The following is a 72089-nucleotide window of genomic DNA, read 5'->3' on the forward strand; positions in this document are numbered from 1 at the left end:
GACAGTGGAGCTTGTTGCGTGGTGGCGATGTCTCGCAGATAATACAAGTACAAGTCTAATTATATAATATATATATTTTATTAAAAAAAAAAAAATTATATAAAATAAAAAAAAAATTTTAATCAAAAACGATGATACCGTGATATATACCGTTACCGTCTATGCTTCAGATTATACCGTGATATAAATTTTAGACCATACCGTCCACCCCTAGGTGGTGGGGTAGTTATGTATGTTAAATCTTGTTTTTCGGCGTCTGTTGTTTATGCTGTCACTATCCCAATGTGTTTTGAAGTACTTGTTTTAAAGGTCGAGTTGGGGATCAACAATTTTATATATGTAATTAGTGTCTACAGACCCCCTTCTGCTGATGCTAGCTCTTTAGATAAATTAGCTGAGCTCCTTTCACAATATATTGACTCTGAGGTGATTGTCATGGGTGATTTTAATATTGACTGGTTGAGTGGTGCTGCAAAGCACCTTAAAGAAGTCAGTGGTAACCTCAGTCTTTCCCAGTTAATTACTGAGCCCACCAGACCAAACCTTAAAAATGACTCTAGGTCTACCCTTATTGATTTGATTTTTGTGAATAAATATGACAGGATCTCAGCTTGTGGGGTTTTTGACTTAGGCATAAGTGACCATTGCCCCACAGTCTGTGTAAGAAGCACGAGACTGCCAAAAACAAGATCTCACACAGTTTTAAGGAGGAATTTTAAATCTTTTAATAACGAATCATTTTTAGATGATCTTGTTCTTTCTGATACTTATTGTAACACTGAAATTGATGTTCAGTTAGCCCTGGACTCCTTTGTAAATACATTTAATTTATTAGTTGACAAACATGCTCCTTTTAAAAAAGTCTGCATTAAAGATAGAGTAATACCCTGGTTTTCTCAGGAATTGTCAACCCTAATTAAAGACAGAAATGCTGCATGGTCTCGGGCAAGGCGTTCTGGAGACCCTCAACATTGGCTTTCTTTTAGGCAAATTAGGAACAAATGTACTGCAGTAGTAAGAAAATCTAAAACTGAACTATCTGGAGTTGGTTACAAACTCATACTCTAATCCGGCAAAATTTTGGAGTGCGGTGAAGGTGAACAAAATAAAATCATCTAATTCTTTACCCTCTCATATTAAAGTTGAAAACTGTGTGATCTCTGAGCAGAGTGAAATTTGTGTTGCCTTCAATAGGCATTTTGCGGAGGCTGGTAATTTATTTAATAGGAACTATAATGGACCTTGTCCTGTTGATTCTGATTGTTTGTACCCTGTGGGCGTGACTTCCCATTTCTCCTTTCAAGCTTTTACACAGTCAGCTGTATTTGATGCTTTGCAATCAATTGATGCAAAGTGTTCTACAGGTGAGGATAACTTAGTCTTTTTTTATTAAGTTGGCTGCACCAGTTATCGCTGAACAGATTACTTATATTTTGAATCTCTATCTCATCAGGTAGATTTCCTCTAGTTTGGAAATCTGCACGGGTGATTCCTTTACATAAGGGAGGTGATAGGGATAACTTAGATAATTATCGTCCTATCTCCAGGCTACCTTGCTTAGCTAAAGTCCTGGAAACACTAGTAAGTAAACAACTCAAATATTACCTTTCAACTAACTCCATACTTAGCTCTCAACAATCTGGTTTTAGAGCCAAACATAGTACAACATCAGCCATCACTTTGGTTACAAATGACATTATTTCAGCATTAGATAAGAAGAAACATTGTGCTGCCCTCTTTGTTGACTTATCAAAAGCATTTGACACAGTTGATCACTACTTACTTCTAAAGAAACTATCTAACATTGGGTTGGATGATAATGCCTGTGTCTGGTTTCAGGATTATCTATCTTCTAGGCGGCAGTGTGTGAAGTTAGGTCAAGCACAATCTGAATTCTTGGCCATGACTAAAGGTGTGCCACAAGGTTCAGTTTTGGGTCCTGTCCTTTTTACAATTTATATTAATGATATTGTTTCTTCTTTGTATGGATGTCATGCCCATCTGTATGCTGATGACACAATTGTGTACTGTATTGCAGACTCTGTACAGCTGGCCTTTGAGAAATTGCAACTTTCCTTTTATGCTCTACAGGATGCCCTTACTAGTCTTAAATTGGTTCTTAATGCTAGTAAGACAAAGTTTATGTTATTTTCAAGAGCAAGGAATATTAACCTTGATGATGTGAGGATATCTACTGTCAGTGGCTCTTGTATAGAGAGAGTCACTGAGTATAAATATCTTGGCCTGTGGCTCGACGAGAAATTAACATTTAAGTTCCATGTGGAAAATCTTGCCACTAAACTGCGACATGAAATTGGTTTCCTGTACAGAAACAGAACCAATTTTCCTCTATTTAGTAGAAAAAGAATTGTGGAATCAGTCTTCTTATCAGTTTTGGACTATGGTGATGTAATTTATAGGCATGCTGCGGCATCAACTCTTAAACCTCTGGATTCTGCATATCACTCAGCTCTCAGATTTATAACTGGTGACAGATATGATACTCACCATTGTGTCCTGTATGATAGGGTGGGTTGGCCTTCTCTTGCAGAAAGGCGCAACAAACACTGGTATTTATTTATTTTTAAAGCCCTTATTGGTAAACAACCTGTTTATATCTCCTCACTGTTAAATTGGAATATTGGAACCTATTCAACTCGATCGAATGACTGGATGGTTCTTAGGGTTCCTCAGATTTGTTCTGAGCTAGGGAAGTCAGCCTTTTCCTTTGATGCCTCTAAATCATGGAATGTCCTTCAACTCACGCTAAAATTGGAGGTTCTCCCTTCCCTTGGAATGTTTAAATGTATGATTTCAGACCATTGTGTGACTACCTGTAACTGTTTTAGTTGATATTTTAAAATGATTTTTAAACGTTTTTAATTTGTTTTACTCTGGTTTAAATTTCTGTGAATATTGTTTTTATTATGTACTGTACAATCGTCGTTTCTGTAAATGAGGGAAACCTCAGATGCTTACGATTTTAAATAAAGGTTGATTAGCAGGACTCCATCTTGACACAGTGAACACCGATCGGTGCAAATAACTCGACAAACAACATGATTTGGACGTATATACTATTATACAACCTGGAAATGGATCGGGTATTTATACATCCCATAATAGGAATATCTCTGCTCCACGCTCATCGCCCAACGGCGCGAGGAAGATACGGTAAGATCCAGCGTTATTTTCCAACGTGTTCTTTACTAACTGCTCTGATGATCATATCACCCACACTAGATGCATGATATAACGTTGCCCACAGAATTATAAACGACCCCCCGCCCATCCGGTCAACATCAGATCATACGTAGTAACTCCTAGAACCACGTCCAGTTGAAATTTTTTTTTTTATCTCGCACAGATTCCTACCAAACTGTATTTGATCATCAATATAATGCATTTGGGGCTATAAATCAAGTTCTGGAGAAAGCTGCAGAAAACGATAAAAACACTTATACTTTAGACCGTATTTTAGTATGAATATGTGAATGAAAAAGTATAACGTTGATACACCCTGAACAATAGATATAGGACTTTGAATGGGCCATGGTAATGTCAATTGAGCAATACAATTTAAAAAGTTATAGCCCTGCAAAGAAGGGGAACTTCTACATAGACAAATAGAGATGGCGAGGGATGGTAAATTATGAATTTACAGAAAAAATAAATAACGCACATCCTCCGTTTGTTGGTGCTGAGCCAAACTGTAAAAACAGTAATATATAAGATAAAGCAGGGCTCGCAACTCATTCGTAGTTCCAAGGTGTTTATTTGACAAAAAAAGGCAGATGCGACGTTTCGACCCTTCTGGTCTTCTTCAAGCATGAAGACAACACAACACTGACATCTTTTTATACAGGAAGTGAACTAAATTGAATATCAGCCCCACCTGGTGATCAGGGGCGGTCCCAATATTTGCATGATACATTCTATACATAATTAAGTAACAATTTCTTTTCATTTGACATTTTTTAGAAGATTTGAGAAATATCTATGTTAAACACAACATTAACGTTTTCGGCCATCCGGCCTTCATCAGTGTTTCGGATGGCCGAAAACGTTTTGTGTCCTTTGAAAATAAAAACCAACGATATTCAGAGTGCGGTCCCTACCTCCCTTTTTTGCATAATTAATATTGGACTACGCACCTGTCTGAGCGCAGTGGTTACCCTTTTCTACCACAAACACAACATTAAGACATCATTTACAGATAGGCAGCAGTGTTAGTCACTGAAAACAAAAAAGAAAAAAACACAAACAAAAAACAAAAACAAAGTCCATTGACTGTCTCCCTCTATAAGTTAAATTTACAAATAAGGTCTAATGTCAAAGTCCTCATTGAGTCCTGTTGGTGCCATCGTTTTAAGATAATGGATCCACCATACTTCTCTCCTCAGTAGGAGATTATCTATATCTCCCCCTCGTCTTGGAAGATGCACTCTCTCTATTCCAAGGTATCTTAATGATGAGACATTGTGGTGTGCCTTTTTAAAATGTAAAGCTACTGGGCTTTTTTCATCCCCATTCCGTATCGTACTCCTGTGTTCAGCAATGCGTGTTTTTAAAGCACGTGTTGCCTTACCGACATATGCCTTACCACATGGGCACTTAAGCATATAGATTACATTGGTAGTTGTACATGTTATTTTGCCTCTTATTTTTATCTCTTTCCCAGTTGTTGGGTGATAGAAAACAGTGCATTTTTCTGTGAAGTGACATTGAGCACACGAACCACAACGTCGGTTTCCATCTGGTAAGTCATCTAAAAAATTGTGTGTTTTCTTAGGAGGCAGGTCTGATTTAACCACAATGTCTCTGATGTTATGTGCTCTCCTGTAGACTAGTCTAGGGGGGATCTGAAAAGATTTATCCAATGTTGGATCAGAACTGAGAAGATGCCAATGTTTTTTAATAGTATGTTTAAAAAGGTTGCCTAGAGGCGAGTATTGTGTAATACACTGTATAGGTTGTCCAGAGGTCGTTTTGTTTCTTGTAGATTGTAAGCAATCTTCTTGGGTTTTATGACCCACTTTCAAAGCTGCTTTTTCTACAATGTCTTGTGTGTACCCTCTGGTTTTAAACATCGTTTTTAAAGTATCTGTCTGTTCCTGAAAACATTCATCTGTACTACAGATTCTACGGATCCTGTAGAACTGGCTGATAGGTAAACTGTTTTTTAGCGGAGTAGGATGAAATGAATCACTTCTCAACAGAGAATTTCTGTAACAAGGTTTTCTGTATACATCCGTTTGGAATGTACCATTGTCTTTTTTGATTATAATATCTAAGAAATTCACTTGGTGTTGGTCATACTCCATAGTAAACTTTAGATGTTCATTTTTGGCATTGAGGAAATTAAAGAATTGTATCAGTGTCATTTCATCCCCTGTCCACAGTATGCAAATATCATCTATATATCTTTTCCACATCTTAATGTATGGTAAAAACACATTTTCTGAGGAATTGAATACATAATTCTGCTCAAAAAGACCCATATAAATATTGGCTATGGATGGGCTGGCTTTGCTTCCCATACTCACGCCCTTGATTTGTAGATAGTTCTCATCTTGGAACATGAAGTAGTTATGCGTGAGTAGAGTCTCTGTCAGTTCTATAAGAACGTGTGTTTCTGGTGTTGAATCCGGTGGACGTTGATTCAGGAACAGTGTCAGAGCTTCTAGAGCCCCTGTATGGGGTACTGAAGTGTACAAGGATTCGATGTCCAAACAGGCCATGTAGGTCACAGTGGTCAGATCCTGGACGGACTTCAAAGTCTTCAGTAGGTCTGTTGAATCCTGTGTGAAGGATGGGAGAGATTTCACAATTGGTTGTAGGAAGAAGTCCACATAGGAAGAGATGTTTTCAGTGAGAGATCCAATTGCTGCCACTATTGGTCTACCTTTAGGTTGAACAGGATCTTTATGCACTTTTGGCAGGCAATAGAACACTGGAGTCATTGGATGATCTATCTTCAGAAAGGCATATTCTTTTTTGGTCAAGAGGTCATTGTCCAACCAATTCTTTAATTGATGATGAATCTCATTTTTGAAAATAGCTGTTGGATTTCCAGAAAGTTTTCTGTAATTCTTAGCATCTCCTAACTGACGGTGCACTTCCTTCTCATAATCACTCCTATTTTGAACAACAATAGCCCCTCCTTTGTCTGCATTTTTCACAATCAAAGTAGTATCTTTAGAAAGTTTGTTTAATGCTTCCCTTTCTTCCTTTGGTAGATTGTTGTACACCTTATATTCTTTTCTGTGTTTTCTGAGTATTTCTGACGTCTTGTTCTACCAATCTGCAATAGGTGTCAACGGATGCATTTCTATGTTTCGGTGGAATAAAAGTGGATTTTCCCCGAAATTTACTAGAGTTCTCTGGTGTTTTAATTTCACTAATTGTTGAATCCATTGCAGTTGGTACAGGTTTGTCACTCAGGTTCATGATGTTGATTATCTCGTGGAGCTCCGGGTGTTGTAGTACGTCCTCTGGCCTCCGGCTCTTCCTCTGCCCCCTGCGGCATTTCTTCCTCGTCCTCGTCGTGTCTGGCCTCCTCGGTTCTGACCGGCGCCTCGTTCTAAAAAAGCGGCCCTGTTTGATGTGGGTCCGCTGGTCTCTGAAGTTGTGTCAAGATCTGTAGTGGAGGAGTGAATCACGTCATTGGCAGTGCGAATATATTCTTCTTTCTTGTCCTTTGGGATTCTCCACATATAAACTTCATTCTTTTCATAATCTTTTGCATCTCTTTGGAATTTCCACACTTTCCTTGCTTTTATTTCTTTCTCCACTTTATTCTTGTATTCCTCCAATTCGTTTTTTATATCCGTGATAGCCTGGATATCCATGTTCTCAATGATTTTCATGTTCTCTTGTATTGAGGCACGTACAGATGTTAACTGAGTTGTTAGCTCTTCAATCGTTAATGCCATTAAATCAAAGGAACATTTATTGGTGATTTCGCACCATTTTTGGCAGAAAGTTTCGTTTTCCTTACCGATCATAGGGCTCTTCTCCAATCTCAGTCCTTTTGGGATACGTTTGTGTCGGAGATAGTCACTGAGCGTCACGGCATGTAGGAACAGTCTCACTTCTTTATTGTAGAGTTTTCTTAATGTCTTTCGTGCCATCGTTGTGGTGTTGGTTTCTGTCGCCTGAGCCAAGTGGCCATCAAACAACGTCTCTTTTAGAAGGATTCTTTCAATATCTTCCGTGGAGTATTCTCGTGTGTTGTGGAGATAACTTGTACCTTCCATGCTGTAGTACAGATGAATGTTTTCAGGAACAGACAGATACTTTAAAAACTATGTTTAAAACCAGAGGGTACACACAAGACATTGTAGAAAAAGCAGCTTTGAAAGTGGGTCATAAAACCCAAGAAGATTGCTTACAATCTACAAGAAACAAAACGACCTCTGGACAACCTATACAGTGTATTACACAATACTCGCCTCTAGGCAACCTTTTTAAACATACTATTAAAAAACATTGGCATCTTCTCAGTTCTGATCCAACATTGGATAAATCTTTTCAGATCCCCCCTAGACTAGTCTACAGGAGAGCACATAACATCAGAGACATTGTGGTTAAATCAGACCTGCCTCCTAAGAAAACACAATTTTTTAGATGACTTACCAGATGGAAACCGACGTTGTGGTTCGTGTGCTCAATGTCACTTCACAGAAAAATGCACTGTTTTCTATCACCCAACAACTGGGAAAGAGATAAAAATAAGAGGCAAAATAACATGTACAACTACCAATGTAATCTATATGCTTAAGTGCCCATGTGGTAAGGCATATGTCGGTAAGACAACACGTGCTTTAAAAACACGCATTGCTGAACACAGGAGTACGATACGGAATGGGGATGAAAAAAGCCCAGTAGCTTTACATTTTAAAAAGGCACACCACAATGTCTCATCATTAAGATACCTTGGAATAGAGAGAGTGCATCTTCCAAGACGAGGGGGAGATATAGATAATCTCCTACTGAGGAGAGAAGTATGGTGGATCCATTATCTTAAAACGATGGCACCAACAGGACTCAATGAGGACTTTGACATTAGACCTTATTTGTAAATTTAACTTATAGAGGGAGACAGTCAATGGACTTTGTTTTTGTTTTTTGTTTGTGTGTTTTTTTCTTTTTTCTTTTTTGTTTTCAGTGACTAACACTGCTGCCTATCTGTAAATGATGTCTTAGGGCGCGTTCACACCTACCCTGTTTGGTCCACTTTAAGTGGACCATGGTCCCTTTAAGTGGACCATGGTCCCTTTAGATCGATAGTCCGTTTGGTTTGTACAGGTATGAACGCAAACCGAACTATAATGAGGACCAAACAACCGAACCATGGTCCTCTTGAAAAGTTGGGACTCGGTTCGTTTCAAAGTGGACCATGGTTCGTTTGCTGTTGGTGTGAACGCAAAACGAACTTTATATAGTATCTAATCTAGAGCAAATGACTGAAATGAGGTGCCTAGTGGCGGCGGTCGCGCGACCCAACTTGACAGCGCCAAGTGACAGCTTGCGCGCAACCCAACTCAAATGAATGACAGGCGCGCGGACAGTCTCTCTCGTCCTCTCTCTCTCTCTGCCTCTCTCTCTCTTCCTCTCTCTGTCTCTCTAGACTGGCGCCGCACGCGGACAGTCTCTCTCGTCCTCTCTCTCTCTCTGCCTCTCTCTCTCTCTTCCTCTCTCTGTCTCTCTAGACTGGCGCCGCACGCGGACAGTCTCTCTCGTCCTCTCTCTCTCTCTCTCTCTCTGCCTCTCTCTCGCTCTTCCTCTCTCTGTCTCTCTAGACTGGCGCCGCGCGCGGACAGTCTCTCTCGTCCTCTCTCTCTCTCTCTCTCTCTCTCTCTCTCTCTCTCTCTCTCTCGCTCTCTCTCTCTATATCTCTACTCTCTAGTCGACTTGCGCCACGCTCGTAATGACAGTATCTCTCTGCTTTATCACAAGAGACGCTGTCGGCAACTGTTATGTTTGTGAGTGCTAGTCCAATAGATGAACGACTTGGCGACAGCATGTCCTTTGTTTACAAATTAGATCCGCACCAAACAGGGTAGTGTGAACGCAGACCAAATCAAACAATGTATCATTTTCACATTTGGTCCACCAGAAAGTCCGGACTATCCACGGAAAGTCCGGACTATCCCTGGACTTTCAGATGTGAACACACCCTTAATGTTGTGTTTAACATAGATATTTCTCAAATCTTCTAAAAAATGTCAAATGAAAAGAAATTGTTACTTAATTATGTATAGAATGTATCATGCAAATATTGGGACCGCCCCTGATCACCAGGTGGGGCTGATATTCAATTTAGTTCACTTCCTGTATAAAAAGATGTCAGTGTTGTGTTGTCTTCATGCTTGAAGACCAGAAGGGTCGAAACGTCGCATCTGCCTTTTTTTGTCAAATAAACACCTTGGAACTACGAATGAGTTGCGAGCCCTGCTTTATCTTATAAATTATGAATTTAACCATGGCGATCAAAGTGTTAACTTAATTCATATTTAATTAGATCTTACTCCACCTTTATTTAATTAGATCTTACTCCACCTTTATTGTATTATTTATCTGTCTGTTAAAGGCCAACTTGCAGGTTAAACCCTATTCTGCATTTATGGGTAGTTTACATCATTGGTATCTAATTTAATTATAATTTTTTTTCCCCCTCTTCATGAAAGTCACTGTTGGCCTAGTCACATTGTTTATTGAACAAAAATACAACCTGCAAGTTGGCCTTTAATGTCTGTCCGCTAATGTTGCACCGAAAACGACCAAAGGTCATTCCTTGTTGTATGTGAAAACTACTTGGCAATAATATTTCAACCTTCTCTCCCGCCGTCCTCCCGTTAAAATATTTTCCCGTATTTTTTTATATATACAAAATGGCTGCAATTCTGATTGTAGTTATTTATTTATAGTATTTTGTCTTGCATAATTCTATTTAGGGAGATGACAAGGACCCTGAACCCAAAATACTCCCCCCCCCTTCGAGAGACCTTCTCTCCAACACTTTGATACCAGCCTGGTATACTGTTGAGAAGGAGAATGTGAAGGAGGAACTGAGGGCAGTTGACCATGTTGCCATGACAGCTGATGGTTGGAGCAGTGTGGCACAAGACCACTACCTCACTGCCACTGTGCATTATATCGTGGAGGCAGAGCTAAGGGAGAAAGTCCTGCACACCCGTGCAGTGTATGTGTCCCAGACGGGGCCTGCTGTAGCGGAGGAGATTGACACAATTCTCCATGATTTTGGGGTCAAATCTAAAGTGGTTGCGATCACAGTTGACAAAGCTGCCAACATGGATGTAGCTGTGAAGAGGCTGAACGTGTTGAAGATGGGCTGTTTTGCCCACACTCTAAATGTAGCAGCACAGAAGCTCTACACTGTGAAGACAGTTGCCGCATGGTCTGCCAGGATACGGGCCGTTGTGGTGTGGCTTAGGAAAGCCAGCCTCGCCAAGCCTGTCTTAAAGGAAAAGCAGAGACTCCTTGGTAAGTTAAAGGTCAATCTAAGAAAAAATAATTGGATATTTACTTATCCAATTTCTTTTGTTTTTTGTATAATTATTTGTATTGTTTTTAAATTCCAACACAATTCCTCCATATATTCATACTATTTTCTACTGGAGTCAAACCAAATAATATCTTTAGTTTGCTAATTGCAATGTATTGTTTTTGTCTGTTTTCCTAAAGGCCTTCCAGAACATGCCCTCGTGTTAGATGTGCGGACAAGATGGAACAGCCTCTTCCTAATGATAGAGCGCTTCATTGAGCAATACCCTGCCATCCAGGCAGCTTCCATGGACACACGGCTGAAGAGGGCAATGGACAGAGACAGGTATAGATGATTGACCAAACCGTTCGCTGTGTGTCAGTGTTCCAATGATACGATGCAGGCAGCTCTTCTTGCAAAAATTATATTTATTTTGCTTCACCGTGCAAACTGAATATCTTGGGTTGGGCTCCATAAACAGATCAAGCATACCTCCTACAGTGTACCTGGCGCTTATATAAACAGCGCCACCCCATGGTCACATAAATCCATTACATATTTAATCTGAGACCAATGGACCATATGCATGCATGTTGTACTTGTGCTTTTCTTCTCAGACTGGAGAGAGTGTCAGATGATGACATCAGGAGGTGTGAGGACTTCATGGACACAATGAGGGTCCTTTACAAATGTACACTCTGTGTGTCGTCTGACAAGAGTGCCACTGCCGGGCATATCCTTCCCATCCTGGACAAACTTAAGGATAAGTTTAAGGTGGAGGAAGACGATTCTGCCTTCAAGAGAGCCATTAAAGAGAAGGTCTGGGCAGACCTCTCCCCACGCTACACAGTATGTAGTTCATTTATAATCATTTAGTAGTTATATCACTTGTGTTTGTACTGCCAGCTAACTATTCAAATTTAAAATTAATTACCAAACTTTTAAAAACGTTAGGAAGAAAGAAATTATGACCTTCAACGGTTCCTTGAGGAGGCTACTGCCCTGGATCCTCGATTCAAAGCCAAAGTTCATGATGAGGCTGTTTGGACCCGCTTGGAGAAGGAAGCTGTCATGCTGGCAACCAGAAACAAGGTTTGTCCATGATCATTAAAGTAGACTTACTTATGTGTTCTATGCTATACTTAGTACATATTGTTTTAATTTGCTATTGTGTATGCTTTATTTAAAGGGTGGGGATGTGATGCAGGAGGAGCAAGAAGAAGAGCTGCTGCAGGAGGAAGAGGAGGAGGAGGATGGGTCTACAGAAGACAGGGCAGCAGCAGCACCAGATGTAATATATGGAGAGTGTACTACTTGTTCTGATAATAACATAATGCTTGATGAAATGATGAATCATGAAGCCTTTTTCTATTTTCAGCCTGCAGTCCCTGCACTGGGAAAAAAGATAAAGCGTTCAGCTCTGTGTGACATCTTTGAAGAGGAAGACCAGGCCCTGGCCCTGCTGGAGACCGTGATGGTGGACACCAGTGGCCCCTCAGCCGCTGGAAAGGCCAAGAAAGAGATGCAGGTGTATCAGAGCTTCTCTACTGTCCTGAGCTCAGTAGACCCTATCCTGTGGTGGTGGCAGAAGAGGGACCAGATGCCAATGCTGGCCAACTTGGCAAAAAAATATCTGTGTGTGCAGGCCTCCTCTACACCCTCAGAAAGGGTCTTCTCCACAGCCGGGGACACAGTGAGTGTGGAGCGCGCTCGGCTCTTACCAGAGAGAGTGGACATGTTGATATTTTTGAAAAAGAACTGCTAGAATACAGCAGCAGACACTTTCATTTGTTATTTAAATATATAGATGTGTATTTTTTGATCAGCAGAAGAGTTCATTGCTGCTAGAGTGGTTTGTTTACCCTTGTTTTATACTTTGTTTGTAAAATACAATACCTTTATTTCTTTTTTAAGTTAAATATATAGATGTGTATTTGTTTATCAGCAGAAGAGTTCATTGCTGCTAGAGTGGTTTGTTTACCCTTGTTTTATACTTTGTTTGTAAAATACAATACCTTTATTTCTTTTTTAAGTTAAATATATAGATGTGTATTTTTTTATCAGCAGAAGAGTTCATTGCTGCTAGAGTGGTTTGTTTACCCTTGTTTTATACTGTGTTTGTAAAATACAATACCTTGTATGTAGGATGATCACTGTACAGTCTGTATCAGTTATTGTCTTGTCATGTGGTGTTAAGTTATTGTCTTGGGAAGTCTTTTTATGTATTATTATTGTATTGTTTGTGATATATGTTTTGTTTCATGTTGAAAAAAAATACAAATTAAATATTTGATACAAAAAAAAATATGCATATATAAGCAGACATAGATTTTATAACTGATATTTGCCCTCTTTATGAACAACAGGGCCCCATTCCCCGTACCTGGTTCAACTAAGTCGATCAAGATGTCATTATCCAGATTCAGTTAACGAGATGATTGAAGCCAGGCTATTCATGTTCCCCGAAGGCCGATTGACTCTCGTTAACTCAAGCCGGACTTGACGACTCTAGATAATTGCGCGCGGCCGCGTCACCTCAAAAGGCATCAGAGGTCGAGTGCAGAAATGCAGATGTCAGAGCGAAAATGGCGAAAGCGGCAAGAGCAAACTTCTTCCACCCCGCTGAGCAGGAATTGCTCATGCGAACATACGAAGACCACAAGAGCACCATCATGATCAAGTCCAACACTGCCACCGCTGCGAGGGCAAGGCAGAGTGCGTGGCAACACATCGCTGATAAGTTAAATGCGTAAGTGTTGGGCAAATGTATATTATTCATTATCACAACCTTCAGAATAAGTAGATACAAAAGCCCAAAGCGTATTCATATAATTGATATGGATTAATAGATACGTATATGAGGATATGTATTAGGTCAGACATTCAATACATTGAAGCAGTGAAATGAAATTGCGTGTGATCCTCTCTATTCTTACATTATTCATGAGTCCACCTTAATCATTTCCTACAATAATGATATGCTATGGTGTACTACCAACACTGTCATATAATTATGAGTGCTTTCAACCCCCATGTATAGAAACAACCCAGAGTCCAAAAGGACATGGGAGCAGGTGAAAACCAAGCATAAGAATATCATTCAGAATGGTGAGTGAGTGAATTAATACAATCTGTGCCATGGTATTGCATTGAACAGCTTGTCAATGTCGTATGATCCTTCATATTCCAGCAAACAAAAAGAGGTCCGACATGGCCAAGACGGGGGGAGGACCCAAGACCCCTGACTTCACTCCTGCGGAGGAGCTGGCCCTCCAGCACAACAGGGGAAGACCCATCATGGAGGGTGTAGCTGGGGGCAGCTCCTCCGCCTCCGGGAGTAATCCTAGGAGCCCTCATCCCAGAGGTATAGGTGCACTTCATTCTATGAGTCTCTTTCATGATTATTCATTTAGTTAACCATCGTCACATTTTGCAGTGTTTGGACCTGCTGATGCAGAGGACACCACTGATGTAAGTTGATATTGCTGCATCATTGTGTAATGGTCCTATTTTAGCAATAAAGAAATCAATAATCAGAAGATCATTGAAAAATATCCCAAACCATTGCAATATCATCCACTGAATTATGTCTGTGTTTTTGGTAAATAATGTAATGTAAAAAGGGTATATAGCAATTATAAGCCTCTGCTTCAGCCTACACGTTGTCGGTCATTTTCTCTCTTTCATAAAAGGTTCTACTACTTTGCTTTGTAGAATACCGAAATAAAACCATCAATACATGTTCATTGTCCTTTAAAGAACCAAAGACAATTCTCCAAAGTTCCTAATTCCTAATTCACTAACAGACGGACAGTCCAGCAGACGATGGCGAGGACACCCCAACTGCCTGTTCCGGCGATGTGGTAAAAACAAGTTGTGGAAACTAATACTCCTATCCAACTCACTCCTTGTGAGTGGTATTTGGACTAAATCAATGCATTCCTTTAGCCAGGTACTGAATCACGGCCGGAGCCTGCAAGCGGAAGTTGCGGGCTGAGGTTGCATTCTTACAGTCGGAGATGGCGGGTCGGAACGAGTACCGCCGGCTAAAAATGCGGAAACTACACAAAGAAATAGAATTGATTGATCGGCAGCTGGATGTGAGTTGTGAAGCTTTGCCTAAAGTATTTGTGAGCTTTGGCATGAAATGCAACTTAACTGAAATTCTTTCTTGTGTGCACTTTCATTTACAGGCGGACAGCAGTCAAAATAAATAAAGACTTTATTGTACAACATATGGATCTCTTCTTCTTCTTGTACATGTTCCTCTATGAATGGGTATAACGTGAAAGCAAAGAGGGTGGCAAAGCCTATAACCATATAAATTAAACATGCAAACATGAAAAGAGGAATACGTAAGATGAGTCCAACATTGACCTAAATTAACTCAACACCTAACCAAAATGATGGTGGGCAATTCTGTTCCTTGCAGTCTGTCCGGTCTGCTCGTCCAAGTGGACTGGCTGTAGGTCATCCTCAGGATGGTCCAGGATGACTGGGACCCTCTCCTTCCTCAGTGTTGCCACATTGTGGAGCACTGCACAGGCCACAGTGATGTCACATGCCCTGTCTGGTGCCACCCGCAGCCCGCGCAGACACGTGAATCTGGCCTTCAGTTGGCCGAAGGTCATTTCTATCCGGGCTCTCGTCCAAGCATGAGCCCCGTTGAAACGGGCTTCAGGCCCTGGTGCTGGCTCTGGATAGGGGGTCATGAAGTAGGGCTTGCATGCATAACCCCTGTCTCCAATTAGGAGTCCATCGTAATGACCTATAGTAGATAATATACAATGTTAGATCACCTCTACATGAAATAAGCATTTATAGATGACATGATATTTGCTATACCTTGCTCGAAGCTGTTGCACAGTGCAGACTCTCTGAATACTCTGGAGTCGTGGACGGAGCCCGGCCACTTGGCCTCAATATTGGTGATGAGGCAGGTGGAGTCACAGATCATCTAAGATGAATTGCGGTCAAGTCATGGTTATTGTACAGTACATGGGTAGCCATACAGCAGGCAATTGCAAGGTCCATGATGACCCCTATGTTAAAACAAATATGATTGCTTTTATAGCAATGTAATTTGAGGGGAATTGTCATAAGTTGGCCTACCTGCACATTAATGCTGTGAAAGCCTTTTCGATTCACAAAATCACCCTCGTTTGGGCCAGAGGGTGCTTTGAGTTTGATGTGCGTGCAGTCCACTGCGCCAATGACATTTGGAAACTCTGCATAATAATAATGAGCTCCGTAAGGAATAGTGATATATGAATGCACTTTAATTAAATGGTGGAATATTGAATAACTCAATTACCCGCAATTAAGGAATAGTGATATATGAATGCACTTTAATTAAATGGTGGAATATTGAATAACTCAATTACCCGCAATTAAGGAATAGTGATATATGAATGCACTTTAATTAAATGGTGGAATATTGAATAACTCAATTACCCGCAATTCCATAGAAGCCCTCTTTGATTACATTCACTTGGACACGGCCAGGGAATGTAATGTAGTCATCCATGAACGTCTTCAAGGCCAAATATACTTTGCGAACAGCACGGCATGCAGCGGCTTTGCTGATGTTCTCCGCATCGCCTACGGTGTACAGAAAGGTACCACTGGCAAAGAAACGCAAGGCAATGCAGAGGGTCTGGGTGACAGTCAACGCTCTGCTGCGGCGTGTTTGATTAACAAGGTGTGGCCCGAGAAGGTCTTGGAGGAAAATGATTCCTCGTCTGCTAAATCTATAGCGCTCGTACAGGAACTCATTAGTATGAGCTAACGGATCTTGCCGATCCCTAAGCACTCTCTCTCTATGAACTGCTAATCGGACTATGATTGCTCCTTCGTCAATCGGATCTCTGAGGAAGGGACATGCCATTATTTGCGAGGGTGTGGCCACAATCCACGCATAACGTTTCAATCTATGCTTGAATGAAACAGAATCCAGGCGCTCCTCTCCTTCCTCGCTCCTCATACACAGCGGAGAATATGAAGGGAATCCGAGCCGAACGAGCGATAGGTTTCAATCATTAAGGATGTCCCCGCGGGATTCACATTTGCAATGCTGCGCGTTGTTAAAATAACCATTATAATGTGTACATCGCACTGAGCGAGCGCCACGGTATATATAACGTGCATTATTTAGGACAAAGTGAATTTAGTATCAGCATTTTGGGTCTATTTTACATTTCAAAAGACCCCTCTGGAAGAATGGAGCACAAAAACGTAATTCAGAATGGTATAACGCAGATCCTAGGCTGTGGGAATAATTTCAGGAAACAAGCTGTCACTTTCTTTGCGGGGGCGTGGCTCTGCTTGATCCGGCTAACTTGAACTTAAACTCTGCTTTCGACCAGGCTCAAACTTTTGGATCTGTTGTCATGGTGATTTGAACAATCCAGGTACGGGGAATCGGAAAGTCCGGCTTAAGTCAGACTTACCCGGAAGTTATCCGGCTAACTCAGTTATCCAGGTACGAGGAACGGGGCCCAGATGAGTATAATGGACAAGGCTATAGAGAGGTCTGCTTCTCACCTTGTTGATGAACGCAATTGGTGTTTTAGCACCAGAAGAAAATCAGTTATTGCCACCGCTTCGCTCTCGTGAAATTGCCTGACGTGAGCAGCTCGCCTCTGTATACACATGCAGGCCTCAATCAAAATGCTGGAAGGTGGCTGGACTAGAGAAAGTGGCCGCCGCCGCCGACGGTTGTGGTCGTTTGTAGTCCGTCGTTGAGTTATGTTGGTACCTTGATTGCGTTGAGATATGTTGGTACATTGATTGCGATTGCGGAATAGCTTCCAAAAGAGTAGACACATGATCATGAAGGTCTCCATTGCGTCTCTTGATCTGTATGAAATCGACTTGTCTGTGTTATTGAATGACTTGTTGCGTACTAGATGACGCAAGTATACCCTTGTGTTCATTGGCTCATAGGCGACACACACGCGCACACACGCCACCTGCTGTATCGGAGTGTTGCTCTCCACAATTGTGCCGGGAGCGCACCAAGACGAAGTGTGTACGCAAACTAGAGGGGGGAGAGGGGGGGGGCGGGGAGTTCGCATCAGATCTCGGAACGGACTAGAACGGAATGTAATGTAACCGAATTGGTGATTGAGAAAGGCCCCTAAGAGAATCGATTTTCAACTTGCGGCACCAGCGAGCATACGTACACATATACTATCGATAATCTAGCGTTTATTTGAAAACGATTCATAAATAGGCTGAAAAATTACAACGTTCTAGAATATTCCAGTACAGGGCGTTTATCACGGAATCTTTTTATTTTCCTTGAGAACAAGGGCTTTTCAAAATGCTATAAAACGGAAATGAACCGATAAAAAAACAATCCGCTTCGACAATGTTGACTGGAAAACGAGTCATTGATAAGCGACGGGCAGATTAGATACATAATTTAAAACATAGATTAGGCGTTATTAACGCTAACATTGAAGTGGATGCTGGGCATTCAAGCACTAAATCGTCTGCCCACTGCTGGCGCTGAAAGTGTTAAGCATGGATTCGAAACACGGATATATACGTGGCCCGTCCCGAATGTGTTAAGCTCTGCATTCAGGTCGACCCCCCTGCTGTGATGGATCACGGTTTATGTGGGTTTTATTTTAGTTTATTCTAGTGTGCTTTAGATGTATTTAGATTTTTCTCTGGTGAGCTGTCAATCTGTTAACACCAGTTAATTGCCATGCGACATGGCAGGTGTCTGGGCTTGATTGCCAACTAATTGGTGTCAGGTGTGCAGTGCCTTTAAGTGGGCTTGGTTGACTGTGTTCGGATGCTTGTCCATTTCATGTTTTCCCTCAATAGTAGAGGAGTGTCCCAAGCTCATGCTTCTAGGGTTTTTTATTTAATTTATTTATCCAGGAATGTCCCATTGAGATACAAGATCTCTTCTTCCAGGGAGTCCTGCCGAACATGGCACACAAGTGTCAACATAAAAACAAGGGCATTAACACTTTCCGTGCCAGCCATGCGGTGCCTAGGAACCCTGTTGCGTGCCACCATTCTATTCAATGACAGAGCTCTCATATTTGCGAACGCATAAACTATATCTTAAATTATGGCAATGTGTCTAATATGGCCGTCGCTTATCAATGACTTGTTTGCAGTCAACATTGTCTAAACGGATTGTTTTTTTTAATCGGTTAATTTCCGTTTTATACCATTTTGAAAAACGCTCGTTTTTTGTAAGTTTCCGGAAAAAATTAAGATTCTGTGATAAACGCCCTTTACTAGAATACACAAAACACGTTGTCATTTTCTGCCTATTTATGAATCGTTTTCAAATAAACGCTAGATTATCGATAGTATGTGTACTTATGCACGCTATAGAAGCGGGCTGAAAATCGATTATCTTATTTCCTGATCGCACACACACACATATGGCACACGCTGATATGTAGGTGAAAATAGCTCTGATTATCCCAAGACTGGTAAAATAGATTCCTTACATCAGATCAGATGTTCTCCAAAAAGATTATTCAAATTCCTGATAGTCATTCAAAATATCGATCGCGTTTATTGATCCAACTCTGGGTACTGGAAACACATGGTGGAAATGGTGGTGAAGTCATTGAGGCCTCCGGCCACGAAGAGCAGGTCGTCCAACACCCTGAGGCTAAGGTTTGTTTTCACTGTCAAACCCTCCCACCACATAGACTTATCCTCTGTACGCAGCGACTCCCACTCCGGCACGCCTGCTGCTCATGGGGGCGATCAGAGTCCACTGGTTGATGGCTGGGCTGTAGCACTCAGCTGAAAGCAGACACTCCGCCCCGTTGTCGCCACCACAGATGTAAACCTTGCCGTGGAGGGCTGTTGCCCCTGCGTCGCTCCTGTGCTCCAGCATGGGTGAGATCACTGTCCACTGGTTGGTTTCAGGCTTGTAGCGCTCGCCGGTGTTCAGTCGCATGTGTCCGTCAAACCCTCCCATGGCGTAGATACCTGGCCACCTGGCCTCAAAAGCATCAGCTGGCTTTGGACATCAAGGGTCCTTTTCCTCAAGAAGTATGTCTTCACCGTTTGCCAACCCCTGGACAGCCAGCGTGGCCTTGGAGTTGAAAGGTCATCTGGTGCAGACGTCTTGGGTCCTGATGTCCTGAACCTCAGTGTAACTGACACTGTCCTCTGGTGCAGAGACGTGTTGAGTCGTGACGTGTCCAGTCGTATGTGTCCGTCGAACCCTCCCATGGCGTAGATACCTGGCCACCTGGCCGCTGGCTTTGGACATCAAGGGACCTTTTCCTCAAGAAGTATCTCTTCACCGTTTGCCAACCCCTGGAAAGCCAGCGTGGCCTTGGAGTTGAAAGGTCATCTGGTGCAGACATCTTGGGTCCTGATGTCCTGAACCTCAGTGTAACTGACACTGTCCTCTGGTGCAGAGACGTGTTGAGTCGTGATGTCCTTCACCTCAGTGTAAATCCCTAGGTATGAAGTCTAAACCTCCAGCCTTCATGGATAGAAACAAGTCCTACAGGGTGATGCCTGTACCCGAGTCTTCAGAGGAGGAGGAAGAGTGGAGCCCTCATCTGGAAAGACAGCATGGTCCTTCAGTGGTGAGAGCCCCTGTCAAGAGGTCAACCAGAGGGAATTCAGCTCCACATTCTGCTACTCAGAGTGGTGAGCCATCTACACCCATCATACCAGGGCTTCCACAGAGAGAAGAGGATAAGGTTTATATTAGAGGGAGAAACTTGAGAAACCTGCCTAGGGTCGGTTACGAAGAACAGGAGGTTCCTGATGACGATCACTATTATTATTGCTATGGCTGTAAGGAGTTCTACCTTCACGAGTGTGACGTCCATGGTCCTCCTGTCTTTTACCCTAAAGTGGATGTGGTTCCAGGAGAGCGAGACAGAGCCAAGAAAACTCTCCCTCCAGACTTCCAGTTGAAGAAGTCTGGCATACCAGAGGCTGGTCTCGAGTGTTTTACTGTGGCAAGACAGAGCTTCCTGTAGGAACTCACTTTTGGCTGTATGAAGGGGACAAGGTAGAGGAGGAGGAAGCTGCCAAGAGTGGCTACTCCTGGATGATATACAAGGAAAAAAATTGTGACAAGTACATCGATACCAAGAGAGAGACTCATTCTAACTGGATTAGGTATGTGAACAGAACCTAGTAGCATTTCAGCACCGTGGACAGATTCTCTACCGTTGTTGCTGTTCTGTCACTTCAGGAGAGGAGCTGCTGGTCTGGTATGGAGATGAGTACGCCGCACATCTGGGCATCATCTTCGATGAACTTTGGGACAATTGTCAAGAGGTCAACCAGAGGGGATTCAGCTCCACATTCTGCTACTCAAGAGTGGTGAGCCATCTACACCCATCATACCAGGGGTTCCACAGAGAGAAGAGGATAAGGTTTATATTAGAGGGAGAAACTTGAGAAACCTGCCTAGGGTCGGTTACGAAGAACAGGGGGTTCCTGATGACTATCACTATTATTACTGCTATGGCTGTAAGGAGTTCTACCTTCACGAGTGTGACGTCCATGGTCCTCCTGTCTTTTACCCTAAAGTGGATGTGGTTCCAGGAAGCGAGACAGAGCCAAGAAAACTCTCCCTCCAGACTTCCAGTTGAAGAAGTCTGGCATACCAGAGGCTGGTCTTGGAGTGTTTTACTGTGGCAAGACAGAGCTTCCTGTAGGAACTCACTTTTGGCTGTATGAAGGGGACAAGGTAGAGGAGGAGGAAGCTGCCAAGAGTGGCTCCTCCTGGATGATATACAAGGATAAAAAGAGTGACAAGTACATCGATACCAAGAGAGAGACTCATTCTAACTGGATTAGGTATGTGAACAGAACCTAGTAGCATTTCAGCACCGTGGACAGATTCTCTACCGTTGTTGCTGTTCTGTCACTTCAGGAGAGGAGCTGCTGGTCTGGTATGGAGATGAGTACGCCGAACATCTGGGCATCATCTGCGATGAACTTTGGGACAATTGTCAAGAGGTCAACCAGAGGGGATTCAGCTCCACATTCTGCTACTCAGAGTGGTGAGCCATCTACACCCATCATACCAGGGGTTCCACAGAGAGAAGAGGATAAGGTTTATATTAGAGGGAGAAACTTGAGAAACCTGCCTAGGGTCGGTTACGAAGAACAGGGGGTTCCTGATGACGATCACTATTATTACTGCTATGGCTGTAAGGAGTTCTACCTTCACGAGTGTGACGTCCATGGTCCTCCTGTCTTTTACCCTAAAGTGGATGTGGTTCCAGGAGAGCGAGACAGAGCCAAGAAAACTCTCCCTCCAGACTTCCAGTTGAAGAAGTCTGGCATACCAGAGGCTGGTCTTGGAGTGTTTTACTGTGGCAAGACAGAGCTTCCTTTAGGAACTCACTTTTGGCTGTATGAAGGGGACAAGGTAGAGGAGGAGGAAGCTGCCAAGAGTGGCTCCTCCTGGATGATATACAAGGACAAAAAGAGTGACAAGTACATCCATACCAAGAGAGAGACTCATTCTAACTGGATTAGGTATGTGGACATAACCTAGTAGCATTTCAGCACCGTGGACAGATTCTCTACCGGTGTTGCTGTTCTGTCACTTCAGGAGAGGAGCTGCTGGTCTGGTATGGAGATGAGTACGCCGCACATCTGGGCATCATCTTAGATGAACTTTGGGACAATTGTCAAGAGGTCAACCAGAGGGGATTCAGCTCCACATTCTGCTACTCAGAGTGGTGAGCCATCTACACCCATCATACCAGGGGTTCCACAGAGAGAAGAGGATAAGGTTTATATTAGAGGGAGAAACTTGAGAAACCTGCCTAGGGTCGGTTACGAAGACGATCACTATTATTACTGCTATGGCTGTAAGGAGTTCTACCTTCATGAGTGTGACGTCCATGGTCCTCCTGTCTTTTACCCTAAAGTGGATGTGGTTCCAGGAGAGCGAGACAGAGCCAAGAAAACTCTCCCTCCAGACTTCCAGTTGAAGAAGTCTGGCATACCAGAGGCTGGTCTTGGAGTGTTTTACCGTGGCAAGACAGAGCTTCCTGTAGGAACTCACTTTTGGCTGTATGAAGGGGACAAGGTAGAGGAGGAGGAAGCTGCCAAGAGTGGCTACTCCTGGATGATATACAAGGACAAAAAGAGTGACAAGTACATCGATACCAAGAGAGACTCATTCTAACTGGATTAGGTATGTGAACAGAACCTAGTAGCATTTCAGCACCGTGGACAGATTCTCTACCGTTGTTGCTGTTCTGTCACTTCAGGAGAGGAGCTGCTGGTCTGGTATGGAGATGAGTACGCCGCACATCTGGGCATCATCCTAATAGCCATAGCCAATATTATAGTCAGACCACTCGCTCACTGTATTAATTTGTCCTTACTACATGGTGTGGTGCCAAAAAACATCAAAATTGGAAGAATAATACCCATTTATAAATCAGGTGACAAAAATAGTATTAATAATTACCGTCCAATATCCGTATTACCAGCTCTATCCAAAGTCTATGAGAGAGTTGTGTACAATAGATTAAGCGAATACACCACCAAGCTAGATATACTCACCAATTCACAATACGGCTTCAGGAAAAAAAGAACTACAAACATGGCAATATTAGACCTAATAGAAAAAATACATGATGCCATTGATCAGGGTGATTGTGGGGTGGGCGTTTTCCTGGATCTATCAAAGGCTTTTGACACCATTGACTTCACCATTCTACTTGGGAAACTACACCATTATGGCATAAGGGGTCTGGCTCTCAACTGGTTCAGTAGCTATTTACATGGTAGGCAACAGTACGTCGATATAAAAAAATCACAAATCAATAAAAATGGACATCAAATATGGGGTCCCCCAGGGGTCAATTCTAGGGCCTTTACTATTTATTCTCTATATAAATGACTTTGTCAACTCATCTGTACTTCTGCACAAAGTTATATTCGCTGATGACACTAATTTGTTTCTGTCACATAAAAATCCACTCAAGCTACAAGATCTACTCAATACAGAACTACAAAAAGTGGACACCTGGTTCAAATGCAACAAGTTATCACTAAATCTCAGCAAAACAAACTTTATTGTCTTCCACTCAAATCGGATGCACACACATCACATGTGCATAAAAATAAATGAAAAGGAGCTGTCAAGAGTGGCGTCCACAAAATTCCTGGGGGTCATCATCGATGAGTCACTCAACTTCAAATGCCACATAAAACACCTACAAACAAAACTGTCCAAATATGTTGGCTTATTCTGCAAAATACGGCATTTTCTTCCCTTGCCTGCCCTTCTCACTTTATATAAAACCCTGTTTGAACCCCTCATTAATTACTGTAACGTCATATGGTGCAACACATACCCCAGCCATCTCAAAAAACTAGAAAGCCTTCAAAAGAGGGTACTACGAGTGCTGTCATGGTCCGGGTATCGAGCGCCCTCAAAGCCTCTTTTCCATCGCTTTGGTCTCCTGAGGCTCGCTGAATTTAACATTCATCAAAACGCATCAATTATGTATCAAGTTGTCAACAACATGAATCACAGACTGTCTGAGCTTATCCCAGTCTGCCAACCACTGCACATCCACAACACAAGAAACAAGCATCTTATATCTGGCAAGAGGAGAAGGCTAAATTGTGCTAGCCTAAGCATAGCATGCAGGGGTCCACAGATCTGGAACAAGCTTGATGAAAATCTAAAAATGACTAATACCTTTAAAACCTTTAAAAAATCATTGAAAGAGGAACTGCTAAAATCATATCTCTAATTAAAATTATAACTTAGGAATAAATTTGTCTGTATTATGTATCTCTGTTATGTCAGTAGTAGGTAGGTGTGTAAACCTACCCACGTTGCAGTTTTTTGTTTTGTTTTTGTTTGTTTGTTTTGTTTATTTTGTTATTGTTTTGTTTGTTCATATTCTGTTTGTATCTGTGTTCAGGCTCCCTCCAAAAGCTTTAAATAGCTTCTTGGGAGACCTGGCACATGCACACAATTTGCGACATGTTATCACATGAGGATACTCGCATGTAAAATGTATCGTGTGTGTGTGTGAATAAAAATTCAATTCAATTCAATCATCTTCGATGAACTTTGGGACAATTGTCAAGAGGTCAACCAGAGGGGATTCAGCTCCACATTCTGCTACTCAGAGTGGTGAGCCATCTACACCCATCATACCAGGGGTTCCACAGAGAGAAGAGGATAAGGTTTATATTAGAGGGAGAAACTTGAGAAACCTGCCTAGGGTCGGTTACGAAGAACAGGATGTTCCTGATGACAATCACTATTATTACTGCTATGGCTGTAAGGAGTTCTACCTTCACGAGTGTGACGTCCATGGTCCTCCTGTCTTTTACCCTAAAGTGGATGTGGTTCCAGGAGAGCGAGACAGAGCCAAGAAAACTATCCCTCCAGACTTCCAGTTGAAGAAGTCTGGCATACCAGAGGCTGGTCTTGGAGTGTTTTACTGTGGCAAGACAGAGCTTCCTGTAGGAACTCACTTTTGGCTGTATGAAGGGGACAAGGTAGAGGAGGAGGAAGCTGCCAAGAGTGGCTCCTCCTGGATGATATACAAGGATAAAAAGAGTGACAAGTACATCGATACCAAGAGAGAGACTCATTCTAACTGGATTAGGTATGTGAACAGAACCTAGTAGCATTTCAGCACCGTGGACAGATTCTCTACCGTTGTTGCTGTTCTGTCACTTCAGGAGAGGAGCTGCTGGTCTGGTATGGAGATGAGTACGCCGCACATCTGGGCATCATCGTCGATGAACTTTGGGACAATAAGAGTTCTACTAAAGGAGTGAAGACCCAGTCTGTCAGTACTGCTACACCTCTGAGGTCTTCCTCCACAAACACATGAAGAGGATTCATCCAGCTGCTGAGAAGTGGACAGATCCGCACAGAGAGGCACCTCCTCTCAACCAGGCACTTTATTGGGACCCTGTCTGCCCCGCCCCCCTGTGAGGTAATTAAATGAAAGAAGGTCATTAGTCAAATATCATCTGCAATTCATTTTAAGTGTTTGTTTCATCCTGTTTGGAGCACCAGATAGGTGGGGTTTACAACATAACCATGACTAGGAACCTGACTAGTTTACCAGTATAACAACATTTTCAGCTTACTTGAAATCACCGGCAGTTATCTGGTCCAGGTCAATCATCTGTGGCTTTGTTTCTCTACATGGAACACTGTCAGCTGGCTACTTTTACTATGCGTCCACTAGTCTCTTTCAGAGAGCTACCGTAAATCCTCTAATAGTGACCTGTATTCAATTAAAAACCGACTCTATTAATGACCGGGTGCGCTGTTGAAATAAGCAATTATAAGCCGACCTCATAATACAAGCCAGGTTACTAATATACGCATGAGCGAACCTCCCCTTACTTCCGTATATGGAACACGGGTCGCACGTGTTTCAGTATGTTTCTTTATTGTTATGCTCTCAGTAATGCATACAGCTGCTAGCTCCTAGCTCACGCTAAGCCTTCTACCAGTCAGGGCCATATACGAAGATGCACCATCCGTTAGTCCTCAAACCTAGATGACAGTTCTTACATATTACCAGCAGGAGGGGTAATAACATCACCATAACATATCCCTTCTTATAAATGGTTAAGTTAACAAACACACTTAATCATTACACTTTAACAGCCAGTAATGTAACAGAGTAACAGTAGCGTAATAAATCTATCCTTTCTTTCCTTCTCCTTAACATCAACATAATGACACAACAGGAACAGTCATCTCTTTTTTTCTTCTTTTTTACATAACAGTAAGTCCCAAAAGTCCATAGGCCTTTAGCCTTGGGTCGGTGAAGCCTGCGGGCTACAGATTGAGTCTTTCAGGTGGTCGCGACCAACGGCCGCTACGCAGTCGGGCAGCGGGCCTCTCGGTGCTTGACGGTGCTGCAGGTCAGTTTGTGGGCTGTGAGGCACACCTGTCTGCCTGCCCCCCCCCCCGCCCCCACAGTCTAATCTCCTCCCCAGCCTCAGTGATGCCTTCTGCACAGTCAGGTCTGGGCAGATTCTGCTCAAGTGTCTCATCCTGAGGAGTTGAAACTCCCTCCCGCCTCTGTGCTGCCCATTCAGCCATCCGGAGGTCCACTCTGTTATGCCTATAGAGAGTCCCATCAACATCAACGAGGAATGAACGTGGTGCGACCCTCTTCAGACAAGAGCCGAGCCGCCACCGCCCTGCAGAGACATTCTACATGTATAATCATGTAGTTTTATAGCAGAAGACATTCTCCCATTATTACAATATGCAAAACCTAGTTCCCTTGGGTTCTCTCTCTCTGGCACAGCCAGACCACTCACAGATCCTTATCAGTGACCATAAAAACTCACACACACACGTTGCAATATCCTCATCTTCCCTAAGACACATTCATTCCCCCAAGACACAACGCTGGAACATATAGCCTTAACTCAACTAATTTGACACGAAATGCCACAAGTGACTAAATTATGACATGACTAGGATTACCCCGGGATTAGGAGACGGGGCCAGGTAGAGTTTAAGTACCAACGATAAGACACAGACACATATAAATCTCTTTCCCTCCCTTTCAGAACAGACCCCCACTTTAACTCGCACACACCCAAAACACATCCCCCACACACACATCCCACACAAACACACCAATTATATGATGTGCCATGGAGAGAGGAAGGGGAGGACTTCACTTTTTTCATTTGGGAGCACACACTTTGGCCGGCCGGTCAGATCACTATGTGTTCAAGAACTAGTATTTTGTTTATTTCACCTATTATACCTTATTCACTTTTATACCTTGTTCATTCATTTTTATATAATAAACTACCTCAAAAGTGTTTCATTCTTTACTTCTTTTTCAAATCTTATTACCGATCGGGTTTCAAAGTCTGCAAACTCGACATGTTCCAAGCATACTAGGAAAGCATACTAGGACCGCTACTGTTCCTAATTTATGCAAATGACATGTCGTCAGCTTGTGACTGAAACTTGTTCCTGTTTGCGGACAACTCAGCCCTGCTGGACTCTGACAAGAACAAGTTACAGGTTGAAAAAACCCTTGGCTCTGAACTAGGCAAAATCTGACTGCGGTCAAGCCAGCCGTCTTTCACTTTTGTGTGGTCAAACCAGCCAACCCTGTAATTTCGAGTGGGCGATTAGTTACAGGTTTACGGTAATGCAATAAAACAACCATGGGAAGCTGTTGTAATTAACCGAAGTGACTTTCGAATACAGTCTCACAAGTTGATCTTACAGAAATACTTTAATTATTCCCGGTAATGAACTGAATGAACATCAAATCAATAGGACGTTTCCTATGTGCAGTATTATATATTCGACCACTAAAGCTACAGAAAATCCCACAGAGGAACACTTCCGGTGAGGATTTCAAAGTGAAGGATGGCATGTGATGGCAGCTCAGTTGGATACACCCGGCCAGTGTCCACTCTGAGTCATCCAGCTGTAACTCAAGCCTACCTGACTGTCTACATTGATTGATCCGGGAACATTCTCCCACAATTTGATATATTTTTTCAGGATCTCAGAACTACCAGCGGGATTCCCTTCGACTAGCTGCAGAGGAGGGGTATTAGTACGTCAACAACACAAGGATCTCAGAACTACCAGCGGGATTCCCTTCGTCTAGCTGCAGAGGAGGGGTATTAGTACGTCAACAACACACGGATCTCAGAACTACCAGCGGGATTCCCCTCATCTAGCTGCAGAGGAGGGGTATTAGTACGTCAACAACACAAGGGTCCTGAGACTGCTGTCAAGCCATGGGGCAGATCTATTTTTGACCATGATTTGACATTAGTTGCTTGCCGTTTAATCAACATCGAACGACCCCCCACTTCCTCCCAGACACCCATTCCAAGAGCCTGTTCGCTTTCCAGGTCTCTCTCTCTCTCTCCTCTCTCTCTCTGATCAACAATGGCAGCGCATTCAAAACTACTGTTCAACATCCTGGACGGGTTAAGAAAGGAGGAGCTGAAGACGTTCCGGTGGTATTTGAAACAAGAGGACGTCCTGGAGGGCTGCCCTCCCCTCGCGACGTGCCGTCTGGAGAATGCTGACATACATGACATGGTGGATCTGATGGTGAAGTACTATTCTGATCTAGCTGTGAAGATTACAGAGAATATACTGAAGAATCTCAACAGGATTGATCTGGTGGCAGATCTACACGCAGCGGCATCTGATCAAGATGCGCATTTAAAACTACTGTCCAACATCCTGGAGGAGTTAAGTAAGGAGGAGCTGAAGACGTTCCGGTGGTATTTGAGACAAGAGGACCTGGAGGGCTACCCTCCCATCCCTGCTGACATATATGACCTGGTGGATCTGATGGTGCAGCACTATGATGATGTAGCTGTGATGATTACAGAGAAGATACTGAAGAAGCTCAACAGGAATGATCTGGTGGAAGATCTACACGCAGCGTCTGGTGCAGCGTCTGGTGCAGCATCTGGTGGAGCGTCTGGTGCAGCGTCTGGTGCAGCGTCTGGTGCAGCGTCTGGTGCAGCATCTGGTGGAGCATCTGGTGCAGCGTCTGGTGGAGCGTCTGGTGGAGCGTCTGGTGCAGCGTCTGGTGGAGCATCTGGTGGAGCATCTGGTGCAGCATCTGGTGGAGCATCTGGTGGAGCATCTGGTGCAGCATCTGGTGCAGCGTCTGGTGCAGCGTCTGGTGGAGCGTCTGGTGCAGCGTCTGGTGGAGCGTCTGGTGCAGCATCTGGTGGAGCATCTGGTGCAGCATCTGGTGGAGCGCCTGGTGCAGATATCATGTGCATGTATCAAGGGAGCAAATTCGTGGATCAGCACCGGGTAGCCCTCATCCAGCGGGTGTCCGCGGTGGATGCCATCTTGGACGAGCTCCTTGGCGCGAGTGTTATTACCCACGAAGAATACAGCAAGGTCAAGTCAAAGGAGCTTGTGTTCCCCAGGGCTCTGTCCTTGGCCCTATCCTCTTCATTATCTACCTCCTCCCACTCGGTCGGATTCTCCGTAAACACAGCATCAATTTCCACTGTTACGCAGACGACACCCAGCTCTATGTTTCCTCCAAACCCACTTCCACCCTCCCTCCCTCTTCCCTCTGTGCCTGTCTACAGGAAATCAAATCCTGGTTCACCTCAAATTTCCTGAAATTAAACAGTGGCAAAACAGAGGTAGTCCTCATTGGCTCCAAGTCCACACTCACCAAGCACCCCCGTTTCACCCTCACCATAGACAACTCCTTGGTTTCCCCTTCCCCCCAGGTCAAGAGTCTGGGTGTCGTCCTCGACAGCACCCTATCATTCCATTCCCACATCAATAACATCATCCGGTCCGCCTACTTCCACCTTCGCAACATCAACCGCCTCCGCCCTTCACTCACTCCCAACAGCGCCGCAATCCTGGTCCACGCCCTCGTCACTTCCCGCTTAGATTACTGCAACTCCCTTCTCTTTGGTCTTCCCCACAAACTCCTCCATAAGCTCCAACTGGTCCAGCACGCTGCTGCCCGTATAATCACCAGAACCCCTGTCATCAGTCACATCACCCCCGTCCTACGCCAACTACACTGGCTTCCCATTAAACTCTGCATAGTCTACAAGATCCTCCTCCATACATACAAGGCCATACACAACCTTGCCCCTCCATACCTGTCCGACCTCCTTCATATTAACATTCCCACCAGGTCCCTCAGGTCTGCCTCCTCCATCAACCTGACCATCCCCCCAGCCCGTCTGTCCACCATGGGGTCAAGAGCCTTCAGCTGCTCTGCCCCCCGCCTCTGGAACTCCCTCCCCCCCGACATCAGGAACATTGACTCCATCATTTCTTTTAAAACCCACCTCAAAACCCACCTTTTTAGGCAGGCGTATGTCTGATTTTAATTTAGTCTGTTTTTATATATTTAAATTTTTTTTATTTTAATGAACTGTGATTTTATTTATTTTATTGTGATGAATTTAACTGTTTTTAAATTGTTGTACGGCGACCTTGTGTGCCTTGAAAGGCGCCTTATAAATAGAATGCATTATTATTATTATTATTAAAGGGCATAAATCAGGAGAAGATGAGGGAGCTCTACGATGGTCCCCTGAACACCGTCGGGACCAAAGGGAAATACATCTTCTACAAGATCCTGCTGAAGAAACACGCATGGCTCATAGAAGACCTGGAAATGGAAAGAAAATGGAAATGGTGTGAGGATTTGGGGGTGGCTCATAAAAACTCTGAACTGAACTGAACTGAAGAGGCTTGTCTCCAGTAGCAGCAGCAGCACCCCAAGTGTACTTTCTTTTCTTTTTATGTATTCATAAAGTATAACTAAAAGTTATGTTAACCCTTTCACTACCACACTACAGAACGTTAACACTTTGTCGTGTGGCAGTGAAAGGGTTAACCTTCTGTATTGTCACTGTGAAAAACAAAATACTTCCCAAAGGTCAGTGAATACCACGATCACAACACCAGAGGGAGCTCCACAAATCATGTTAAACCCAGATTCGGCTCAAACAAGGGACTAAACACGTTTCGCAATTATGCCACATCAATGTGGAACGCCCTACCCACAGCTGTAAAGGAATATGAATCACTACCCACCTTCAAAACCACTCTCAAAAAACACCTAAGGGAGACTGCAATTCGAAACTGGCCCCTACAAATGTCCTAACCCAGTTGCACAGTAAATTACCAAGTATGTCAGTATTCCATTGTACAGTGTACAGTGTCCCCCCCCCCTACCCAACCCCCCCCCCCCCCCCCCCACCTCCAATGTACAGCCCTCACCCACCCACCCAACCCCACATCACCCACCCAACCTCCTCCAATGTACAGTTTCTACGTCAAATGTATATACACTCTTTTTCTGGACACTTTTGTATCACAAACAGTACTGTATTTGCAAATCTAATATGTCATAAATGTATAGATGTAGCAGTACTGTCTATCTGTATGTCATGTATGTCATATATGTTATGATGAATTGAAAATGGGGGACCCTGATGTAAACAAGACGAAAGTCTTTCTCTGGTCTGCATCCCCTTAACAATTGTGTGTATTGAGCCGTACTGTATTGTACCCATTCTGCAATCTGTTAATAAACTTTTCAATCAATCAATCAATCAATCAATGTGGTTCATTTATATTATTTGCGATTGAGGAACAGGGTAATTTATGAGAATAATGTTAGGATTTATTGATTCATAAACTTGTTGCACAAATACTATGAACTACTTTTACTGTGTACATTTTGAGAATGGCAAAATTCCCTTGTTTCAAGTTTCAAGTTCAAGTTTGCCAGGACATGCAAGTCATAAAACACTAGAGTGTGACTTGAACGGAGACTCTGGGAAACTGTCCCCCAGCAGGGGTCACAGGGATAAATAGCCCCCAGCTGTCTTAAACTGACCGGTCGTAACGAAGGAGGGGGTCAGGAGAACAATAGACAAGATATGACTGTTTGTACCCAAGTGGGACCAGGTGCTAAAATGCATCAAGGCTTCAAAATGAAGCCCTGCCGGGCGGCTAGGTGGTGCAATGGGCAAGGCGCTCACCACCAATGCAGGATACGCTGGGTTCGAGCCCAGCTCTCCGCATTGCTATCAGCTTTGCTGGTCGTTCATACTAAAACAATTGGCAGTATTAGGGGGTGGGAAGCTGATGGGTGGGGATCGGACGTTGTGGACAGCGACTCCTACAGGTCGGTTGGTGCGCCTGCGCAGCAGAATCAGGAAGTGACGGGGGCGGCGTGCCCTCCCACGCTGAGAGATCACGCTGTGCAGGTGAAAAGATGCGACGGCTGCTTCCTCGAGTACCGGAGGGGACACGTGATGTAAGGCTTCGTCCACATTGCAGCCGGCTTGTGGGAGGCATGGCCTAACAACGTTCGAGACAGGGGAGGGTAGAATTGGACGATACAAAATTGGGATGGGAGAAAAATAGAAAATGGGAGAAAAAGTAGATACATTTTTTTTATTAAGCCCTGCCCTATATAAGCCTATATAGGGATTAGATTAAATGAAATAACTAGCTGAGATTAGACCAGACTAACTCAGAACTGGGAAATCTGTGTTCTGTTCAATTATTGGAGTAACTGGATATCAAAACTAGTCCAAAAAGACCAAGGATAACAGTAAAACAATAAGAATGCATTTAATTAGTAAATAACAGAGGTTAACCCATTCTCCGCCGGGCATTGTACCCATCCTAAACCATCCTCTGCCAGCTCTATTTGTCTATAGAGATGTTCACCTTCTTTGCAGGGCTATAACTTTTTAAATTGTATTGCTAAATTGACATTACTATGGCCCATTCAACATCAATTATCTATCGTTCAGGATGTAGGAACGTTTTACTTTTTCATTCACACATTCATACAAAAATACGGTCTAGAGTATAAATATGTTTTTATCGTTTTTCTGCAGTATTTCATAGAACGTGAGATATAGCCATAAATGCATATATTAGACCATCAAATGCAGTTTGATACCGGTCGACGCCAGATAAAAAATTTCAACTGTACACGGTCCTAGACGTTATGACTCATCATGTGCGGATGAACAGAGGGGGGGGGGGGGGGGGGGGGGTCGTTTATAATTCCGTGACCGACGTTAAATGATTCATGTAGTATGGGTGATATATTGATCAGAGCAGTTTGAATCGAAAATGGTAAAGAAAAACTCTGAAACTCACCCTAGTCTCCTCGTAGCGTTGGGTGATGAGAGTGGAGCAAAAAGATCGCCATCATGGGATGTTGATCGATGCGATCCATCGTCGGGTTGTATATGACTAATACACGTCCAAATAATGTTGATTATTGAGTTATGGCAAAGATCCATATCCACGGTGTCTGTATTGAGCCCCGGGATGATCACAGAGTGGCCGGACGAAAATAGGGGACAGACCAAGCACTTCCGGCCAGGCAACTCGTCGATCGGCCACGAGGTGGCGGTATTGAAGCGTTGCAGAGTTGAGCGGAGTCCTACAGCACCAGCCAAGACTCCGTGGGTGAAATGTGAATACCATGACGAAAATATGAAATATTGATCTCAAAGACGCCTTATAATAATAATAATAATTTAGGACCTGCTCCGAGGTCACCATTTGGCACACATGCGAACCATGCATACAATGCGTATCTGCGATTAACCCATCCCGTCGTCCTTCCCCCCCAAGGGCAGCCGGGAGCAGACAGGCGCCACGTGAGCCGCGCCAGGGGACCAATCCAAGTGCTCCTGTCCGTCTTCGTCAAGGACGCCACAGCGTTAGCGATCTTGTTGTTGTGCATGTTTTTCCATTGGGTTTATCTTATCGGGGGGGGAAACCCTTGCGAGCACGGGGAGAACATGCAAACTCCACACAGAAAGGCCTGGGAGATACCCCACCTGGGTAACTGGCATCATTGAAACCTGGTCCCCAAGCGGGATTCGAACCCTGGACCTTCTTGCTGTGAGGCGACAGTGTTAACCACTACACCACCGTGCCTTACGGCGGAGAATGACGTGTAACAAGTCATTGGCGAGCAATGGGTTAAGTGTTAGACAATTTGCAAATGGTGTGTTTCATGCAGACTAGAAATAGTCCTACACTGTGTAAATCAATATGGACCCTATGCAATTTGCATACAGGCCAAACAGGTCCACTGACGATGCGGTCTCCCAAGTACTGCACAGCACCCTCTCTCACCTGGACCGTCAGAAGGGGGGCTATGTGAGACTGTTGTTCATTGACTACAGCTCAGCGTTCAACACCATAGTCCCCACCAGACTGGTGGACAAGCTGATCGGGCTGGGTCTGAGCTCCGCCCTGAGCGCCTAGGTACTGGACTTTGAGTGAGAGACCCCAGACGGTCAGGGTGGGGGGTCAGACCTCCAACACCATCACCCTGAGCATCGGGTCCCCCCAGGGCTGTGTTCTGAGCCCCCTGCTGTACTCACTATACACACACGACTGTGTGGCCAAGTTCAGCTCCAACTCCATAGTGAAGTTCGCAGACGACACGGTGGTGGTGGGGTTGATCTCGGACAACGACGAGAAGGCCTACCGGGAGGAGGTTGAGGTACTGGAACGCTGGTGCCAGGACAACAGCCTGCTCCTGAACATTGGTAAAACCAAGGAGCTGATCGTGGATTATAGGAGAGGACAGCAGGAGACACACACACCACTGATGATTAACGGGGCTACCGTGGACAGGGTGAGCAGCTTTAAGTACCTGGGGGTCCACATCTCAGAGGATCTGACATGGACAACACACATAGACACAGTAGTAAAGAAGGCGAAGCAGCGCCTCTACCACCTGAGACAGTTAAGGAAGTTCAGAGTATCGGGGAAGATACTCCAGTCCTTCTACTCAGGAGCTGTAGAGAGCATCTTGACCGGAAACATCACTGCCTGGTTTGGAAACAGCACGGCACAGGACAAGAAGATCCCTACAGAGAGTGGTGCGCTCAGCCGAGCGTACCACGGGTATGGCACTACCTCCCCTGCAGGTTCTATACAACAAGAGGTGCACATCCAGAGCCTGCAGAATAATGAAAGACCCCCACCACCCCAATAACAGCCTGTTCCAGCTGCTGAGGTCAGGCAGACGCCTGCGAACTCCAGTTACTAGGACAGAGAGGCTTAGGCTCAGCTTCTTCCCCCAGGCCATCAGAGCCTTGAACAATGAACATTGAGTGCCACAGAACACTGAACTATCCACACACAAGCACACACACGACACGCACGCTGTGCACGCTCACACACTAGCAGCCACTTTAACACTTTAACATGAGCGGGCACACACTCATGCCGCACACACCCACTTATGGCCAAAAGGAAAGGCCACTTTAAATTAGTATAACAACAGTAACAGTGTATTGCACTACCAAAGCTACCTAGCATGTCCTGTATGCTCTGTAAATATTTTTTATGTACAGATACCGAGATGTCACACCATGTTACCCGTTACCTGTTTATTGCACAATGTTGTTTTTATTGGATTCTATTATATGTTGTACCACTGTATTGCACATCGTTGCGGGCAAGACCACCCGCATTTCATTGTATACTTGTATGCCGTGACAAATAAAACTCTTGACTTGACTTGACTCAAAGTACATGTGGTGAAATTACTTCCAAAACTGTTTTCAGCCAAGACGACCATTAATATTTTCAAGAAAAGTGTCCGTGTGCTCATGTTGGAATATTATGACTTGATTTGCTAATTCTAAATGTAAAAATAATGAATCCAATAGGCTAAATTGTATAACCTTAGTTATCTTAACACATCCACCGCCGGAAACAGCTTACGACGTGTTTCAAGGTCATGCGAATTCCGCCATTCCACGGCGTACGACGTTATTGAGATCATATTTCATTTTTTCACCATGGTATTCATAATTCCCTCACAGAGCCTGGTCTGATACAGTGGGAGCCTGCACAACAGTGCAACGCTTCAATACCGCCGCCTGGTGGATGATCGGGCGAGTTACCAAACCGGAAATGGATCGAGTCGATCTCCGTGCATCTGGGAAATGCGTCCGGCAGTCACATATTGTTGCGGGACTCTAGACACACATCCGTGTATATGGATCGCTCCCATAACTCAATAATCGATATGATTTGGGCGTTTATTTCGCCATACAAACCGGAAATGGATCTAGTCGATCGACGTCAAATAAATGGGATCTTTTTCCTCCAGTCTCATCGGCGAACGGTAAGAGGGCAGTAACGTTACTTTCAGCGTGATTGTTTATTATTATTAACACTTTGAGTGCCACTCACGGCTTTTCTCGGGTTTACGACCCGACCGTTGAGTATTCTCGGGTATTTTTTATTTATTTTTTTATTAGCGATCTGAAATCATATTGCATCACGCGAGCCTACCGCCGGAGATCCAGGGACTGCCGGCGTTCAGATGTGAAAAAAGCGCCCCCTATTGTCTCCCAGATGGTAAATCACCCTTTTGGAATGGACTCAATGAAAGTGAATGGGAGAACGGATTTCTGACTCCACATTTTACTTCTCACTGATGCAGCCGGGGTCTACCAGAGTTCATTCTGGAGCCTCTGAGCCGCGCGGATCATGTGTTATACTGTACACACGATGGATCAATACATTTATCGATTTTTTCGAATGGCGATCGGAAATTGGAATAAACCATTTGGATACCATCTGACCTCAGTTAAGGAATCTATGTTATCAGTGTTAGGATAATCAGACTCGTTTTCACTGATATAAGCGTTTATGTGATATGGCTGTTTTGACTGTAAAAGCCATGAGGAAATAAGAGCAGCGATTATCAGCGCACGGCACGAGCGTGCGTGCGCACACATACTATCGGATCATCTAGCGTTTATTTGAAAACTATTCATAAATAGGCAGGCAAATGACAACGTTCTGGAATATTCCAGTAAAAGGCGATTATCATAGGCATGGGTTGTTTTTTCCCGGAAAACGGGTGATTTTCAAAATACAATCTGCCTTGCCAATGTTGACTGGAAAATGAGTCTTTGATAAGCGACGGGCAGATTAGACACATAGCCATAATTTAAAACATAGATTAGGCGATATTAACGTTAACATTGGCCGTGGATGGTGGCATTCAACGGGGTAAAAAGGAAAACACGGCTCGGTACTGAAAGTGTTAATGCAAACTGCTCTGATCAATATATCACCCATACTACATAAAGCATTTACTGACGATCACGGAATTATAAACGACCCCCCCCCCCCCCCCTTTCATCTGCGCATGATGAGTCATAACGTTTAGGATCGTATTCAGTTGGATTTTTTAATATAGCGTGTATCGCGAATAAACTGCAATCGATAATCTATATTATGTGTTTAGCGTTTGAGGAATTACTGCAGAAAACGATAAAAACACTTATATTCTAGACGGTATTTTCATATGAATCTATGAATGAAAAAGTATAACGTTCCTACATCCTGAACGATAGATAATCGATGTTGAATGGGCCATAGTAATGTCAATTTAGCAATACAATTTAAAAAGTTATAGCCCTGGGGAGCTCCAGTAGCTCACCGCATATCTTGGCGCTATTTCTGCGTCGGGGAGAACCGTGCTGCGTCATGGATCTGGGGGACTCGAGTTCGATTCCCGGACCCGCCGTCATTTCCCAGAATGTCTTCCCCTGATCTATATCCCGTTTCAACCTATATCTGTCGGTCATGCTTGACCAGAAAAGCGATAAACGCAAAAAAATTAAGTTTAAAAAAAATAAAAAGCAATTATAGCCCTGCAAAGAAGGTGAACATCTCCATAGGCTTAGACTGGTGGCAGTGATCATACATTGATGGATAGAAGTGTGGCAGTCAATGTGTTAAGATGACACACGCACATTATGAACCATGGATTAAAATATCGACGTGCGTGGTGGTTGTGTTTGGGTCGACAAAATGTTTGATAAAAACGCTAAAACTGGGTACATTTCGATACTTTTTTCCCCCTCTTCATGAAAGTCACCGTTGGCCTAGTCACATTGTTTATTGAACAAAAATACAACCTGCAAGTTGGCCTTTAACACTTTGAGCGCCACGCCGGGTTTTCCTTTTTACCCGCTGAATGCCACCATCGGCGCCAATGTTAACGTTAATATCGCCTAATCTATGTTTTAAATTATGGCTATGTGTCTAATCTGCCCATCGCATTATCAAAGACTATTTTCCAGTCAGTGCTGTCAAGGCAGATTGTTTTTTTATCGCGTCATTTCCGTTTCAGAGCATTTAGAAAAGCACCCGTTTTCAGATAAAAAACAGCCCATTCTGGACCATTCTATGAAAAGCGTCCTTTACTGGAATATTCCACAACGTTGATATAGAACTCCATGATCAGCGGGGCTCAGACGCTCCAGAATGAACTGTGGTAACCCCGGCTGGATCAGTGGACTGGAAAATGTGGAGTACCGGATTTTTTTCCCCATCCATTTTCATTGAGTCCATTCCAAAATCCCTTATGTCATCTGAAAGACGATAGGGGGCGCTTTTTTCCACATATAATCTCCGGCGGAGCTCGTGTATACTCGGGTAGGCTTGCGTGATGCAATATGATTTCAGATCGCTAAAAAAGAAAAAAAAAATCCGAGAAATCTCGTGAGTGGCTTTCAACCACATAAAAATAAACCCGAGATATCTCGTGAGTGGCACTCAAAGTGTTAAGTAGTTTATGAAACTGCCATGTTTGTACTTAGTACTTCTTAGACTACTTGCACAACTACCTTTACTGTGCACTTTGAGTAATTTGATTTTCAAAGTCCTCTCCATAGAACAAGAAAGTATTTTCGACTAACATTGATGTGGGATAAAAAGCATTTCTTCCATAAGTAGTTTATGAAACTGCCATGTTTGTACTTAGTACTTCTTAGACTACTTGCACAAATAATATGAACTACTTTTACTGTGTACTTTGAGTTTCAAAGTCCTCTCCATAGAACAAGAAAGCATTTTCATTCACTCACTCATTCAAAAGGGTTCAAGTATCTCGTCCGGCTCCAGCGTCTCGCACAGCTCCATCAAGACAGGTCTTGGCAGCCTGAAGTAGAGCTGCCGCAGTTACCGCATTATCGCGGTATTGCTATCACGCTCACCACAGAGTCAAGCTGATCACCGCATCACCATTTTTATAATTGTGTATAGGCTATTTTCTTCACGCCATGTGTTCGACTCGCAGTTAACATTCTGATTGAACCCCAGAACATGCTTTGCTGCAACAGAAGGTTTTCGCTTTGAATTCTGCTAAGAACATGGATCTTGTAGCGAAACCCAATGTTACTTCACCTGTTTGGGAACACTTTGGCTTTGAGCCTGATGAAGAGGGAAAGCCAAAGAATTTAGATGAGGCAGTGTGCCGCATTTGCAGCAAGAAAATAAACGTGATGCAAGGAAACACGACAAATCTTGCCTCGCATCTTAGCACCACTCATCATCCGGTATACGATGCAATGAAAGGCACCCCATCTACCTCGGGAGGTACCGGCTTATGGAAGCAAAGGAGTGACAGAAGTATTTGAATTTAATCAGACACCGAATTTATAGCATTGAAAATAATTACTTTGAAATCATGTATCTGAATTTTTTCAGACACCGAATTTATAGCATTGCAAATAATTACTTTGAAAATCATGTATCTGAATTTGTTTGTTCAGAATTTACCTATGTGGGGAAAAAATGCATAATCGAATGCATAATTTCTCTGTTCAAAATTCTATGTCAAAAATTGCGATGCAGCATCATCCGGGCTACCCAGACAGGAAGCAATCGAGCCTGAATGCAATCAAACTGACTTCTGGCCATCACTGCACGGCTTTGTCAGTCATGTGATCACAACAACCCAGCTAGCCGGGCTCCGGTAATTAGTCAGTTAGTTCTGTGTTCCCTGTTGCAATAAACGTTCAACAAAACGGTATCTTATTACCGCTTTCCTCCCAACGACAAAGAGAAGAGAAGGTGCCTGAAGTTGATATTAACAGGTAGGCTAATGGCAGGCTAGGCTAACATTAGGTACTACTACTAGTTAGGTAACGTTACTGTAGCTAGAATCCAAATCGAAAATCAAGAATCCAAATCGAAAGTCTTATATAAGGTTATGAAATGAACAAGAATGTGATAAAATATGTAATAAAAACGGAGCTCAACGCATACATTTGATCTAGAAATCTGTTTGTTGTCCCCTAACTGTTATACGAAGATGGCCGGCGGTCTCGTGACGACCAGAATACAAACCATTACCTGTTATTGTTAAGTCGCTATCTTGTGATAGTAACATGGTCGTGGTGGGAATTACCTCTAAATTAAAGTATTTTTGGATAACACAACACAGTAATAAGAAGGATGGCAAGTGTATGATGGCATGTACAATAATGCTGTATATACCTTTGTATATTTATTCTTAATGTACTGTATATATATCCACATGTCTGTAAATAACTGCATATAATCCTTTTACATATCTGTAGATACTACTATATCTGTACATATCCCTTACTAGTTACGCTGCTGGCCAGTATGACTACCATAGTGTCTTTATACCTGTATCAATGTACATAATAATACTACAACTCTGTACATACATCTGATTAGCATTATTACTCCGTAGTACTGATTTATGTTTTAAACAATATAATGCATTTTTTTGTTTTATTTGTCACATAAGGTACATGTACATTACAGTGAAACACTTGGTTCTGTATGAGCCTCCTGAGATACTCGTTATTGCCCGCCAATCTAATAACGCCAACAACGAGTTTACTCGTTTTTATAATAGTTATTTCCTTTATTCGCTATTGGCATTCATAATTCATCCAGCAAGGCTGTGGGAGACTCTGGACTCTGTCTGATATTGCAACGCCTCAATACCGCCGCCTGGTGGATTTCGGGCAACTTGCACTCCACTCTAAACCGGATGTGGCGCTCTGTGCATCGGGGAAAATGTTCCGGGCAGAGCTATCTTGTTACGTGGATCCAGGTAAACACCTCGAGTGCATTGGATCGCTTTCGAGATGCAAGAATCAATATGCTTTCGGCGTTTATTGCGTTGTACAGACGGAAAATGGATCTACCAGATCGAAATCAAATAATTGGAATAATTTTTCACCAGACTCATCGGCCACAGGTAAGAGGAATCTCAGGTTAATTCCAGCTCGATTGTCCATTTATTTCATTGCAATCAATCTGATCAACGTATGATGTCGTAATAAAGAAAGCCGTTACTGACAATCAAGGAATCATAAACGACCCCCCCCCCCCCCCCTCCTTCACGCATGATGGAGCATAATGTATACCGATCATATGCATTTGAATTTTTTAATATAGCATGTATAGGAACGAAACGGCGATCGATTATGTATAATATGCGTCGGGGCCTATAACTCGCATTCTAGGAATTACTGCTCTACACTCTAAGAACATACTTATATTCACGACGGTATTAACACAACAATGTATGAATGGAAAAATATAACGTTCCCACATCCGGAACGATAGATACCCGATGTTGAATGGGCCATAGTAATGTCGATATACCTATAATATTTAAAAAGTTATAGCCCTGCAAAGAAGGTGAGCGACTCCAAAGGCTTACAGCACTGGCAGAGAGTGGTATAAGATGGGCAAACTGCGTGGCAGACAATGTGTTAAATACTCCGGCGAGCCAAGCGGTCACCATCATACATCTGTGAGTTGGTGTGATGAGAATTACTTGGACCTCAATGTCTCTAAGACTAAGGACATGATAATTGACTTCAGACACAACCCCGATCATCAAGCCAGTGTAGCTAGTGTAATTCACGATGAGGACGTCCAGATTGTTGAATCGTACAAATACCTGGGAACTGTGTTTGACTGTAAACTGAAGTTCAACTTAAATACAGTCTATTGTTAAAAAAAGGTCAGCAGAGGATCTACCTGCTGAGAAAGCTGAACTCTTTTAATGTTAGTGCGAAGATCCTGAGCACTTTTTATAGTTATTTTATTGAAAGCCTCCTAACTTTTTCTTTTATCTGCTGGTTCAGTGGCCTAGAGATAGGAACAGCCTACTGTACATAGTGAAAGTGTGCTCCAAAATAATTGGAGTAAAACAGAGAGACCTATGTTATCTGCTGGTTCAGTGGCATGTCTATTAAAGATAGGAACAGCCTACAGTATAGTGAAAGTGTGCTCCAAAATAATTAGAGTAAAACAGAGAGACCTATGTTCTCTCAGGACGGACCAGTTGGTCAAGAAGGGGACAAGCATCACTAATCAAATCAAATTTATTTATAAGGCCCGACAACACACGTTAATGTCCCCATGGGCCGTACAAGTCTTCTTTAAACAAGTCAAGAAGAAAACATAATAAGTCAAGAACAGAACAAGAACACCATAAGGTCCAACAAATTTAAAATAAATGCAAATAAATGAAAGAATCAACCCCTCCATGCTCTGTCTCAGCGGTTTTCACTGTTTCCTTCTGGCCGCCGTTATGACGTCCCACCAAGTAGGACCAAACGCTACACCAAATATTTTGTCCCCTCGGCTATCAGACTTTTAAACACAGACAGTAGTGATTTTAAGTAGCCTTTTGCACTTGGTTGTCTGTTTTTACTTTTACTTTGCTGGATTGTGTATCACATGGAGTGTTTCTCTTTTTTGCCGTGCTGTCGTTGAGATGTTTTGTTGTTTGTTTGTCTTTGTTGCTTGTGGCGTATGAATTGCCCCACGCGGGATCAATAAAGTTGTCTGAATCTGAATATGCAATGCTGGAGAACGTGGCACGGACCTCCACGAGCAGTATTTGGAATGGCGATCAGATAATTGGATACTTTTTTTTAGAATTTCTTGGGATTACTAAGAATCACCAAAACTATACTCATATTCAAAAAGGTATAAAACGGAAATGTACGGATGAAAAGATTATCTGTTTCATGCATGTTGACTGGAAGCAACTCACTGACAATTGACGGTGTTATTACACCCATAGCTATAATATAAGATATATTTTAAGCACTCGCAAGTGAACAAAGCGCCCTATTGACTTACAGCACTGGCGTTCTATACAGAAGTTAAACAGCGACCACTGGCCGTGAATGTGTTAAAGTTACCCATTGGAATTGATTGAGAGAGGGTGGGGAAAAACATGAGAATAAAATAAATAAATAAAAAAATGGTAGGAAACACAAAACACCAGTATAAAATAACTGGATAAAAATCCCAAAATAACCACCACTGCCTAGCAGTTGAAAACAAGAGAAAGAAAACCATAGAATCATGAGCTGGGGACTCTCCTCTACTGTTGAGGGGAAAACATGAAATGGACAAGCATCCGAACACAGTCAACCAAACCTACTTCAAGGCACTGCACACCTGACACCAATCAGGTGGCAATCAAGCCCATACACCTGCCATGCCGCATGGCAATTAACTGCAGAGGCCAGTGATTGACAGCTGTCCCTCATAGAAAGACGAAATAAAGCCAAAGCACCTTATAATAAACTAAAATAAAAACCCACATAAACCGTGAACCATCACACCATCAGAATCGTACAGAATAGTAGCTACAGCGTGGAAAATATAACAAAGGAATGGCAACTTGTAGCGCTTCTACACAATGTTACAACAAAGTGTTTTACGAAGAGGCCTCACTTCCTTTTCTTTTTTAGGCAGATCGATTTTTCTTCTATAGAGATTTCATTGCGGGGGACCGTAAATAACCCATTATTGGTATTTTATTCAAATTCAAAAGGGGTAGGTAGTACCAACATACCAATTCTATGAACTGGATTACATTTAGCAACAAATACGATGGAAACTAATACTATACCTACAAAAATAAAGTAAAATGCTATCCCCGCCGGGGCGGGATACACAAGCATGTAAATCACAACAAACTAATCTGTATAATAGGCATCAAAACGAAATATCAAAATAAGGTTTTTGTTTTCTAGTCGCCTATAAAACCACCAACTCTTAGCTATAGGCTACTTTTTATTTACACAGAACGTCCAATAATGAGGCATAAAACTAAACCGGTGCAAGCTTGCACACTATACTGTACGGGTAAAACTTGAAACTGAACCATCCCTATAGGGAGGTGTGGGAGGTGTAGTGGTTATGTCATTGCCGTTTTTCGTGTTCCACCCTCTGTCCAACGCAATGTATTTCCCCATTGCCTATTTCTAAATTGTCTCGTTTAAAACAAATAAAGCATTAACATTTGCATGGTGTACCTTTCTGTGCTTATTCATCCACAATCTATAGCTCAACATGAACCTATTCGCAATTAATCGTAACATAAAATCGCATTTCAACCAAAAATGCTTAAACAATAATGTTAGTGATAGAAGGGAACTCATTTTGTGCAAAAATGGAAAGCTTTTCAATTTCCATGCGGCAGAATTGTTACAATAGCCGATAATCCATTTTTCCAATGATAAATCCCTATACGGGTGGAACAACCAGTGACGTCAGACTACACCGCCCTATTGCATTTGAATGTTTATAATGAGTTCTGCACTTCCCTTTGAGACTAATTTAAATTAAACTAAATGCCATTTGATTGGATTTACACGTCATTTGTTAATTTACACAAATGTCAATCCCATATAAAAGTGATTGACAGAGCTTGAGTGCAAAACACGTCATAGTACGCAACCTAATGGCCTATGGGGGTACATTTCTATAAAAAATAAACAAACGCAAAAGTAGAATCCACAATTGTAAAAATGATAAAACAATCCACACACACCTCAATTTGTGTTTCGTAAATCATAAGGACACACTTGATCTGCTTAGATTTACATACGGAATTCCAAGGACACGCTTGATCAGCTTGGAGTTCCGTACGGAATTTCTTTACAAATATTTCGCTGTTTTTCCTTGTGTGGATTCGTGTGTGAAGCTTCTTCTTCTTCAGCGCTACCAAACACGGCCCGATGTGTGTTCGGCTCATGAGCTCTACAAGTGGCCAAAATCGCACATTATATTTAGCCTTAACACATTGTGCGCCATAAACAGCGTAAGTCGTTATTGCCCGCCATGCGTTGAACGTCAACAACGGCGTAAATCGTTTTTGGGATCAATATAAAAAAATTACGCCATGGCATTCATAATTCATCCAGCCTCCCTGCGGACTGCAACGGCACCCTGTCTGAGATTGCAATGCCTCAATACCGCCGCCTGGTGGATGGTCGTGGATAGTCGGGCGAGTTACACTCACGTCAAACCGGAAGTGGCTGTCGGTGCATCGAGGAAATCCCTCCGGCAGTCATATCTTGTTACGGGACTCCAGACAAACACTCGAGTGCATTTGGATCGCTTTCTAAACGCAATAATCTATATGATTTTGGCGTTTATTATGCCATACAAACCGGAAATGGATCTAGGAGATCGGCGTCAAATAATTGAGATCTTTTTCCTCCAGTCTCATCGGCGAACGGTAAGAGGACACTAACGTTATTTTCAGCCCGATTGTCCATTTCCTTGTTTGCAATCAGTCTGATCAATATATCAACCCATACTAAATAAAGCCGTTACTGACGATCAAGGAATTATAAACGACCCCCCCCCCTTTTCTTCACGCATGATGAAGCATAATGTATACCGATCATATACATTTGAATTTTTTTATATAGCGTGTATAGGAAAGAAACGCCAATAGATAATCTATCATAATTATGCGTCAGGGCCTATAACTAGCGTTTTTGGAATTACAGCAGAAAAGCTTAAAAACATACGTATATTCTAGACCAGGGGTTCCCAAACTTTTCAGGCCGCGACCCCCAAATAACGGTGTCAGAGAGCCGTGACCCCCACTATTATAGGGAGGTTAAAACATTTTAAATTTTTTTTAATTTACTTTTTATTTTATTTTTTAATAAATGGAAATGTATGGTTGAAACATGTACACGTTCAAACGCACACACACTAATAAGCGTTGGAGGCTTTTAACCAGGGCCGGACTGGGGAAATCATTCAGGCCAGGAAATATAGTGCAAAATATAGCCCCAGTCAGGCCACTTTTTAAGCAGGGGGTCTGGGGGTCCCCCACCAGGAAATTTCTTGTTACAAAGACTTAATTTCCTGCATTCTGGTGCAGGATTTTTTTTTATTTGTACCCTTTAAATGCCAGTGTTTGTGATGGCATCACAAATTATTGTTAAAAAACAGGCTAGCATATTATGATTAGCAACAACACTGATTTTGATGGTTGTCTGTTTTTTTGTAATGTCAGATTGAAAATAATACAATCTTTTATTCAACTTCAGCCCTGATCATAACACCACATATTCATTTTATAATTCTAACCCTTTAAATGCCAGTGTGTGTGATGTCATATATGTGCAATATATCAAATGCAAAGTAGATTTATATGGGGGGGATTTTTACAGGCTAGCATGTGTCAATGATTAGCAACAACAGTTTTTTGTAAGGGTCCCGCCTCCGCCAATCACATGCGGCTCCCTTTGTGTGTGTGTGTGTGAGAGCAAGAGAGCGAGAGAGATAGTTCTCCAACTTGTGTGAGTTGCAGTGATCTCCTGGTTGTTCCCCACCTAGGTTATCTAACTATTGCTGCAACTAGAAATACTGGCCTGGCCTGCTTCTAAGTTCAGTGGCCTGACTGCATAATAAATAAATAAAAAAAAGATTTTTAAATCATCTGGCGACCCCCCCCCCCCGCGACCCCGACTTTGGGAACCCCTGTTCTAGACGGTATTAACACAACAATGTATGAATGAAAAAATATAACGTTCCCACATCCGGAACGATAGATAATCGATGTTGAATGGGCCATAGTAATGGCAATATAGCAATAACATTTTAAAAGTTATAGCCCTGCAAAGAAGGTAAACATCTCCATAGGGTTACAGTGCTGGCAGACTGGGTACAATGATGGGCACAATGCCCGGCGCCCAATGTGTTAATAGGGATGACTATGGTGACGTCATAAAATCGTGCAGTGCTGTGTTCCGTGTTTGCTTTTTAACACAATGGGGACCGGCCACGTATATATACAGGTTTCGAATTCATGCGTTGTGGACCAGAGGCACGTATATAGCCGTGACATTTGTTATTACTGTTATTGCATTTTAATAACCGGCTCAAGGTCCCCGACCGGCTCTGCAGACCTCTTAGGGGCGCCATCGCTCCACTGCAGTATGCCTTGTGGGCGAATGGAAAACTTTATTTTTTTCATTCAGTTTCAGTTTTATTGTAGCCGGATCCTGAACCAACACAATGTACTGTGGATTACGTTTCGAATCGTATGGGGAAATGCTGGGGGGTATCCCACAGGCTCACGGTAAGACCTTTTTCACCTAAATTACAGCCGGATCGGAGCTTGCTGTGAAACGCAAGCAGCCGATCAGTGAATGTGGCTAGTTACACGGACACTGTTATTGGTAATCAATAATACTAAACGACGTCCCCCGCCCCCCCCCCCCCCCCTCTTTCATCCATACATGCTTTGGGACAGCCCCGATGATATGCAGTTTGAGTTATTTCTTTAGCATATCTAAAACGGAAATGCCGTTGAATATAACGTTAGCCGCTATTAGCCATTTATCTAGCCTCCCAGAAAATATATGAGACAAAATCTGCTATAGTGCTCATATTCACAACGCTATAAAATGACAACCTATCGATGCATTTTATTTTTTTTAAGCTATTTTGAAAGGACGGTTTATGAACTCAATTGACAATGAGAATGGACAGATAGCAAAACTATAAAGTATAGATATAGTTGTACAAAAAGACACCGGTCTGTTGACAAACCCTGGTCCTCAACCACTATATTAGACACAGCCCAGCGGTCGCCAAAGTGTTAAGGAACGATGTCAACAAACCGGTATCTTATTACCGCTTTCCTCCCGATTACCCCCCCCCTCTCCATATGCAATGCTGGAGAACGTGGCACGCCGATCAGATAATTGGATTATTTTTTTTGCATTTTTTGGGATTACTAAAAAAAAATCACCAAAACTATACTCATATTCACACACACACACACACACACACTAGTACACATTGAGAAGGGAATAACAACACAGTGATGGGTGGTAATGAAGCAGCAAGGTGTCAACACACACACACTCACACACATGCACACACAGCTGTCATGCAGGCAGATAGGGGACCTGGTATCTTATTCGGTAGTGTAGTATGGCCACATACACAGAGGCACGGCTGTGGGTCGATTCACAAAGCTCTTTCGGCATCATTTCTGGCGCAGGCGGGGTGCTTTGAGGCCGTGCATAATGTGTGGTGTTTACTAAAAGGATGGGCTTGGATGAGGCCACTATCTTTGTGTAACGGAGGTCCGTCAGTAATATCCACAGTCACGATGGACGTGTGTTGTGAAGTGACTGTCTATGCTGTCGCCTACGCTGGGTTCGAAACTCCCTCGGGGCATCGAAATTTAACACAACGCAGAAGGAGTAACATATGATCGAGCACACTTGGGTGAAGGCAAAGTGGGCTCCTCATGCATAAATGTTTAGGCACATTTGGTATAAAACGCCTGTCGATTGCATACCCGAAGTAAATTGGTCACTATTCTTGAACCACTTATAGCACATGCATGAGTCTGGTCTCTTTTGAAGGGCAACATTCTGAATCTTCTTCCACAACAGGAATAATCACTCTGAGTGCTAATGTAATAGTTACAGAGGTTTACACTGAAATAAATGTTTCAATTAGTTTGCAAACAGATGCCTGAAAAAGAGTTTCAGCTGATAGGTATGGGGTCATCCCTATGTTCCCCGCGTTCTATGTTCCCTGCTTTTTTTTTTTTTTTTTTTCTATGTTCCCCCATCCGCAAAAGGGTTCTATGTTCCCCGGGTCATATGTTCCCCCTATGTTTCCCATGTTCCCCGGTAGCCGCAAAAGGGTTCTATGTTCCCCGGGTCCTATGTTCCCCCTATGTTTCCACGGTAGCGATAAAGGCTCGCCCCAGGCTCGCCACAGCAGTGGATTTCAAAGATAGCCACTTTTATAGATAATTCATTTGTATCGCAAAGGAGTCACGGATCTAGTCGGGCCACGTAGCATTATGTCGACAAAAATCAAATACAATAAACAGTTGTGTAAAATAAATAATTTAAAACGAAGTTTAGCCTATTAAATCGTTTTATAAGCGTTCAAAGATAGCCACTTTTATAGATAATTCATTTGTATCCCAACGGAGTCACGGATCTAGTTGGGCCACGTAGCATTATGTAGAGAAATTTTTTTTTATTTAAAAGTTTAAATAAACGCATCACGGATCTGCCCGCAGGAATGCCCTACCCAAAGCTGTAAAGGAATGTGAATCACTACCCACTTTCAAAAACACTCAAAGAACACCTACGGGAGACTGCAATTCGAAACTGGCCCCCACAAATGTCCTAACCCAGTTGTACAGTAAATGACCAAGTATGGCTTTGTCAGTATTCCAATGTACAGTGTACAGTGTCCCCCACCCACCACCTACTCAACCCCAACCCCACCCACCTCCAATGTACAGTCCCCCGCCCCCCCCCCACCCAACCCCACCGCACCTACCCAACCTCCTCCAATGTACAGTTTCTACATCAAATGTATATATACTCTTTTCTGGACACTTTTTGTATCACAAACAGTACTGTATTTGCAAATCTGGTATGTCATAAATGTATAGATGTAGCAGTACTGTCTATTTGTATGTCATATATGTTATGATGAATTGAAAATGGGGGACCCTGATGTAAACAAGACGAAAGTCTTTCTCTGGTCTGCATCCCCTTAACAATTGTATGTAGTGGGCTGTACTTTACTGTACCCATTCTGCAATCTGTTAATAAAGTTTTCAATCAATCAATCCCGCACAGTGCAATACTCCAATTCAGCCATTGGCAATTCAGCCATTGGGTGGGTGGCGCTGCTGACAGTGTGGGGACAGTGCTGGGCTGACGTTCTGCAGATGGATGCTTCTCACACAGACGCAAATAAGAACTAACGCTTATAAAGCGATTTAATAGGCTAAACTTCGTTTTACATTCTTTATTTTACACTTGTTTATTGTATTTGATTTTTCTCGACATAATGCTACGTGGCCCGACTAGATCCGTGACTCCGTTGCGATACAAATTAATTATCTATAAAAGTGGCTATCTTTGAAATCCACTGCTGTGGCGAGCCTGGGGCGAGCCTTTATCGCTACCGGGGAAACATAGGGGGAACATAGGACCCGGGGAACATAGAACCCTTTTGCGACTACCGGGGAACATAGGACCCGGGGAACATAGGACCCTTTAGCGGAAGGGGGAACATAGAACCCTTTTTTGAAAAAAATATAAAAAAGCAGGGAACATAGGTATGAGCTGGAAAACACTTTTACACACTCTTATCTAGTACAGGTCCAAAGTTGATAACAATCCCACGAAAAATCTGTGTTTTACACATGTTTTTCTAATGTTTGTATCGGTATGCTTATCCAAAATAGCCGTTCGGTCCAATTCATTTTCACGTTGCACGAGTAATTTTCCTTTTTTCTTGTTTATTCTTAGTAAACATCCCTCATGAAAGATACCATCAGCTCCAGAATTGCATTGGCTACAAAAACGGTCAATCATTTTCACTGTCAGAGGTGACTGGTTCGATCACCGGGAGGCGAAACCGGACGTGGTCACTTTTCCGAAACTGACGCTCGTTTGCTATTTGGTCTAATAACCCGAGATTTGAAGCACATAATAGGTTGAGGAGGGTGTCAATCAAACGGCTGCCATTTTAGTTTTCAAACGATGTGTTGGTTGATCGACATCAATAACACAGCCTGAAGCCGACAGACGAGGGACAATGTGCTGCGACATGCGGTGGCCCCCCGACAGGCCCCCTAAGCTTAACACTTTGGATGCCACGGACGACATAACACGTGTTAGCAGTCCGCCCCCTGAATGCCCAGCACGACAATTAGCGTGAATTTTTTTTATTAGCGATCTGAAGTCATATTTCATCAACCGAGTCTACCGTTGGGAAACCAGCCCCATCAGGCGCTCAAATGTGAAAAAAGCGCCCCCTATCATCTCCCAGATGGTAATGCACCCTTTTGGAATGGACTCAATGAAAATGGATGAGAAAAAAAACTTCCGGAATCCACATTTTACTTCTCACGCATGTACCCCGAGCCGCTCGGAGTCATTGTGGACCATCAGAACAGCGTGTAATATGTCTTTACAGTACGTAGCATTGGATCAATAAAAGGATAGATTTTTGGAATGGCGATCAGGAATTGGAATAATTTTTTTGGATACCATCTGATCTCAGGTAAGGAATCTATTTTACCAGTCTTAGGATAATCAGACCTGTTTTCACTGAGATATAAGCTTTACCCCTATGTGTGATATGGCTGTTTGGATGTGCGAGCGATCAGGAACTAAGAGAATCGATGTTCAGCTCGCGGCACCAGCGTGCATACGTACACATATACTATCGATAATCTAGTGTTTATTTGAAAATTATTAATAAATAGGCAGAAAAATGACCGTTCTAGAATATTCCAATACAGGGCGTTTATCACGGAATCTTTTTATTTTCCTTGAAAACTAGGGCTTTTCAAAATGCTATAAAATGGAAATGAACCGATAAAAAAACAATCCGCTTCGACAATGTTGACTGGAAAATGAGTCATTGATAAGCGACGGGCAGATTAGACACATAGCCATAATTTAAAACATAGATTAGGCGATATTAACGCTAACATTGAAGTGGATGGTGGGCATTCAAGCACTAAATCGTGCGCCCCCTGCTGGGCACTGAAAGTGTTAAGAGTTAATGTATAGGGCGGTCAGGTGGCGTAGCGGAGATTGCGTTCGTCACCAACGCAGGATACGCTGGATTCGCCTGTTCGAATCCAGCTCCCGGCGTTGTCACCAGCTTGGCTGGCCGTTCACACTAATACAATTGGCAGTATTAGAGGGTGGGAAAGCTGGAGGGGTGGGTCCGGGTCGTTGTAAACAGCGACTCCTACAGTTCGGTCGGGACGCCTGCTCAGCGCGGATAGGATCTAAGGGGGGTAGTGTGATCCTTCCACACGTTACACCCTCTCAGTGAGAGTCCGCACTGCCAGGTGAAAAGAAGCGGTTGATTGGCTAGACGTGTGTCGGAGGAAGCACGTGATAGCCTCCACTCTCCCAGACCGACTGTGGGGGGTATGTGCGCAGCGACCAGGAAGGGCAGTGTTCGAATTATGAGGGGGCCAATGGGGGCTCAGCCCCCATAGCTATAGTCTGAGCCCCCATAGTCGAGACCCCCTGTGGGGGTCTCTCAAAAAAATTATATAATATTTTTTTTTATTTTTTTTTGTACGAATTATTATTTATGTTACCTAAATAAATTGTTAATAGATCATATTTTTATTTTCAGTTTTTAAAAGAACAGAGTAATTAATGTTGTGGAATAGGCTACATTTCACCTCCAAGCCGCTATGCGTCGCCCATGAGCGTCGCCCATGAGTTTAACGCTACTCCAACCTAGTGAAGAAGAAGCAGACAATTTGTCCCTCGGAAATAGAGTAAATGTATGTATGTAACACAACAACTATACATATATAAATAAACAATAAACCTCAAATGTGCAGACAGACGGAACCGAAGAGAGAACGAGTGAAGAGGAAAAACTCAGCTGCAGGGAGCGGGCGTGATGGGTCTTCTGGATTCTGGACTGACATGAGACACTTTAGAGCTGTAGGAGGAAAAACTGAGGAAGTTGTTGTTACTGTTGTTTACTTGATGTAATGTTGCTGCTTATTTGGTAACATGCTGCTGGTATTTTGATCATTGTATAGTTTTTGCATTTTGACAGATTTGTGGGAGAAAGTGTTAAGAAAAACGTAATAATTGCCACTTGAGATGATGCAATCTATAGCTTGATGTAATGGCTTCTGATAATGCAGAGCTCTAATTGCAGATGTTGTTATTACTCTCGTGGTCTGAGATAGAAAAGGCATCAACCCCTGGCTGCCTGTGTGACACTTTAAGTCAGTGGTCACCAACCCGTCGATCTTGATCGACTGGTCGATCTTTGAGACTGTCCCTGTAGATCTTTCCATGAAAAAAAAAAAAAATTAATCTTACCCTGAGAGTCCACATTAAAGGTTCTACTTTTGTTTTGATGTGAAAAGTGATGCTGCACTTAGCACTGACTGAGAAAGTACACATGCAGTTCTACTTTTGTTTTGATGTGAAAATTATGCTGCACTTAGCACTGACTGCACTTAGCACTGACTGCACTTAGCACTGACTGAGAAAGTACACATTACAGTTCTACTTTTGTTTTGATGTGAAAAGTGATGCTGCACTTAGCACTGACTGAGAAAGTACACATTACAGTTCTACTTTATAAAATGCTAATTGTAAATATGTTTGTCAATGTTAATAATATGAGAAAGTCCACATTACAGTTCTACTTTTGTTCTGATGTGAAAAGTGATGCTGCACTTAGCACTGACTGCACTTAGCACTGACTGAGAAAGTACACATTACAGTTCTACTTTATAAAATGCTAATTGTAAATATGTTTGTCAATGTTAATAATATGAGAAAGTCCACATTACAGTTCTACTTTTGTTTTGATGTGAAAAGTGATGCTGCATAAGATGACTGCACTTAGCACTGACTGAGAAAGTCCACATTACAGTTCTACTTTTGTTTTGATGTGAAAAGTGATGCTGCATAAGATGACTGCACTTAGCACTGACTGAGAAAGTACATAATAGTTCTACTTTGACGTTTTAATGTTGGACCAAAGCATTGCATGTAATTAGAATACAGGCAAATAAAAGTAATTTAGTTTAAAGTACAATCTTGGCTGTCTTTTTCTCTCAACGCTTCAATAGGTAGATCTTGCCTTCACCAAAAAAAAAAGTGATCTTGGGCTTAAAAAGGTTGGTGACCACTGCTTTAAGTCATCATGATGTGGCGGCTGTAGCTCAGGAGGTAGAGCTATAGTCGTCACTACTCACTTTGGATAAAAGAGGTCAGTGGCTCGAATCCCGGCTCTTCCGGTCTGCATGTCGGCGACGTGCTGCAGTAGTTACTTTTCTTCTCGTTGTTCTAAGAAGATGCTGCTACTTCTAATTTATTTTTCATTCAGTTCTCTTGATTACCTGTGCACATTTGTTTATAACATTATTTATTTTGATTTATACAAGTATTTATTTTATGTTCATTTTATTATCAGATGATAATGTTACTTACTGATTCCTGATAAATGCTGCTGTTGTGCCATACAACTATTTATTTTCCATTCGATTATTTTGTTAGTTTTTGATTTATAAGTGCAGAGACAAATACATGTTAATTCAAATTCATAAATTTGGTCTCATTTTTCAAATTAACTTGTTGTATTTTATAAGGTGCAAAATGCAAATAAGTAAATATGGCATTATATATCAGAGGTGAGTAAGAAAATGAACAAATATTGATTGTTAAGAATGAGACTGAATAATGACATCACACAATAGTCTAATGATTAGACTGTTGTGTGATGTCATTATTACTTAGTATTAGACTAATCCTAATGAGATATTCCTCTAAATATGACTTCGAAAACAGCCACAATTTCAGGAAAAAAATTGTAAAAAAAAGAAAAAAAATTCAGGTGGCCCCCATAGCTCTCAGATGATAATTCGAACCCTGAGGAAGGGGATTGGGAATTGGCATAACGACTAACATTGGGATGGGAGAAAATCGGAGGAAAAAGGAGGGGGATAAAAGATAAAAAAATCAATAAAAAATAAAAGAGTTAATGTATAGGAGGGAGGACTCGGAGTGTGGCAGCGCCGAGCTGAGAGCAGTGACAACAACAGTGTCCCGCTGCAGACCGTCAGCAGTGTCGGTAGTGTCCCTTTGCAGGCCGTCGGCAGTGTAGACGGTGTCCCTCTGCAGACCGTCAGCAGTGTAAACAGTGTCCCTTTGCAGACCGTCAGTAGCGCAGCAGATAGTATCCAGCTGCAGGGCCACAGAACCGGTGTAGCAGGTACGGAGCAGAGCCTTGGTACAGAGGAGGGAGGAGTGAGGGAAGCTGCCCCCCCCTCAACTAGTGGCGACTGTGGGGTAACAGGGGGTGGTGCGGGTGGTGCAGGTACAGAGGAGGGAGGGGTGGGAGACGCCGTGGTTGTGTAGGTACGAAGGTGGGAATCAGAGATGCTGCCCCCCCTTCAACAAGTGGCGAATTAACAGGGGAGAGCAGAGTTTTTTTTGTCCCCCCAAGCCCAACACCGCGTCAGGGTAAAAAAAGGAATAAAAAAAATATGACAAGTGAAGTAATAGGGGAAAAGCTGAATGTGGTGGACAATGTAAACAGTCAGACAGTGTATGGCGTGGTTGGAAGTGATGGAGGGGTGGGCTCTCAGGATAAGGAAGGAGTGACAAGTTTGGTCAAAGAGAGTCAGGAGGGTGTAGAAGACACAGGTTCCTCTCAGTCCAGCATGGACGAGGATGAGGTTGAAAAACAATGGGGTGAGGTTGAAAAACAATGGGGGGATGACATAAATCAAATCAAATAAAATGTATAGGGCCCGACAACACACGTTAATGTCCCCATGGGCCGTACAGGTCTTCTTTAAACAAGTCAAGAAGAAAACATAATAATAAGTCAAGAACAGAACAAGAACACCATAAGGTCCAAACATTTTTAGATGAATGCAAATAAAAGAAAGAATGCAAGCACTCCCAGACATACCCCACGCGAAGGTAAGGAAAAACTCACTAAAACCTAACAATAGGGAAAAAAGCTCCACAGGCAGTGTGGAGGAGAGAAACCTTAGAAGGGCCATTCAAGGGGGGATCTCCCTTCTTAGATGTTGGTGATAATAGTGTTGCAGACGGACAGTTGGTAAGCATGCACTCATGTGTGTGGTGAAACACAGATGAGTGCATGCAATAGCAACTGTACATTTTGAAAGATTAAAGATAGAGCTAATAGCGATAGCAACTGAACATTTTGAAAGATTAAAGATAGAGTTGATAGCGGATCTATTTGAGGCACAGGGGCGGCGCAAAGAGGGTCACGTCCTCCCCGTCTTAGTCACGGGACATTCAACACTCCGGTCGTTGCTCAGGGACAGCCGGAGACAGGGAGATAGGGGGTGGCGCAGGGAGGGTCGCGAACTCCCCGACATCATCGCGGGACATCCGGCACTCCGGTCACCACTACGAGACCTTCGGAGACAGGGGGGCACGCAGAGGGGGTCGCAATCTCCCGGCCTTCGTCACGGGACGTCCAACACTCCGGTCAACACTCCAGGACAGCAAGTCATAGGGAGACGGGACAGGCGTTAGACAGCTCATGAGATTGTAGTAGGCGGACATAGCAATAGATACAAGTGGTAGGCATATATGTGAATGGAGTAGATATATGAAGTAAGCGTATTATGTGAATAGAATAGAAGTACTTAACCCAGCAATGAAACTGCGTTGACTGTTAATCTGTTAACAGTCTGTTAATACTGTTAATCAGTTGACAGGACCGCGGACAGACGGCGGTGAATAACTGATCCAAGGCCTCGGAGGTGCATGTAGAGCAGTCACCACAATCTTGGCCAAGACCCCGAGGCATCCATCACCTTAGTCAGCGCCAGGAGACGGGCACTCAGAGAGGAGGGGGGGGGGAGGGAGGGGGGGGGGGAAGAGTTAGAGAGTTCCCATGTTTGTGGTGCTGCAAAGGAGCAGACATGTAGTACCCTGTAGTGCCATGTAGTACCCTGTAGTGCCATGTAGTACCCTATAGTACCCCGTAGTGCCATGTAGTACCCCGTAGTACCCTGTAGTACCCTGTAGTGCCATGTAGTACCCTGTAGTGTCCTGTGGTACCATGTAGTACCCTGTAGTGCCATGTAGTGCCATGTAGAGCCATGTAGAGCCATGTAGTACCCTGTAGTGCCATGCAGTACCATGTAGTACTCTGTGGTACCATGTAGTACCCTGTACCCTAACTAAACTACCCTATAGTAAACTACCCAGTGGTACCATGTAGTACCTTGTACCATAACTAAACTACACAGATTAATCTAAAGGTCAGTCCCCGACCAGGTGAGATCAAGGTAGGTTGAAGGAGAGAGAGAAAAGATGAGTCTTAAGCAGGGATTTAAAAGCTTCGACAGAGAAGGCGCCCCTGATGACGGCAGGTAATTTGTTCCACAGGTAGGGAGCGCGGTAGACAAAGGCTCTGTGGCCGGCGGATTTCTTTTTAACCCTAGGGGTCGATAGAAGCCCCGCATTTTGTGAGTGCAGAGCACGAGCGGGCGAGTATCGGGAGATGAGATCGGATAGATAGAGCGGTGCAAGCCCATTTAAAATTTTGTAGGTGAGGAGTAGCACTTTAAAGTCAGAACGGGCTTGGATAGGAAGCCAATGTAGGGCGGACAAAACTGGTGTGATGTGATAACATTTTCTAGTTCTAGTTAGTATCCGTGCAGCCGCATTTTGCACGAGTTGAAGATTTTTGATGCTTGAATTAGGTAGGCCTGAAAAAAGTGCATTACAGTAGTCCAGACGTGATGAGACAAAAGCATGAATCAGGGTTTCAGCATCAGCCAGAGTTAAAATGGGGCGTATTTTTGCGATATTACGAAGATGGAAGAATGCAATTTTGGTGACATTTTTTATATGTGCATTAAATGAGAGGGAGGAATAAAAAATGACATCTCAAGTGTTGAGGAAGATGAGTTCCCAAATGCTTCTCAAGTGTCTGATTCACAATGGAAAACATTTTATGCAGTCAGGCAGATACAGAAGTTCCTGCACACAAAAAAATATTTGAGAAGTGTCAAAGTGGAAGATTTTTTTGAAGATTTAGAGATGTTTATTTTTTCAGCAAGGACTCAAATGAGGTTGAAGAACAATGGGGGGTACACTTCCCAGGAAGTTTTTAGACTGAGAAAAATTGTGCAGAAGCTCAGAAAACTGGATAATATAATGTTACCATGATAATGGAGCTTCTGATGTGTGGAGCCTGGCTGGACATTCAGGAAGGGAGTAGACCTGGGCTTGGACAGTGTCTGCAAGCAGTTGGGACAATGACACTGAAAGATGTTGTGAATGTAGCCGGGTCAGAGGAAGTGGCTTCTTTATTGGGGCTGAGGACGGCCTGTCACAACAGGGTCTGTCTGGACGATTGGACTGAAGCGTGGAGCGTCGGGGAACAATACCTGTTGCAGGATTATTTCGGTGGAACGGAAGGTCCTGATGAAAGGGATCTTTTTTTTCATGCGCTGGATATAAAAACTGACACAAATGGACTGACGGGACCCTTTTGGGTTGCTCATATGTTGTTCTTGATGACATAATATTATGTGTTGAATGGAAGTATGGATACTTTTTTTGTTTGGGTGGAGCTTCAATGTTTTTTTTTATTGTGAGATCTCATGTGGTTTTAAGTGTGATGGGGACACATGTTGCCCGATATAATGTGTAGTTAGTTATTTAATTGTATTGACATACACATTGTACATTGTAATGAGAATTATGTAAATAAATGTTTTTCTAAAATCAAAAAAAATCTCTCTCTCTCTCTCTCTCTCTCTCTCTCTCTCTCTCTCTCTCTCTCTCTCTCTCTCTCTCTCTCTCTCTCTCTCTCTCTCTCTCTCTCTCTCTCTCTCTCTCTCTCTCTCTCTCTCACACACACACACACACACATGCACACACACAAACTCAAAGCACATATCTGTCATCGTTAGACATTATAGCCCCACACTGTACACAACCTTGCTTCTTCTGCATAATCCTGAACCCCAAATCACTTCATCTCAACACACACACACACACACACACACACACACACACACACACACACACACACACACACACACACACACACACTCACACACACACACACACACACATACACAAACGCACAAATGCACATGTGCACAAGCACACGTCTGTCATTGTTAGTAATTATAGCCCCACACTGTAGAACAAGCTTTATAAATCAGGCCCCATACTGTAACATGGGCCTAATCATAAATTACCTTTCATCTGTTCTTTTATATGCATAGTCCTGACAATCCAATGTCAGTTTAGCAGGATGTGAAATACACCCTTACTTCCTGTCTTTCATTATTCATGTCTTCCTGATGGATGAGGGAGAGAGACAGAAAGAAAGATAGATAGAGAGGAATGGTGGAGAGGGCAGGCGGACATGAAGAGAAGGGGAGAGGGGGGTAGAGAGAGAGAGAGAGAGGGAGGTGTCGAGAGAGAGAGAGGAAGGTGTTGAGAGAGAGAAGGGTAGAGAGTTAGACTAGGCAGAATTTCAGAAAATGTGCTTGTATAAAGTGCTGAAGGCATTTCGTGTTTATTTTTGGTACACAACATTTCTAGGGGTATTAAGGGGTGCTGAATCCAAATCTGCTGTATACCAAGCTCAAAAATGTCAAATAAGGCCTCAAAATTGAGAAATCCAACATGGCCGCCAGCACCAGGCCCTCTCTCCACAAAAACAGGTGCTAAACCCACAGTTTTTATTCTACTGACATGAAAGTTTGCACAGAACATCTGCACCTATGGAGGAAGAAAGTAGGAATATAGCTGGGGTGCAACCATGAGTAACAAGGGTGGTTTTGACTGTCTAACTGTAATCTTTGTATAGGTGAGGATACAAAAAATGACATTTCTTCAGTGTTTGCAGGAATACTACAGCAATTTGGTAATAACTGTACAGTGTTCGACACCAACATTAGAATCCCCCAAGTCTTAGCTTTCTTCAGGTACCACGTTTATGCAAGTAGCTCTTATAAATCTGGATATATAAGCATTTTAATGTAAGCATGCTGTTTTAGGCGAATTTTCAAAAAATAAATGGTGGGGCTTAATGAGTTAAGTGTGACTACACAAGGTACAAACCTGAATTAAATGTGCTTTTGTAAGTTTTCTTACATACATCAACAAGGACGTAGTTACACCGGAGATTCAAGAATCCATACTTGGCGCAGAACACCTTGGACAGGCACAACTGAACATGTTTGTGGACAAACGTTTGTGTGAACCTCCAGATAGTGACCAGCACCTGAACCTGAAATCACCCATTCGAAAGAACAAAGCCAAGACATTTGCCTCTTTGTATGAAGTTGTGCAACTTTCCAAGAACAAGCAAAACACCATCAAAGTGGACAGGCAGATTCTACAAAGGCTCATCACAGCTTACAGAGTAGGTCGTAAGGTAGACCTTGACAATATCCTCCAGCATGAGCTCATGCCCATCCCACCATCTCTGGCCACAACTAACGGGAGTCTACATTCCACCAACAAGTCTGTGTTAGCAAATATACTGACGAAACAAGTTAAAACCCCTGCAGATCTTACCCTTCAGGGACCCAGCTGCCTGGTCATTGATGGCCAAGCTCTGGTAATGGCACTCGGAAAGCCACCTGACACTACAACATTTGGTGACTATGCCAACAAGTTCACTGACACTGTGTTGAAGATGGGAGCAAAATACCAGAGGGTAGATGTCGTCTTTGACAGATACCATGACCAATCCATCAAAACAGGCACAAGGGTGAAACGTAAACAGCGCCACAGACCAGTACGTTGTGAAATCAAAAACAAGTCTGTTCCACTTCCTGCCGATTGGTCGATCTTCATGGCCCTTGAAGACAACAAATCAGATATCGCTCAACTACTCTCAAACCACCTGATAGAACACAGCCCGGATGATGAACCTGTAGTTGTAGTATCAGAGAGGTTTGCTGAAGCGACAAGTGTCAGGTCAACAGATCCAGATCTTGAAGTCTCCTCTCTGAGTGCTGACCATGAGGAAGCTGATACACGTCTGATTTTCTCATCCAGGCTCCAGTGGAAACAATCGTCGTGTCAGTGCGTGACACAGATGTGCTGCTACTACTCTTGGCTCACTATGACAGAATCCGATGTATGCATCTCTACATCTTTACATCCACCTGCAAGACTGTATACTCTAGACTGTTTGTCGTTAACAGAATTGTGGACATAATGCCTATAACAGAGAGAAAAAAAGGAATGAAGGAACAGAATAAATCACTGTAAGGACAATTGTATCATGTGTTCGAATATACTTGTACTGGCTATAATCTTTTAATTATCTTCTACTCTATTCTATTCAGGAAGAGTCACATGGCATGTATCGAAGCATGCAACTGTAAGAAAGTCAACACCTGCCGGAACACTGAGGAAGAGTGTGAATAAGCTGTCACTGTAAGGATTACTGTAACAAGTATTCAAACGTATAGAGGAAGATTCCGGTAAAAAGCGGGGAGATGGAATAGCTTTCATGTTGAACAACAATTGGTGTGATCCAGGCAACGTGAAGGAGCTTTCAAACCACTGCTCCCCAAACCTGGAGTATATATCCATCAAGTGCCGGCCATTCTTTCTCCCGAGAGAATTAACGTTGGTCATTCTGATCGGAGTGTATATTCCATCACAAGCAAACACAGGCGACGCGCTCTCCAAGCTCCACGACGAGGTAAACAAGCTCCAAGCAGCTAACGTTGATGCTGTTATTGTGGTTGTGGGTGATTTCAATAGCGCTAATCTGAGAAAAGTGCTGCCAAAATTCTACCAGCATGTAACTTGTTCTACCAGAGGCGGGAATATTTTAGACCATTGCTACTCGCAATTTAAGAGCTGTTACAAATCACATGGTGCCAGTCCTTTCGGCAAGTCAGATCACGACGCAATCTTTCTTGTACCGCAGTATAAATAAAGTCTCAAGCGCATTCCTGTAGTATCGCAAGAGGTGAAGCGCTGGACGGTGGCGTCAGAGGAGACGCTCCAAGCTGCACTAGAATGTACAGACTGGGGGGTGTTCCGCAATAACACAGATAATATTAATGACTACACGGAAACAGTGCTGAACTTTGTTTGTACTTTGGTAGAAGAAACAATCACCTCTACCACAATTAAAGTTTACCCAAACCAAAAGCCCTGGGTAGACAAATCCGTCCGCGAAGCTCTGAAGGCGCGCACCTCAGCATACAACGCCAGGCTTGTGACAGGCAACATGAATGACCACAATGTGGTGAGATACAATGTTAGGAGGACAGTAATAGAAGCAAAAAGGCGTTACAGGGATTCAATTGAACTTCAATATGAACAGGCTGACTCTAGAGCTATGTGGCAGGGCCTCAAAACGATGACAGATTACAAAGGCACCTCCCTCAAACTGAACAGTGACATCCAACTGGCAAATGATCTCAATACCTTCTATGCAAGGTTTGAGGCTGGGAATAACAGCACCAGCCTACAAACCACTGCAATGGAGGAGGGGGGGGCACTGCTGATGGAGACTCAGTGTTCAGGGTAACAGAACATGAGGTGAGGAGGACGTTTAAGAAAGTGAATATCAGGAAGGCAGCAGGACCGGACGGTATCCCCGGCCGCGTCCTAAAAGTCTGTGCCGACCAACTGGCCCCGGTATTCACTGACATATTTAATCTGTCCTTAGAACAGGCTGTCATCCCCACCTGTCTGAAGAAGTCCACCATTATCCCTGTACCCAAAAAATCCAAGCCAGCTTGCCTCAACGACTACCGCCCTGTAGCTCTCACCTCCATAGCCATGAAGTGCTTTGAGAAGCTAGTGAAGGGCTACATCTGTTCCTCCCTCCCCATCAACCTGGACCCCCTGCAATTTGCATACCGCCCCAACAGGTCCACGGAGGACGCCATAGCCCATGTGCTGCACACAGCAGCATCACACCTGGACAAGAGGCAGGGGAACTATGTGAGAATGCTATTCATCGACTCCAGCTCAGCATTCAATACCATAGTCCCCTCCAAACTCATAGCCAAGCTCAGGGACCTGGGCTTGAACTATGATCTCTGCCAGTGGGTCTTGGACTTCCTGATGGGCAGACCCCAGGTGGTGAGAGCAGGCAACTGCACCTCCTCATCCATCACTCTCAACATAGGGGACCCCCAGGGCTGTGTCCCGAGTCCCCTCCTCCACTCCCTGTACACACATGACTGTGTGGCACAGCGGAACAACAACACAATCATCAAATTGGCTGACAACACAGTAGTGGTGGGCCTGATCTCTGCAAACAACGAGAGGGCCTACCTGGAAGAGGTCAAGGTCCTGGCGGGATGGTGCCAGGAGAACAGCCTCTCCCTGAACGTCAGCAAAACAAAGGAGATGATTGTGGACTTTAGGAGGTCGGGGTTAGGGACTACAGCCCCCTCAGCATCGACGGGGCACCGGTTGAGAGAGTGAACAGTTTTAAGTACCTCGGAGTCCACATATCCGAGGACTTGACATGGACCACACACATTGACAGTGTTCTCAAGAAGGCACGACAACGCCTCTACTTCCTTAGGCGCTTAAGGAAGTTCAACGTGAGTCAGAAGATCCTCGAACTTCTACTCATGCACAATAGAGAGCATCCTGACTGGCAATATCACCTCCTGGTTTGGGAATAGCACTGCACAAGACCGCAGCAGACTACAGAGAGTGGCCCGTTCAGCCGAACGCACAATTGAAGGTGGGCTTCCCACTCTCCAAGACATTTACAACAAGCGGTGCATGGGCAAGGCTAAGAGAATAATCAAAGACTCCAGCCACTCAAACAACTGCCTCTTTGAACTGCTGCGGTCAGGCAAGCGATACCGGAGTCTCATGGCAAGCACAGAGAGACTCAGAAGGAGCTTCTATCCCCAGGCCATGAGGATGCTCAATGAATGAACAATGAACAATAAGCAAACCATCAACACACCCACAGCGCACATACACTCACTTAAATAAAAAACACACTGTATCACCCACTTTACCACTTTAGACACACTTTACACTTTATATTTATATTATTGGTAAGGAAATTGCACATCATTCTCATTCCTTCCTCACCACTACAAGGTGGCACCACAAGCTAAGCTATACCTCACCATTTTTGTACCAGCTGTACATACTGTATATATAGATACACTGAACAATTTTGTTGTTTACACTTGTTTACGTACTTGACTTCTTGACTTTCTATTTTATACTTATTTTATACTATCTTGTTATTATCTAGCACACTCTCAGGAGCAACACAGAAAGAAACATTTCATGCAAAGTATTCTGTATTCTGTATGACATGACAACTAATAAAGAAACTTGAACATTCACTTATATTGATATGGTAAAATAATCTTTTTATTTTATTATATTATAATCCATTTTATTCTATTCAGGAAAAGTGGCATTGGATGAATCATGCAACTGCAAGACACCTGCGACACCTGCCTGAATACGATTGATGACTGACAATAAATTACTGTACCTAAGCTACTGTACGCATATTAAGGACTATCTAATTTGCATAAATGGCATGTTGATTAAAAAATTCAAGAGAAAAGAGTTTGTTGAATAAATCCATGGCCTGGGATCATCCTGCTTTTCTTTCTTATTTGGTTGATGAGTTATGCATCAATAACGACCACCGTTTCTGCTATAAATATGAGTTTCAAGCAACATTTTCACAACTGATCTAAAATCAGGATATGATTTTAAATTCCTCATGTATGCAAACATATAAAAACACATTTCATTCATGTTTCTACCTCGTTTAGTCAAAAAGATATGATGCACTTAAATAGATTTCAGCCTGGCGCTGGCGGCCATGTTGGATTTCACAATTTTGAGGCCTTATCTGACATTTTTGAGCTTGGTATACAGCAGATTTGGATTCAGCACCCCTTAATACCCCTAGAAATGTTGTGTACCAAAAATAAACACGAAATGCCTTCAGGGTTATGATTTTCTGAAAATTGACCCCGTCTAAGTGAGAGAGAGAAGCAATGGCGGTCTGGCCATCGGGATTAATCCTGATGAGCAGTGGAAGAAGTACACTATTCCTTTACTTAAGTAAAAGTAGAAATAATCAGTTATATGAGTACTCTGGTAAAAGTAAAAGTCCCCCATTCAAATTCTACTTAAGTAAAAGTAAAGAAGTATTTGCTATTGAATGTACTTAAGTATCTAAAGTAAAAGTAAACATTCTACATGACGTTTGTGTATCCATGGACCTCTATAGGTTGTGTTAAAGGGGTATGTGGTCCAGGTATGCTATGTTAAAGAGGTATGTGGCCCAGCTATACTGCTCTGATTACGTCATCTTGTAAGTTGACAGGCTTCAAATGTGAAAGTATATAGGCTAATCTTCAATCTTCATAAATGTTGTATATGTTTTCTATGCTAAATCCTTTTCTTCAAAGTAACTAGTAACTGATGGGTTCAGATAAATGTAGTGGAGTAAAAAAGTACAATATTTCCCTTGAAATGTAGTGGAGTAAAAGTATAAAGTTAATTCAAATGAAAATACTCACATAAAGTAGCAAGGAATTATACTAAAGTACAGTACTTGAGTACAAATACTTAGTTACTTTCCACCCCTGCTGATGAGTAACAATTGGTGAGGAGTCCAGACGGGCCAGGTTGACACAAACGCAAGAGCAAGAGTGTTGCCTCATCGGGCCACTTTGATATATTTTTTTCACAATTAATTAATACAGTTATGTTATAATAAAATATAATTAGGATAATAATAAGGTTTTATATTCATGTATCACCTTATATTTGAATAATTTTTTTAATGTATGTATCAAACTACACATTTAAACTTTTTTTTTAAATTTAAAAAATATTTTTCCACCTTCTTTTTCCGTTTTTTCTCCCATCCCAATGTTAGTCGTTATGCCAATTCCCAATCCCCTTCCTGGTCGTTGCGCACTCTACCCCCTACCATCGGTCCGGGAGGGCGGAGACTATCACATGCTTCCTCCGACACATGTGTACCCAGCCCACCGCTTCTTTTTCACCTGGCAGCGTGGACTCTCACTGGGAGAGTGTAACGTGTGGAAGGTCACACTACCTCTCCTAGATCCTTCCCTCGCTGTGCAGGCGCCCCGACCGAACTGTAGGAGTCGCTGTTTACAACGACCAGGACCCACCCTCGCCGGGTTTCCCACCCGCTAACACTGCCAATTGTGTTAGTATGGACGGTCGGCCAACCCGGAAGCGCCACAGCTGGATTCGATCCCACTGTCTCTGTGGTGGTAGACAGACGCTTAGTCCGCTGCGCTACCCGGCCGCCTACATTTTTACTTCTTTGTCACAGTTATTCCTGTATTACTTTAACAGATATACATCGACTTTTTATATTTATCCTTGCCTTTGCGATATTGAAGACACAAGTTCCCCTAAGTTTATACCGGCTCTCTCTAGTTTGGAACAACTCCTGAATGCAACTTGGAAGTGAGTGGTTATGTGATTTGTACATTTTTAAGTGGGCTAGTCTCCAATTTAGATTTTCCGCAAATGTTTTTTTAAACAGGTATTTCAAAAGATGTTGTCCAATACATTTGAATCCATTAAAACAACCAATGACCTCTGAAAACCAGACATCCCCTCCGTTTCCTCTCCCCTGGTGCTCTGCACCTGCACTGACACACTGTGTCAGTGGAAAGCTAATGTGAAGCTAAAATGGCAAAAAGGAATTATAAAGAATAAGAACAAGAGTAGGACATTCAAAGATGATTGCATTTGTCTGCTTTGTGAAAACAACCGATGTCCAGTCACATCATGTCCTGATGGAGGCCAAATAACTGAACATAATTGTTGATTGTTGTCATACAATAAGAGAACAAGCTCTGTAATAAATGTTTCTGTACAATAAAAAAAAACTCTGTACAATTATTACCTGATTGAATGATTATTTTGTAATTTAATGAGTTTCTGTTGATTGTTTTATTGTTATTGATAATTTGATGGTGTTTGCTTATTATGTTAATGCTTTAGGTACTTTGATATTTCATGCCAATAAAGCTTATATTTGAATTTGTATTTGAGAGACAGAGGTATAGATAGAGGGTATGGGAGAGCTGGATGAGATAGAGACGGAGGTAGAGAGAGGGTATGGGAGAGCTGGATGAGAGAGAGATGGAGGTAGAGAGAGATAGGAGAGAGCTGGATGAGAGAGATGGAGGTAGAGAGAGAGGGTATGGGGGAGCTGGATGAGAGAGATGGAGGTAGAGAGAGAGGGTATGGAAGAGCTGGATGAGAGAGGGATGGAGGTAGATAGAGAGGGTATGGGAGAGCTGGATGAGAGAGAGAGATGGAGGTAGAGAGAGAGGGTATGGGAGAGCTGGATGAGAGAGAGTTGGAGGTAGATAGAGAGGGTATGGGAGAGATGGAGGTAGAGAGAGAGGGTATGGGAGAGCTGGATGAGAGAGAGATGGAGGTAGAGAGAGAGGGTATGGGAGAGATGGAGGTAGAGAGAGAGGGTATGGGAGAGCTGGATGAGAGAGAGAGATGGAGGTAGAGAGAGAGGGTATGGGACAGCTGGATGAGAGAGAGGGATGGAGGTAGAGAGAGAGGGAGGTGGGAGAGCTGAATGAGAGAGAGGGAGGTATAGAGAGAGAGGGTATGGGAGAGCTGGATGAGAGAGAGGGATGAAGGTAGAGAGAGAGGGAGGTATGGGAGAGCAGGATGAGAGAGAGTGATGGAGGTAGAGAGAGAGGGAGGTGGGAGAGCTGGATGAGAGAGAGGGAGGTATAGAGAGAGAGGGTATGGGAGAGCTGGATGAGAGAGAGGGATGAAGGTAGAGAGAGAGGGAGGTATGGGAGAGCAGGATGAGAGAGAGTGATGGAGGTAGAGAGAGAGGGAGGTGGGAGAGCTGGATGAGAGAGAGGGAGGTATAGAGAGAGAAGGTATGGGGGAGCTGGATGAGAGAGACAGAGGTAGAGAGAGAGGTTATGGGAGAGCTGGATGAGAGAGAGGGATGAAGGTAGAGAGAGAGGGATGTATGGGAGAGCTGGATGATAGAGAGAGACGGCGGTAGAGAGGGAGAGCTGGATGATAGAGAGAGACGGTAGTAGGGAGGTATGTTTTTGATGGATGCTTCGGTGGGCATGAGCGGGCCTAATTGGAGAGACGTATAATGGCGACTATTTACTCTGTAGTCTGTTACATCTGACACACTGGGAACGTGAGAGAGAGAGAGAGAGTACTGTAGATTATATGATCACAGACCTTGACCCTTCCTCCCTCAGCTCATTCACTGTGAAACCACTAACCCCTCTGTCTGATCACAGCCAAATTACCCTGTTTATTAAAAGATCAGACACAACAATGGCACAAACACAAAACAGTAAGCTGTACAACATCAGAAATTCATACAGATGGGACCAAAACAGTGCAGAACAATACCAGAAAGCAACTCATACCCCAATAATCCAAACACTTTTGGATAACTTTCTGGACTCCACATACTCTCACAGTAAAGAAAGCCTCAACCTAGCAGTAAACAATATTAACAATACAGACAAACAGCAAAGGAGGCACAACTGAAATGTACTACAAACAAACCAAAAACTGCAACAAAAAACAGCTGGTTTGTAACAGATTGTAAAATCATTAGGAAAATAATTTGAATGCTATCAAATCAAAAACACAGAGACCCCAATAATGCTGATGTACGCTTTCTCTACTGTGAGACCATAAAACTCTACAAACGTACACTCAGAACCAAAAAACAACAATATGACAAACAGCAACTGACACTAATTGAGGAGGCAATCAATACAAACAACTTTTGGCAACATTGGAAACACATAAACAAACCACAAAAACAGGAATTGGCTATACAGAACAGTGATATATGGACAACCCATTTTAAAACACTATACAGTACCACACTGTTCAAATTGATGGAAACACAGAACAATCTCAAATTCTTGATAGATTGACTAAATTGGAGCTTGCCATAAAAGACAATCAAAACCCATTAGACTCCCCAATTATTGAGCAGGAACTGCTTAAGAAACTACAAACTCTTAAATCTAAAAAAATGTGTGGACCTGATGGCATCTTGAATGAGATGATGAAAAATATGAACAAGAAATTCCAATTGGCTATATTAAAACTATTCAATTTGGTCCTGAGTGTAGGATATTTTCCTGACATCTGGAATCACGGACTCATAACCCCAATCTATAAAAGCGGAGACAAATTTGACCCTAATAACTACAGAGGCATCTGTGTGAACAGTAATCTGGGGAAGGTTTTCTGTAGTATTATGAATACCAGACTTTTAAACTTCCTTACCAAGCACAATGTCTTGAGTAAAAGCCAAATTGGATTTATACCAAAACACCGCACAACCGATCATATTTACACCCTACATACCCTAATTGATAAACATATAAACCAAAATAAAACCAAAATATATGCCTGTTTTATTGACTTCCAAAAGGCTTTTGATTCTATTTGGCATACAGGACTGTTCTATAAAATTATAGAGAGTGGTGTAGGGGGTAAAACATATGATATTATTAAATCAATGTACTCTGGTAATATGTGCAGTGTAAAAATTGGCAAAAAAAGAACAGAATTCTTTACCCAAGGGCGAGGCGTTCGTCAGGGCTGCAACCTCAGCCCGGCACTCTTCAATATCTATATTAATGAATTGGCTAATATACTAGAAAAGTCCTCTGCCCCCGGTGTAAGTCTCCACAATCGGGAAGTGAAATGCCTGATCTTTGCAGATGACCTGGTTGTGTTGTCCCCCACAGCAGACGGCCTACAGCAGAGCCTGGACCTGCTAGAGCATTACTGTCAGACCTGGGCCCTGGCAGTAAACCCCAAAAAGTCCAAAATAATGGTATTCCAAAAAAGATCCAGATCTCAGGACGTCCTACCAAAGTTCTCAATTGGTACAAAACATGTAGAGTACTGCACACATTACACATATTTAGGCCTAAAACTAAGTTCAACTGGACATTTTAAGGAAGCAGTCAATGAGCTGAGAGGGAAAGCACGCCGGGCTTTCTATGCCATAAAAAGGAATATACAAACAGAAATACCAATTTGAATCTGGTTAAAATTAATTGAATGTGTTATTGAACCAATTGCACTCTATGGCAGTGAGGTGTGGGGTCCACTTACAAAACAAGACTTTACCCAATGGGACAAACACCCCATTGAGACCCTGCATGCAGAGTTCTGTAAGATTCTCCTACATGTCCAGAGGAAAACTACAATGCATGCAGGGCAGAATTAGGCCGTTACCCACTAATACTAAAAATACAAAAAAGAGCAATTAACTTTTGGACACACCTAAAACGAAGTGACCCCCTCTCGTACCATTATCAAGCCCTGCAGTGCCAAGAGCAGAGGAGCATCAGGAACCCCCTTACCCAGCTGGTCCTGAGGCTGAGTCCACAAACTTGCTCTCTTAACACACCTCAGGAACAGAACACATCACCAATCAGAATAAATCAAATTACTACACAGCTAAAACAAAACTACATCACCTATTGGAAAACACAAACAAAAGCACAGAGCAAAATGCAGTGCTATCTGGCTCTAAATCGACAGTACACCATAGCAGATTACTTGAGCATGGTGACTGATCAACAACTAAAAAGAACCTTGACAAAATACAGACTGAGTGAGCACAGCCTCGCTGTTGAAAAGGGAAGGCACAGGAAAACCTGGCTCCCTGCAGAGCAAAGGCTATGCTGTCATTGCATCCTCAGTGAGCCTGAAACTGAGTTGCACTTCCTCACCAAATGTGGAAAATATGAAGATATTAGAGAAACGCATTTTAAAAAATTTGAACTAATAAAAAAAGGTTTTCTTGCACTACCAGATACAGGAAAACTACCAGTCCTACTAGGGGAGGACTCAACAAGCGGTGAGCTAGCAGCAGCCTATGTTGCTGCCTGCCATAGACTGAGGGACAGTGAGTGACAGTCACCTGACATGTTTATGCCGTAATATTTTATGTTCTATTTTATGATGAACATTTTTGTATGTACTATGACATTAATATGTGTTTTGTAATCCATGCTTATGTTATCAACCATTTGCTTTGGCAACATGTACAAGCTGCGTCATGCCAATAATGAATTGAATTGAATTGAATTGAATTGAATTGAATTGAATTGAGAGAGAGAGAGAGAGAGAGAGAGAGAGAGAGAGAGAGAGAGAGAGAGAGAGAGAGGGAGAGAGAGAGACGGGTGAACATGGAAATTGTGAGGAGGAAAGAGAGAGGGAGCAAGAGGGTTGAGATAATATAGATGGACGAGAGGGAAGAGAGGGTAAATAGTGACAGTAGAGAGGTAGAGAGAGGGAGAGGAGAGATAGGAGGGTAGAGGGAGAGATAGGGAGAGGAAAGAGATGGGGTAGAGAGAGAGAGAGAGAGAGAGAGAGAGAGAGAGAGAGAGAAAGATAAGAGAGAGAGAGAGACGGGTGAACATGGAAATTGTGAAGAGGAAAGAGAGAGGGGTTGGGATGAGAAGAAGAAAGAGAGAGAGATGGAGGGAGGGAGGGAGGAGGGAGGGAGGGAGGGAGGGGGGGATGGAGGGAGGGAGGGTGTGTAAATGACCATCTCTGGAACAGAGTCTACCTCTTGGAGTGTGGCCTTCAAATGAGCTTCCATCACCGCATGTTCGTTCTCGAGGAGGCCAGCAAACATCTTTCTCTGGGGCAGCTTGACATTGTCCTCTGTGGGTATATTTTACATCCTTCCCTGTCAGTGTCTAATTTTGTGTGTGTGTGTCACGTTTCGTATTGTCGTGCTGCCGTGTCAGATGCTTTATCAAATTCGATTTTTTGTGGTTGCAAACATTTTGTTCGCCTCACATAGTTTACAACTGCTGAGACCGAGTCCTGATGACTCGGAATTGGACTTGGACTCGAGCATTGACTGCATTCGGACTCGGAAGGTGCAGATGGGGACTCTAATTGATCAATTAAAAAAGAAGAATTTATCATTTGGCATAAGATATTGATGGCTAGTGCTTTTGTTTGGCTTTGAAATGGTGACCGCTCTGTCATTTATGTTTAATGTAGATATTTTTTTATTTGTATGTCAGCTCTTTGACTGCCAGAGTGTAGTGGACTCAACCTTGATGACTTGGACTCGGACTTGAAAACTGGGGACTCTCTCTCTCTCTCTCTCTCTCTCTCTCTCTCTCTCTCTCTCTCTCTCTCTCTCTCTCTCTCTCTCTCTCTCTCTACCCCCTCTCTTTCCTCTCCCTATCTCTCCCTCTACCCTCCTATCTATCATCTCTCTCTCTACCTCTCTACTGTCACTCTTTACCCTCTCTCTTCCCTCTCGTCCATCTATACTCTCTCAACTCTCTTGCTCTCTCTCCCTACC

Source organism: Notolepis coatsorum, assembly GCF_963971535.1.
Source record: "Notolepis coatsorum genome assembly, chromosome: 16".
NCBI lineage: Eukaryota > Metazoa > Chordata > Actinopteri > Aulopiformes > Paralepididae > Notolepis > Notolepis coatsorum.